The sequence below is a fragment of the Notolabrus celidotus genome, chromosome 2, assembly GCF_009762535.1.
Source record: "Notolabrus celidotus isolate fNotCel1 chromosome 2, fNotCel1.pri, whole genome shotgun sequence".
In the NCBI taxonomy this organism is placed as follows: Eukaryota; Metazoa; Chordata; class Actinopteri; order Labriformes; family Labridae; genus Notolabrus; species Notolabrus celidotus.
Window position 1 is genome coordinate 21,480,612 of NC_048273.1, and position 72,089 is coordinate 21,552,700.

Consider the following 72,089-nt stretch of genomic DNA (forward strand, 5'->3'; position numbering starts at 1 on the left):
ATCTATACTTTGATTTAAGTTATGAAGCTGTGTACTTTGTCCACCACTTTAAATTCCTATATAATATCTAACACATGTTGGTTAATATTTTCAATGCAAATACAATGTGTTAAAATATACATTTTATACAACACGACTTTCATATACAATACTGAGAAGTAACTTTGCTGCAACATAGTGCAGAACAGTGCAGCAGATGCTGTTCATACCTCCACCACTAGAGGGTAGTGTTGGCTCTGATTGGTCACTGACACTATGAATGAAGAGAAGGAGAGACTCGAGAAGTTGAGCCGTCAGCTACAGGTAAAGGTGTATATGGAGAAATCAATATGTGTCAGGATTAAAACACCAAAACGACGTTTTAGTAACAGAAAACGGTTCATAAATCTATCTTATATACAGCAAGAAGTCAAAACGCTCCTAACTGCTGAGCTGAAAGTGTAAACGAATCCATGTTTACATTTCAGCTCAAATAAAACCGTTTTCCAAACCTGTAAGCTATTTTAGGGATTTGTGTGAGAGCAGACAAACTTAATTTTCATACTAAGTTTTCTGGCAAACAGTAGCAAAGTTCTGTGTACTTATATTGAGTAAATTCAGTTTGAACCCCCTTTAGCTATTTGCTAATCCAGTTGCTGACACACAACTTTGTCAGAGTTAATGTCATTTTGCTTTGCTAGCCTTTGCTTTCTCTTCACAGATGTGAAGCATCATCAAAGTGTGCTTCTCCCCTTGATGCATCCATCTACAGTAGACACCACCCTTCAGAAGGAGATCTGTGTTTGCTCCTGGGATTACATTAGCACACCAGAGGCCTGCTAGACTGTCACACTGCACACCACCCAAGGTAAAGCCTCCTCTCTGTTGATAGGTGCCATGGACAGTTCAGTATAGTTCGAGGGACTTCATGGCGTGCCTATCTTTCTCTGTGGTGTTCGGCCCTCTCTGGAGTGTGTTGACTCAGATGGGACGAGCAAACAGAACCGGGGTGAAGCCATGTGGGTGCTCCTTTCTCATGGAGCCCTGGCCCAGTGGATTAGGCAAATGCCGGCACATGAGAGGGGGGGTGTTTCGGTGCGGCCTTCCTGACAGGAGGTGATGGATTAGGGCTTTGTCAGAGCCCATGTCGGCCTGAGGGACCGGTGATGAAGGGAAGGTGGGAGGCAGAGGGGAGATCAGGGCCCGGGGGCAGCCCAATCCCAGGATCAGCTACATGTTGACAAGGGATTATCCTGTTTGCTGTGTTGCTTCAGGATCTGAGGTTTCATAGATGAACAGGGAGATGTATAGCAAGCGTTCGAGCACTGGACTATGGTGGGCAGTGTTCTCAGACCTTGAGATGACGATCTGATCACATAGATGGTTGCTGTTATAGGGGAAATTATACTTCTGATATGAAATGTCACCAGAATATTGCTGTCAAAACCCGTATGTAATGCAGGTTTCCATATCAACCAATGTTTGCTCTGTTTTCTCCCTTCAGAGATATGAAATCAGCAAAAATCTGCTGCTATAGTGACTAGTCGGAAAGAATCCTTCATTATTTTGGTTTCATTGGCCCAGGATTGAGGACCGCTGATTTTACAGCAGCCATAAATCCCCACGCATGAACACAGATTGAGTTACAGTAAGTGCTGGCGATAGCTCCCCCCCTTCTGGAAACGGTGGTGGCATGATATCTCAGCCACGTTTGCCTCTTGTGTGGAAATGTGAAAACCAGATTGTGTCTTTTTATGGGTTTCCTTTGAAATCCGGCACACTTGACCCTCCCTCAGCTGTGATTTTACTGCACGCTCTGGTTTATTTCTGGAAGCCTCCTACCCTCCTCAGCTTGTTTAAGACTCCTGCCTAAGTGTGCCTTTTGTTACTTTGCCAGTTGGGACAAACAGTAAAGTGAGGTGATTAAGTATTTGCATGAGGTCTTCTACAACCCAAGAAACCACATGGAACATTCTAAGGGAGGTTTGTCAGTCCGCAGTTGTTGGTACTGACAAATAGAGCAGTCTTTAAGGGGAACAAATTACTAACGCTTGGCATTATAACCTGCTGGCACTGCCAAGACATTTGGGCTTTGTTTGAAGTTGATAAACATGAACAATTAGATTTACTCAGTCATGTAACAATATATGAAATGGAGAAAATTATACTCCAAGGAGGTCTGATATTTTGTTGTTTGACTGTAGATATTTGTGCCATTTTACAGTTCAGCTGAAGACACACTGTGCAGATCTGAAAACGCAAGTGATCAGTTCACATTTCACATGATGATGATGATAGGAGGGAGGAGACAAAGGGGCTTGGGGGAGATAAGAGAGAGAGAGAGAGAGAGAGAGAGGAGAGAGAGAGAGAGAGAGAGTAGAGAGGAGAGAGAGAGAGAGAGACGGGAGTGCAAGAACTGGTGACTGACATGTGGCAAGGCTCTGATCCGTCTCTTGACGAACTTGTCACCTCACCACGCTCCGTGTGTCAGGGCCTGCACTCTCGCCCCGTGTCAGGCGTGGGTGGCCTCCTGACGAGCGTTTGAATGTGTGTGTCACGTCCGTCTGGGCTGAAACCTCTCCTGACACACACACCCACGTAATGACACTGACACGGTGCCATCAGCCTGCCATCAAGCCCAGACAGAGTCCCTGGCAAAACACAACCTTTATCTCTCTGGGAATGATTTCTCTCAATTTCTCAGCCCTCCTGCTGCTTCTCTTCCTCTCTGAGTCTATTGCTTATTGGTTGGGTACAACCACAGCTATTATTGTGCAATTTAGGCCTGAAGGATTATATTTTATGTAATTATGACTTAGAAAACACAGAAAAGGGCCTTGGGAACTCTTGGACTCATCTGAAAATGAACCCTGTGCTGTAAATTTTAAGTACCTCTGCAAATGTCACTGAGGAAAGTGCCAGCCAGTCCTACACAGGCGTCACTCATGGACCCCACTCTGTAATTGCCCTCTAGCTGGAACTGCTATGTAATTTTTGACGTGGCTCTGTGGTGGCGCTGACAGACTAAGGGACTTGAGATTAATGCCCAGTGTTAACTTTCTCCAAAGCTTCTGACTCTCTGTGAACCATTTTTAATTCTGGTTTCACTATTTTTCTTTTGCCACTCCATGAGGCCACGCTCAGCTGAAAGGAGGACAGTCTTGCCTTAATTAAAAGCAGCTCAGGGGACAGTTGTAGAGCAGGATATGGATATGACAGGTACTCAGCACACAAGATGTTGCTATTGCTGCAAAAAGCACTACTAAAATCTGATTAATTCACTGAGAAACTGTGAGCGATGTCATTCATATGCACTGAGGAAGGCTGTGTGTCTCCACAGAACAGATGCCGCTCCATTAGCTGACACGCAGAATATTCATCCCTGTGCATTCCTGCAGGTGTGTTTGTGGGCGGTGATCTCCCCGTGATGCACCCACTCAGCATAAAGAGCGGGAGGAGGGAAGGAGGCTGAGTTTTTAGGGACAATAGCCCCCCTTTTAGATGCTCTCCGTGGGTGTGGGTGTGGGCGGGAGGGGGGTGGGGGGCATTTAAAGGCCATTCAGCCCATAGCAAGACCCCCATGAAGACGCCCCCGCATTCTGGGGATGACTACCTGCCCAGGAGCTCTCTCTCTCTGCCCATCTGTCCCCTCTAGAGTCCTCAGAGCTCCTGGAGAGGCTGAAGGCTCACACACACACACACACACACACACACACACACACACACACACACACACACACACACACACACACACACACACACACCAATAGCTGATTGCTGACTCAGCTCTGCATCAGGCTGACGGTGCAAATAGAGCAAGGCAGGGGGTAAAGAGTGTGTGAGCTCCTCCCTGTTGTGTGTAGGAGGGTAAGGGCGGCTGTTGTATATGTTGGGGAGTGAGTCGGCGTGTGTTTGTTTGTTTGTGCGTGTGGGAGTTGCTGGGTGGGTGATTGGGCATTCATTAGTTGTGATGGATGTGTGTGTTGGTGTTTGTGTCAGTGGATGGATACTGTAGGATGTGGAGGGTGTGTGTGGTTTGTATGTAGGAGGAATTCAGAGGGTTTGTGTGGGTGTGCTGTGTGGGTGTATGGCTTCGTGGGTGTGTGAGGATTTTAAACTTACACATCAGCGGTTTCTATTTAAATTAATAATATATTTATATATATTTTGATGTATTGAGACACAAATGGCACTATTTTAATTGTACGTTATTATTCTAAATGTATATAAAATCAATTAAAAATATAATTTATGTAAACACCAGAACATGTTGCATATAAATACAGAAACGGTCTGATTCAAGGTCCACTTACTTGTTTGTTGCAGTCTGATTAGCCATATCTGTACAAGCAAATTATTTGTGCATTGTCCAAACAAAAATAGAAGTTCAAATCTCTCTTTATTCTGACATCAAAATGCTTTCCAAGCCATTTATCTCTGGTTCTGGAGTTTTCAGTCATCGAATAAATCTAAATAAAATACATTCTGGCAAGACAGGTTGATTTAAGTCTAGATAGCTGCATTTCTGGACTTTATATCAATGCCAATTTTTCTTCCTTCTTGAAAACACTTCAGCTCTGGGATATGTTGGTGTAAGATAATCTCGCAATGAAATTTTGATGCCAACATGTGGGCGTATTTTCTCAACAGCATGCCCCCAAGTTTCTTGCAGCAAGGCAGCAGTTTCCAGCCTTATTCCCATAAGTGGGGCTGTACGAACAGGCACAATGTGACCTTCATCTCAGCATGCTCAGCCCATTAGTCCAATTTACTCAGCTGTCAAACTCCAAATTCACACTCTCATCCTTTCTGAGAGCAGAAGGTTGAAAGAAGAAAGGCGTTGTGCATTCCATTCACCCCCCTGGTTTTAAACCTCTCGGTCTTTGCTCAAAACTTGCTGAATAAACCTTCCTCTGTGTCCAGCAGTGAGAAACCAAACCTCACCCCCCTCTCTTTTGGTGGGAGGATGACTGTAGATGAGTTAGCTAAACACTTTCTGGCAGGCAGGCGCGCCGCCGGCTGCACACACGAGGCCTGCAGGCGTGGGAAAGACCTTACTCTGATAATAAGCAGCATTTGGCCCTTCTAACCTCTGCAGGATTTGGCTCGGGCGAGTTGTCTCTTTCTCCCTCGCTTGTTTTTCTCTCTCTTTCTCACTGTTAGTGGAGGAGTCACAGGAGAGGAGGTCAACCAGGGAGAGGCCCACAGCTGCGGCTGCGAGGTCCCGGTGTGTTTATTTGGCAAGCCCAACCAAAATAAGCTCCAGCCAGGCATTGCTCCTGAGGACCGGGGCCACCACCGCTGCGGCGCTTTTCATCCTAACAATGGGGGAAAGTGCTCAGACAGAGGAGGGAGCCGCACGGCACAGTTTACTGTACGACAGCTGCCTCGTGTGTGGGGGAGGAAGTGCTGCAGATGTGGACAGGATAGATGGTTCATGTTCCCACACCTACTCCTGTTGTACAGTTGTTCAGCCGTGCCAGTGGTCAATGAATGAGTTCCTTGTTTAGCATGAGAAAGTTTGTCCATCCTATGAAAACACCGACAAGGCAGGGAGTGAAAGACTACAGTGTCTGAGATTGACATATAATGTGTACAGAGTGAATGATGTGAATTCATGGAGTCGTGTACTCAAATATCTCAAAATAAACTTTCAATGTTTTTTTTATTAGAACACATTAACATAACAAATAGATGTAGAATATACAAGTCTGTTTTCCATCGTCCTTTTACATGCCCCCCAATCTTTCCAACAGTCATCCAAAACTGTCAGAAAGACAGATAGACAGATAGATAGACAGATAGATAGATAGATAGATAGATAGATAGATAGATAGATAGATAGATAGATAGATAGATAGATAGAGAGAAAAAAATAAAGAAAGGGAAAAATAAATAAATACATACATACATAGATAATCAATAAATTTAACAAATACCTAAATAAATAATAATGATAATAATAGTTTGGGTCCAGAGATGTGAGACTTCTTTAAATATGAGATGATAAGTTGCTATCTTTTGTTAAAATGTACAGATTTTACTCTGAAGAAATATCATACTCTTTTAATGATGGGACATAAACATGACATCTCTAATGTGTCAGCCTACTTGGCAGCTGAGAAGTTTCATTATTCTGAGCATTTTGGAGGACTCCATTTAAAGTGGCGTTGCAAATGCATATCGTAAACTAAACAAACAACACCCCTCACACCTATACAAGATTATTTTAAAGATGGGAATAAAAAGCCCCTTGTCTGTCATATAAGGTCAAAGTGCCCTTAGTTAAACAATTTACAGTCTCTTTGTGTTTCACCTAATCAAAGGTGTTGCCCCTCACTGTTAATAGCTGGTATCTTAAAAGCTAATTTTGGAAGTGCCATGAAATTCATGAGGTCACAACAATGCCTTTGATTGGCTGACCTGCTCTGCTATCTCTCAGGTGATCTTTAGTGAGCTGATGACCCTTTTATATGCAGAACAACATCCCCGTCCAGCTTTACTCATCAAACAGCCCCGCACAGACCTCCCATTCAAGGGGTCATTCAACCCCACGCAAAGGTGCACAGGTGCGCCCCAGGCCGGGCGACACTAGATGACTGACAGTTGCCCGCCCACTGCCCCCTCTAGACACCAATCAATCCCTTCCGCCCTACCTGCCTCCTCCCTGCTACCGCTGTGCTCATCTGTTACGGGCTGTAAAAGCTGACAGATGATTAGCTGTCCTGCTTATCTAGTTCGCCCCACCCATCCCACCCACTCTTTGCATGCTGTGGAAGTCAACATTCAGTTGTTTACCTGTATATCGCCCTGTGTTCTTCCAGGCCCATGTCCAAGGCATCATCCTACTTTTTGACCTTTCCACAAACTCTACTCAACTCGTCATCTCAAACCGCATCCGTCCTTCATCAACCATCCCATCCCACTCCTCCTTACATACGCCCAACCGGTCATTCAGCAGCCTGTTCAGCACCCTTGCTGAAAACGCTGGATATGTTTGCCTGAAGGGGCCTCACTCAGCTCTGACAGTGGGGAGCTGCGTGAGGCCACAAAGAGGGACACGTGTCAGCATAGCAGACAGACAAAGCAGGTGCTGTGACACAGGCTCAAGGTGGGGCAGCTGTCCGTCAGACCTGCAAGACCAGAGCACTGACTGAATCACATATGGACACTAGATCAGGGTCGGAATGATTGACAGCCAAGCTGTTCACAGTTGGAGTAAACACTACTGACCTTAAACTGACCATTACTTCACTGACAATCAAGTTTTAATCATCCTGGCAGATGGCTGTCAACAGGAGGTTGGCGATATGATCCTAAACTTATATCACAGTATTTTGTTTTCTTTTTGCAGTTATGGTATTCTATCCATGTATTCTATCCACTACAAAATGGAGAGGAATCAAGCATACTCACTTAATATGATTGCCTCCCTCACTCAAACAACTTTGGGATGCCCCAGTCAACTCATGCTTATGCATAAGAGCACAGAAAGATGCTTTCATAAAAACATGTTTGATGTTTTGATGAAACTTTAATTAATTGAGCTAAAGCAGAGCTACAATTGGCATCAGGAGCAAGCGGCAACCTCCGGTCTCAAACCATGAAGCCCATGCAGAAGTGTTATAAACTGCAATTCATCGAGGATCCGCTTGAGGCTGGTTGCAGAAACGCCAGAAACCACATAGACACCAATTCAAAAAAGGCGATCTTTGCAGCATTAATAAACATGTTTACAGCCTGGCTCAAAAAACGGCTTGGCTCCACGTCGTTCATTTTTTCTAACACCATGGCTCAGAAGATATTAAGATTATTTTGTCCAAATAAGGACATGACTGACTTGACTCCCAGACAGGAATACATAGCTGTTGGCTAGGAGACTCAAGCTCCACCCCTTTACGTCACACTATGCCTGGTTGAGTTCCGCATTTCCAATATGGTGGCCGCCGTCGATTGGCTTCAAAACAGCGCTCAGGAACAGTTGGCTAACGTCATGGTTACTACGTCCAGTATTTATAGAGTCTATGATCAGGAGTAATGCTACAGGTACAGGCTACTTTGACTAGCGCCTTTAATCATCTCAAGACAACCAAGTCATCAGTTGAAACGGAGATGCAAATCCCTGCAGCCCTGTTACATGCCAACATTAAAATCGCCAAGAATGGAGCACAAGCTTACCTGATTACCGTGCCTCAATTCACTTCCATTGTAAACACTGACACCTGCTTTGAGGAGGAGGCGTGGCTCCAATCTTACTTGTCAGAGTGGAACAAGCAAAAGGCCACGATTCAGTTGAGGAAGTAAATCTCTGTTGTGTGTCCATTGAAGTCATAGATAAAAATAAAAAAATGTGTTAAACCAGTGATGAAGGTATAGCAATCTTGTCATGGCAGAATGTGACACTGGTGACAGTATTGAACCCAATACACAACCAAAAAAGACTGTTTTCTGCTTGAGGTATCCGCCTATTAAAAAGAGATGGCTGTCTGCAAATGAGTCTTGTTCTATCTGAGGTTTCTACCTTGTACAAAGAAAGCTTTGCATGTGTTTGTACATGGTGGATTATGCCAGGGCCTCTGTAAATAACATTATAAAGACTGAACCTGTTCTGTCAGTGTCGTGAAATAACTTTTGTTGGGATTTGGAGCTGTATTAATGAAAATGGATAAATTGATTGATTGATGAGTGATGATGTGTCACAGCACTTACAATTACAATAAGCAGGAATTTTCATTGTTTTGTTTGACTAATTGACCAAAATCTCCAGCAGACGTTGATCTGTAAAGAGTGTCAGTGACTTTAAATGTCCTCTTGTTGTCCATCGTGTTGGGATTAGTTTAAAACTCATAGAAATTGCCAAAAGTCTACATTTTCCACTCTTTTTATACACTGAATGCCAACAAGCAGCAGAGCTAACATACAGTATCCGACACATCTGTCAGCGCTCATCTGTCCCCACTTTGTGCTACATGCAGGATGCTACCAGCCTCCCCCAGAGGGCCCCGATTCTTAACCATTACCCCCCACCTCCTCTGAAATTAAAATGCAAAAATGCAGACAGCCCTGTGAGATTCCTCTACATAATTTGCTGTCCTCCCCCAGCCCTTATAACCCCCAGCTCCCCCCCCCCCCCCCAAAGCATCACTCTGAGCCCTGACAGCAAGTGGGTGACTTCTGACAGGTCGCATTGATCTCCTGGCTGGGAAAGAAGTCAGCTTGACAATGGAGAACATGTGTCCGTTTTAGGACAGGCCCTAACTTGTCTGACCCCCTCATTTGGGATGCGCCCACAGAAAAGCCGTTCCTCTGCTGAAGAAAACAATTTTATCTGCTCAGACTGGAATTCAGTCATTGATCAGTGTTCTTTGAAGCTAAATTGAAATGCTTGTACTTTTGTTTTTCTTTGTAGTAATGAACAGAAACGTTGCTCTTTGATTCTACAGCCTGTAATGTTGCACACTCTGCTTCTTGTATTGTTTTTTTTTTTTTTGGGGGGGGGGGGGTAGAGATTCAGGCCTTTTTTGGGGTTCCTTTAAAGCGGCAGCAGGGAGAAATATGTTATTGTCTGTCTGTGATTAGGTCTTCCATGTTCCATGTGAACATTAAATAAGAGCCAGCCCACTTCTGAAATGTCTTTGATAGATGATATGAAGAGCTTAATTCCTTTATAGAGCTTTGAAATGTCTCTCTCTGCTCTCATTAATAACAGGAGTCATTATGGGAACATGGCAAGGGAAGAAGATGGTTAAGTTTTGGCTGTGCATTTGACTCTCACAGGGACTGTTGCTGTGCTACACACATTACACTGATTGTTGGAAAACCGCTCAGTTTCACACTGTGATGTGCGTGCCTGAAGTACAATTGGCTTCAGCATAGGGTGGGATTGTCCCTTTCTTTCCTTGGCCTACATGTGTGTGTTTATGTATTTGAAAAAGACTGGAATAACTGATGCCCCTTGACAAACTGTATTTTCCTAACAAAACCTTTCTTGTAAATGAGCTGTTTTATGGTATGAGTTGATGTCAAACCCTTGTGTGTTCATCATTGTGGAAAGAGACTTAGGTAACCGCATTTGGATGTACAGGTTGGACGTACAGGTATTGGTTTCTGAATTGAGGATTTTTCAGGACGTGTTCAGGGTGGTATGGCCAGAAGCTGAATAGAGAACTTTTAAATCGATTACTTCTCAGTGTGGTTGTTACACTTTCACGTGCTTATGACAAGAGGATATAATGAGTCGGACCTAGTCATCAGTGTTGACGTCTGTTAAGTACTTGCTAAAATAATAACTCATTACTGAAAGATGAAAGGTGATGAAGTCATCCAAAACACTGACTGGCAAATTGTACATGTCCAGAAATGAATGCGTAACAAATAATACAAAAAAGTGTTATTGTTTTAACTGATGGAGTCAAGGGCACAATCCCTCTCTACTTTTTGTTGTTGTAGCAGGAGGGATGTTAGGAGGTGGCTGATTGGTCTTCCTAATGTTTAATATAAGTTTTGTTGTGATTAGGATGATATATTACTTGAAATCAATATTTTTAGAAGGGTCATTTGGCCCATGATTTTAATATTCTATTGTTTTAGCAATTTTTATTATATAACTACTAATTTGTACTGCTATATTTTGATTTTTTATCGATCTTAAACTTTTATCTTTGCCTTTTTCATTGTCTTAACTATTTATGTTTTATCTTTGATTTACTTATTCTTAACTATTTCCCTATTTTAAATTATATATATATATATATATTGCAATTGGTGTGCATTAGTTTCTACTTCTAAATCCATTTCCGTTTCATGTTTAGTCATTATTTAATTTATAAATGTTTTTATTTAATTTTTAATTTAATAAAACAATTAAATCCTGTAAAACATGTTGAATTGCATTTGATTTGTATGAAAATTGCTCTATAGATAATGCTTGATTGATTGACATTAAAAGTCACTGCAGCAGATTTAAGATGTTATACGAAATGAAATATTCTAATTTGCTTACCCTTTCAAACAGAATTGGCCAGAACAGCAGGATAAGTGCATGTAGTAAGACATCTGCATTCCACACAAAGACTTAGGTGCCTTTTAGGGGAAGAAATAAAAAAAGAATACTTTCATGGCCATTCTTTAAATTTAATATCAATGTTATAAATGTGAACCACGGTGACCGCAGTTAACCCTATCCTACTGTACGGGAGTTATCAGCATGGGGGGGTTTGTTGCATTTAAAGGTAGTTTCTCTGCTGATTATTTCGAGTTATAACAAAAAGCTGTTCTTGTAAACACACGTTAACTTTTAAATATCAATATCTAATGTTCAAAGTCTTTTTTTTTTTTAAAGCAGAAAACCAGTTTCACTCCTGTTGTAGCTGTAGTGATGAAATGAATAAGTCCCATGGTGATAATGAGTGTTGATCGTCATCTTGTCTATGCAGTATTAGATCCCTGTCATGGTTTATAAAGTGTTAAAGGCAGCCTTGAGTTTGTTTCCTTTTTTCCCTTGCCTTTGGATCTGAAATGTATCCATTTTGACACTGCTCTTTTTTGGGGGGAAATATGCAAGAAAACAATATTTTGAGTCATCTCATCTGTAAAAGACCACAGTTAATTGATGACATCCCTCCCTGCGTCACTCACGACACCACAAGCTGAAGTGTGGTGAGTGTGAGTGTGTGTGAAAACGACAGCGAGTGTTCGAGTGAGGAGTAGGAGGGTGGCGAGAATGCCTCTCATACTGTTCTCATTAATGCATCACAGCTCGGTCTATACGCCAAGCAGCATGTGCCGAGGGCGCCAATCTGCACTGAAGCTAAAGCTGGATGTATTTCTGTTTGCCATTCCACTGTCCACCATCAAACAGCGTGCCTTTTTACAGTTCTAAGAGTTCATTCTTTAGGCTTTGCTGCTTCTTTGTAGTGATTATATTATCACTATAGTTCCAAAGTAGCTGTTTTGCTATAACTGATATGACAAACTCTATTTGTATACTATCGACGATGCATCTCTTTCTCCGTCCATGAAAAAAATTAACTAAGATATTGCTTCAAAGGGGCTTTACATATCATCCTGTTGACGTAATTTATTAGCCAAGACTTGCACTGGTGGAGCCCTGGGACTGACGTCAGACCTCTTCTGCTAATCAAAGCACATTTGACTCATTGTAAAACAGCAAACATCCCTCAGGTCAGTACAGCAAAACAGATTCTTCTGTTGACCTGAAGCGGACACTCACAGTTCTAGAAAGTTCAATAACTCTTGTGTTAGCGTTTGTGGCGTTGTCCCTCGCTGCTCCTCCTCTACTCTACTAATCTGGTATTAACGCTGCAGAAGCCGCATTTGCCAACAGAGCTGTTAATCATGACATCACACACCCTTTTTTTTTAACCATCAAATAACAAACCAATACTTAACTGCTGGGAAAAAAATGAACACATGCACACAAATCATCACAATGAGGACATGTTTTAGAAAAATGTATTTGAAGTGTATATCACTTTTCAAGTTTGTTCTGTCTTTTTAAATAGAGGAGGGAGGGTTAGCTAGCATTACTGCCAGAAGCCATGAGGGGGAGCTCTCAAGGTTTTGGCTTCACTGCACAAAGCTGTTGTTTAGTCCATAAATATACCAGATTTGATGTTAAACTTATATCCTACATGTTACTTTGTTACGGGACTATTTACTGGACAAAGTCTATTTTGGTACTGTAAATCAGGTGTCCAGCTTTATTTTGTCAAAGGGAGAGAAGTGTGTAAATTTGAGTCTAGTTTTGAGGGAATTTCTAGATCTACACTCTTGACCTCTTCAGGGCAACAGGGTCCCTTACTAACCTCTCACAGTTACATCTGTGACCTCTGATAACAATAACACATTAACCGGTCATTGTCTGATTCTTGGCTCCATTCAGGGCACGGGGTCAGAGTCAAAAATCAATACCTTTTGGGTTTTTTTCTGTTTTCTATGAGGCAGCCACTATCTCCACAAGCAGACGCCTCTAATTACTTGAGAACGGCATGAATCATCCCTTGGTCTTGTTAACTGCAACATCTTTATCATACTAAAACTGAGAGACACATTTAGAGACATTGATGTCTTAATGTGTGTTTAACAGAAATGTATGAATGATTTGTTTCCGCCCTCTATATCCTTATTACTGATTCTGTTTTCTGACGGGTGTCCAACACAGAAGTCTAGTATTTCAAGCTAACCTGTGAGATATCACTATGGTATTTCAGGGGGTCATGTTTACAAAAACATTCTCATAGTTCACAAGAATATTATAGCTCAGTGCTTCTTCCCATGATCCTCTACATGTGGACAGATGGCAAGCATCGTGCTGCTACTTCCTGCAGTTGCTCAGGGGTGACGAGCTGGCATTCAGCGACATTCTCCTGCGTCTCTCCTGTCACAGATAAACACAGAGCTGCTCACTATTCCTACATTCACCTGAACTCTCCTGCTCCTGTTCGTGTCCATCTGGGCTTTGATGTGGGCCATGTCGGGTCAGCTTCTCCACATCCTAGGCGTGACCCGGAGGGGCCCGCTGAATGACTTCCACTGTCTGAGCTCGCTCTGTGGGGGAAAAAACACACGTAGTCATTACAAGAGACTCTCTTGTTGTTGCTCTGTGTGAAGGCATTCCCACCTGTGACTGGGACTGCGAGACGGGTGGAGGGATGTGTGAAATATCAGTCTGAGAGGGCTGGAGGCCGGGCAGCAGCTCAGATGAGACAGAGGGAGTCAGCCAGCTGTGGATCTCATATCACCTTTGGGCCTGCTGGCTGGGAAGGCCTGCCTAATATGATACACATGTGCTACATCCTGTCTGAGCCGCTGCCTGGCTTTGTGTAGCTGAGCAGAGGCATTGTGGGATGGTGTGTGTGTGTGTGTGTGTGTGTGTGTGTGTGTGTGTGTGTGTGTGTGTGTGTGTGTGTGTGTGTGTGTGTGTGTGTGTGTGTGTGTGTGTGTGTGTGTGTGTGTGTGTGTGTGTGTGTGTGTGTGTCCTTTATGTGCATCTGTGAGGACAGCTGGAGAGCACTCTTGCCATGTAATGATCTTCCAAACCTGAGTGTTTATGGTTTATACTCGAAGTAATACTGTTAGCTTTCACTGATTACCATGACTGTTATGAGGAATCAGTCATTTTTAAAGATAAACATTTGATAGAAGCTGAACTTCTTAAGAAAGTCAACTTATTCACAGTAGTCTCATCCCTCTAAAATGTAAAAAAAACTGGTAGTTAAAAACAGTAAAGAAGTTATACACTCAACAAAGCAGTGTAAAATTCCCTGTTTGTTGGTTTGTTGGTTTGGGGGCTTCTAGCTGAGCTATCTTAAACTTCCATATAATGTAATACTATTTTTTTGGATAACGTGATGTTTTATTTGAACAGTGCTTTCACGCCCCTCTGTTCCACTGTGAAGTAGGCAAGGACTAACATCCACTCCTTATTCAAATCTTGATCCATAGGGCAATTGGACTGGTAGAAATTGCCTTACGGATCAAGCTTTGGATTACCATGACCTGGATGACTGAGAACCTTTACAGAAATCCACTCCTTATTGAAAAACTTCAAACTGACCACCCGTTGACTCTTTGTCTGATAATTGATTGGCTGTTTAGTCTATCCAGCTGAAGCTCAGTGATGGCTCCTGCCATAATGCTGAGATGCTCTACTATTTGGATGTAAACAAGTACATATGACAGATGGCATCTTGCAGCATGGCACGGTTTGTCAGTGTTTTGATCTGGAAAATGGAGATAAAGTAGTATGTAGTCTATGTCTGGGTAAAGTGGCAAATAACCTCCTGACCTGAGCAAAGTGTCACCAGCACAGGTATGTGCATGTAAACACATACCTGTGTTGGAGGACTGAAGGCTGGTGGTGCTAGCTATGCTAATGTTAGTCACACTCTGCAAATCTTGGCGTTTAAATTGCCATTTAAACAACCAGGAAATTAGTCTTGATGGAACAGAGTATTTTGGCTTCAGAGTATTGAATAGCTCCTACAATACATATTTTTTGACAACACTACAAGGCCTCATGTCTTCACAGATATTACATGAAATGACAGTTGTGAAACTCACTCTTGTGGAGTTGTGGTTGAGCTTTTATGGAACATTTCAGTCAGACATGTTGAGCAGGCAGCATCACCTGTAATGCTAACATAAGCATGGGATGGAGTGTTTCTTTTTCAGGGACCTAGCCAGGTTTGTTGTGTTTATTTCACCAAATAATGACATTTTTTTTAGCTTCTAGCATATTGCATGTTTGCACAATTTGTGTCTATTGATCTGTCTTTTCTCTCAAATCCAACATATTTCCACACAGCTGCTTTACTCATGAGAGGAGAGTGTACAACTTCTTCATCCTCTTCATCTGCTTGTTATTGTCTGCTGGTTGCTAGCATTGTTTAAACGTTTAGTATAATGTGCGGGCACACATGAGTGGAAACACTGAAACAGGCGAGCAGTGGGAATTTCAAATAGAAGCATTTCTTAAAGTGCATGATGTATATTGATGTTCCACCAGTTTGATTAGATAATTGATCGTCAACCAATCGTTGGATCAATTCAGATTAATAGATTTTTACAGCCCAAACAATTGTCTTAAATTATACTGAGGTCACTTAAAAGAATTGTTTTAGAATGAAGCCCTGCTCTGTGTAGGCTTTGTGCGTAATCTTGGGATGTTAAGACTTGATTCTTGATTGGCCAAAAGTCCAGCATTTTTCTACACAAAGTCAGTGAAGTTCAGTATTTTGCTAGTGGCAAACAGACTGTGTACAAGTTGGATGTGTTGGAATTTGTGAAAGAAGGGATGCCTTTTTATTAACATACACTTTATCTCTAATTAACTCTCAAGTGATTACTGATTGACCCTGTTACACCTGCGCAGATATGACTGAGCTTTAAGCAGCCTTGTCAAGGGAGGGCAGCCCTTTTGATTTTAAATCCACCTTGAGTCTCAAACTAAACCACCGGGTAAAAAGAGTTTATGATGCAGCCCTGCCTGACACCGGTGAGCTGAGATTATTCCATAAGAGGGGAGGAGGTGGGAATGCATTAGAGTCTTACTTGATAATACCAGTCTGACTACCTGGGATTCATTCATATCCCTCCCGAAGCGACTAAAATAGCCATGCTTTGATGGCTTAAAATTAATTACCAATTTACAAAGTCCATAACTTTTTTCTCAACTCCACCTTAAGCTGTACGTTGATATCTAGAGCCAATTTAGGGCAATCAGCCTCCAATTTTAGAGTTAATTGGCAAATGGTTTCTGGCCAATTAGTGGAAAAAGGGTGCACAAAGTAGAAGCCAGCTTGGATAAAAACTCTGAAATAAACCCACAAAACAAGGATCTTTCACATTCATTGCTCTTAATTAATGCATTTTCTTTTATCTTAAGTCTTCTAGCCTTACCATGCATCTATACTTAGATTATTAAAGGATCATCATTCTTTGCTTCGTTTGTGAACTGCACTTTTGTGCCTGGGAGACTGATTACCGGAGGCTCAGTAAAGGCTTTCTGCAGCCACATGCCTGGCTTGTGCAGAAGGCAGGTCTCCCGAGGAGAGGTTAAGGAGAGGAGTCATAACCTCCCCGGGAGCTGCAGACTTTCTCTTTGCCACCGTGTCATCTATCCTGGAGCCCAATCGAGTTATCAAATCAACATATCTCCCATCAGGGGCCTCACAGCTGACACACTCAGAAAGACACCCACAGGGGGACAACAAATTTTGAGCAGCAGGGTGTTGCTAAGAGAAAGGCTCAGGCACCTGTAGAGGTCTCCCCTCCTGCCCACGAAGAGGGCACTCCCGCTGGGCATCACACTGCTCTCTGGCCCCTGGTCAGCCACAGAGCACAAGAGCAAGTTAGCGGGAGCCATAGTTAATGCTGTTCACAATAGGCCGAGGACACAATAGGAGCACTATATCACCAGGACTGTCAATAAATTTAAAAGCAACCCACAAACAATTAGCTGAAAGGGCACCAAAGTTTCATGGCCATAGGCCTCGGCTCTGCAGGCCAGTGGAGACAAACTGTCCACCCACGTGCAAATGGCAGCTGGTGATTCTGCCCAAAGAATACATTCACGGACTTCTGTGGATTACTGCCTGACCTTTAAGTGTGTCCCCAAAAAATAAACCACATGCTGGGCCATTCCTGCAGTCAAGGGATAGTTTATGACTCTTTGAATGTGAGTAATGTCACTTAATAGTTTTTCTTTGTGGCCATATAGAATTGTGTAGTTTGTTCATTTTGTGGTTTACATTGTTGGCTATATAAACCAGGCAGCTGCTTCCTTGATGTTTTATGATGTTGATGCCAAGTGTTTACTTTTTGTGATGATACAAAGCAAGTCTATCTGTTTAGGCTGATAACTTGTAACTTTTGAACATTGGTTTCCTTGTCAAACTGCTCCATTATCCTCTCTCGGTTTGGCTAAATGAAGCTTAAGTGAGTCATCAGTGAATCCTGAATAGCATAAGGTTTCTCTTGATTTCATTTTTTTGTTTTACCATTCTATAAAAACACTGTGTTTGCATTGTCTCTATAACTCTAAAATCATCCAACATGAAAAACAAATGCCATCTTTGATTTGAGCGACTGGGTATGAAGTCCATCTGTTCACAATACCCTTAAAAGAACAAAACGCCCTTTAGGGCAATCAGAGCTTGCCTGCCTTCCATGAACAGAAATCTTTAGAGGCTCTAAACTTACTTCTGAAGTGTCCCAGTTTGATGGAATCACTTACGGTTGGCAAGCGATAAACACTTCACAACAGAATGACAGATCAAGCTCGTCTTTTAGTTTTGGCAATAGAAAGTTTAGAAACCACATTTCTACAGAAGTGAGCTAGCACAGGTTTTGTCCATTAGCAGAAGGTTTCAGGGGGAACATATGCAGGAGAAAAAGATGACTAAATGGCATCTGATTTTTAAAACAAATGTTAAAAAAAACTCTAAATAGCTGGCAGAACAAGTCATAAAAGTTCAACACAAGTGCTTGTGGTGGGGGATAAGCAAGGCAATGAACATATTGTGCCTTCAAAGGGACTTTTAGGGGAAAAAGACCCAGTCAGATTAAAGTGCAGCCTCTTAGCATTCTCTCCATCCAGTGCATCTATAAATCATTTGTCTGACCACCACCGCTCCCCACTGCTGACCAGCTCGACCCATTGGCTAGGAGCCAGGCCTGTGTCCGGACAAGGCCCTGACCCGTTAACCTTGGCTGGAGCCCCTGGGCCAATGGGGCGAGGCTGTCAGAGCTGCGACCCCGGCAGCCAGGGCTACCTGCTGCTCTGGCATAATGCAATTGGACACAGCTATCAGAATGATGGAGCACAGGGAATTCTCCACGCTGACCACTCCAAAGTCTGTTCACCACTGTGGCCAACTCTGGCTCCAGCCTCTTTAAAATGGCCCTTTTGGTATTATGTCACAGATGCCTATTTCTTTTAAGCCTCACGTCCATATTGTCTTTGAGATGCTGCAATTTGGGCCCTTTCAAGTGGGCAGGGTAGAGAAGGTATGGTGTTTTAAATCAGCTTGTTTTCATGCCAGTTTTCCATATGTTTTTTTATGGTAGTGAGAATAGACTTAAAAAACAACAAAGAGTTTTTGGTAAAGGTAACATCTAAACAGGCTAAGTTTCAGAATAATTATCTTTGGTTGGCCTTAACTTTATTCATTACTTAATTCACACGCCATGTATGCTTTGCTCCGGGTCCTTCCAAATTATTTCCATTGTTATGTCTATGCCAGGTTATCCCAAACTCCTGATGACATTTCCTCCCTCTGTCTCCACTTCTGTTTTGTTAATGGCATGAGGTTCACACTGGTGGTATAATTACTAACATTAGACCAAACCAAGAAAGACTCTGCTGGATACAAACCCCATGAAGTCTAACCTGCTGTTTGCCTGTCAAGAGAAAAGGTGTTCCAGTGATGCCCTCACTGGCTCTATGTAAACCAAATTACATGACAGTGTATTCACACAGGTGTCCCCCCCTCACACACCTGAGGGACCCCCTCTGAATCAACACAATTAGCATCCTCCATGCCCCACAGAGTTGTACTCTCAGTGCAAACAAATGCACCCGACTGACAGGCAGCTTAGGCAAATGACTTGTTTGGGAAGCAGGGTGAGTCTCTTTAGGCTCACGGAAAGGCTGGGTGAATCTCAGCTGGGAGCGTTTGCATTACAGAACAGCGTGAGAAAAAGAAGCACCTGAATACAGCTCACCTAAATTGACAGAGGTTATCTTGTCAAGAGTGGGATTTAGACTTTTCAACCTCATAGCTTTTACACCCCAGTTGCGATTTTAGAAGATGTTTTTAGGGAAGTGAAATGTGATGAAATGTTATACAACGGTATGATAATCTCAACACTTTCATATAGCTTTTTTTTATCATATTGCATATGGTTGGCCCTTAAAGAGCAGATGAGAAAATACCGCTATGTATGTTATTTGCAATGGCTATCACTACATACATAGTTATAGGTAACCATTTGTCCCATTGCTTTCTTTTTCACATGTAAATGTAATGCTAATAACTCTTAGGTCTGTCAACTCATGAAGAGTAACTAAGCTTAACTCATGAACCTCAGTCACATACTTGGAATTCTGTCAAGAGATTCTCAACTAAACAATTAAACGTCACCCATCATTGGCACCATCATTACTAGTCAGTTAAACCAATTATCTCGTTTTTATTATTGTAGACTCAAAATGTAGATCATATATTGTGTCAAAGCAGTACTGTAGCCCAGCCACCCACCATTGGCAGGGGCTGTAGCTCTGGTTGATGGTAACTGCAACTGTAATGCTCTACTTTTGGATTTAATCCTGCAAAGATGATAGATGCCATTTTGTGTCACTGCGCAGGTTGGTGTTTTTTTAATCTAGAAAAAGGGGATGATTTCGTATGTTAGCACTGTCTTGTTAATCTGGCATTTAACTACTTGACCTGAGCAACATGTAACCAGCACAGGTATGTGGACGTCAACCTGCAAGGAAGACTGATGGCTGGGGTGATAGCTCTGCTAATGTCAGACACACTAAGCAAACCAATTTGACATTGTTTACCTGTAGACTATGTGATCCTGTTTTTAGGTGTTAGAAAAAAGTCAAAATGTAGCACTTTTTTGTGTGTTTTCTAAAATATTGATGAGTCGGATGGCCAGAATTCAACTTTCAGTTTATACAACTAGAAAATTAGTCACGTCAGAACATCCTTAATTCTGTCATTATTGCTTTCTTTCATCATTAAGTAACTCATACTCTTCAGGCAAGTTTGAGCAAATGGATGAATACAAATTAAATCATTGAGAAATCACAAAAAACTATTTGATTGTGTTTGACAATTCTTTGTACACTTTCTGAAGTTTCCCAGTGCACTTTATCTGCTGAGCATTTAACCATATAAAAACAGCACGCCAAACCATGCAATAACATTCGGACTGGTGTTGCCATGTTAAGATTAGGACAATATTTTTTTTCACATTTCTAGTAGGATTGTGTTCTAAACATTAGAAATTCAAATAGGTTTACAATGACACATTATTTTTGAACTTTTCCCCCTTCATATCTTAAAGCAACATTCATCCATATGGTTTGATTATCTGAAATCTTCTGTGATTTACCAAAAAATCTAAAACATACATTTTAAGCATGGTATTTTCCCATAAAGCCAATCCTATCCTTTTATTCTATGGATTGACTTTTCACATTTTTCCTTTTTTTTATGAATGCATGAATTTAGATAAAAGAATGAGTTCTGTTGGCAGAAAAAAATGTTGAAACCAATTAAGTTTGAGCTCAGTATGAAATTAGCCTTTGTGTTGTCTTTCAAAAACGGTGAGTTGTCTTCAAAGCATATTCAATATGGGCCAGTAGATCCCATTACTCATCTCTGGAAACGTTTAGTTTGGGGTCCTGACTCTTTGAAAGGGGCCATAGCCTTGCTACAATGTCCTCTATGTCTTTTGCTATGGACCGTGGTCACCAAGCTGCACATGGTGAGTCAAGAGAGAGAGGTGGGCGTGGTATTATGTCCTAATAGGCCAAGCTGGACAGACACCCTGATAGCATCTGCCTGCTTTGTCAACGGAGGAGATTTTAATGGAAGAACTGAGCGCAAAACATTCAGCAGACCAGATGAGGACAGAGATGGATGGTTGTGAGGTCACAGGCTTCTTCTGGCCAACGGGTCCAGCTTCTTATCTCTGAACCTCACAACCCAATCGATTGGTTTTGGGGCATTAGTCATCAAGTAAACTTAGGTCACAGATTTCTTCTAAGGCCCTTGGCCACGGGCAAAGCCTTGTCAGCCTTCATGCATGTGCCCCTGTATTGAGATGGATGAATGCTCAAGTAAATATGCTCCCACTGGCAGAGCTGCGTCAGTGTGAGATATATGTAAGGAACGTCAATGGGAAACTGAATTGTTGTGCGTTTTTAAGTCATGTTTAGGAAAAGATTAAAAAACTGTTATAGATTTTAGGATCCAGGATTATTGGGTTCTAAGCCCCTTTTATAGGTGCTTTGCTAATTTAACATTTTGACAGGTTTCAAATAGAATCAAGACTACTATTCCTTTAAAGCCACTCTGTCAATTTGCCCCGGAACCAGCAAAATTAGCAAAATTAACGCACCTCACTGCAAGATGAATGTGTCAAATGTGATGTTTTTGCATCCTCTCTAGAGGCAAGAAATGGCCAATTAAAGTTCTTCCCTTTGATCCCATCAGCTGTTCGTGAACAGCTTATTGGACTTGGACAAAGATTAAGACATTTCTGTATTGCCTCTTCCAACAAGCGAATAAGATGACTAATATTGCGCCAACACGCATTTACCTTGACATATAGATGTAGTTCAATTTTAGCTAAGATTTGATGGTTAACTTTAGGAAATGCATCCTTACACTCACTTTTAATACATTATTCAGTCAGTCTAACTCATAAGATTCCTTTTCTCAAAGAGGCATGGTATTTAAGATGTCTGATCGGGGGGTTGAGGTAATAACCAGGTTTTAAGTGGCCTGAGGGGCTGCAGACAGAAATCATGGTGCCCTGCAGGGTAGCCATTAGGGCACAAGACCGAGGGAGCCAAGAGGATGTCTGCACCCCAGGGATCTAATCTGGTACCATGGGCTCTCCTTTGGAAAACGACTAGTTCCACGATTCCTGAGCTCTCTCAGGTTCTGGCAGGTGCTTTAGTCCACCAACAATTAGTCTTCCCCTAGGTTTGGCTACTTTTGTGGCTGAATTAAGCCCACAGGAGCATTAACTGTAGTCACATTAGCTCAAATGGAAAAGTCAGCAGGGGCACCTTTTTCGGCTTGGTTAACTTTATTGTTTCCATTTTTTGTTAGGGATGTTAATAACATCCAAATCCGGACTAAGTCTCAAGGATCTTTTCATACAAAGTCAACAAAAAAAAAAGAGATTGAAAAACTCTGCATGCGCTAACAAACTGCTTAACTGGCATAGCTATTCAGTCAGTTTGAGTCAGTAGCAAATGCAGCCACAGCTGATAGTAATGTGAAGGGTTCCTATGTTTGACTCAAGCCTTCACACAGTTTACTTTTTCTCATTATTGGCCTCTTCTGTTCTCACTTCTTTGGTCTATAAGCATCTGCTCAGGGCTCTTCTCAGTGAAGTCTTCACCTCTTAATCTTGGTTTTGGGATTCAGCCCTCTTCTTATCGTAAAGCTTTGAGCTGCTTCATGAGAGTGAAATTAATTGTGTGCTAAGCAGAGTGGAATTAATGGCTTGTACTGAAACCTGTGGCCACTGCTGGCTTAGCCCTCTGCCGATCCCCCTGATCCTGCTTGTTACAGGAGCTTGGCCATTGTAGATGGTGAGATGATTGTGTGGTTTCAGCCTCTTGTCTCTGTCTCTTTTGTCTTCCGAGGGAGCGCGGGGATCTCTCTTTTGTCTGCCTCCATGTTCCTTTCAGGCGGTATCACAGCTGGCCTCTTTAATTCACTCAGGACATCGGGTGACCCTACCCCCCAAGAGGCTACTGTAAACACACTCACACTCTCACACATACTCACATCTGAAAGGGTTGATTTCTACATTCAAAACCTTTTGGAAACAATGTCCCAAGCACCCCTATAATTGACAGGATACTTTGTAGGGCATGTATCATGATATGTGACAAATGCAAAGCTAGACCCCTCAGCCATGTTACTTTTCTTTAAAAACTGCCGTGAGTTACTTAACAGTTTGGCATTTGTGTATATTTGCCCTGATTGACTTGTCTCGCCAGCAACCAAAGTCTCAACAAAAATGTGAGAGTCAGCTTTACAAATGCATCAGGTTGTCCCTGGGAATCCCCAGCATGTGTTGTCTAGCCATCTGCCCACTCTAAAGATGCCGACTCATTGAGCTCCACAAATACAACTACTATACGGTCAGACAATTACCCTTAACAGCTTGGTAATGGGTTTATGGTGTCTAAAGTGACGGCCCGCAAAATAAAACTACAGGATCCCAACAAAAACCTTACATGGCTGTAAATATGTATTAACCAGAAAATGGGCCTTGTGTGGGATCATTTAGAAGAAACAAAGACCGGCCCTCGCACAAAGAGGCAAGATGCTGTAAGAAAGAGCGGATTCTACATAGCTAATGAGTGGGTCACATAGAAATGTAAAGAGGTGGGTCTTTAGGAAGAGTGGTCGCCCCGCTGTCCGGGCCAGATAGACTGTAAAAAGTGTAGAGGTCCAGCCACTATGCCCACTGTCAATTGTGGCCATGCTAATCCTGTGGGGCCCCCAGTTATTTCTTGAAAGTCTTTTATGGCAAGAAGTGGAGGGAGACCGAGTCATTATTGGAAGGAAAGGCTCTGATAAACCAGAGATGATAAAGGGGCTTTGTTGAGCGTTTGTTCTGAAGAGAAGCACCCTCCTCTGACCCCACATAAAAATGACACTTCTTACATCAGCAACAGAGGATCGACCAATTTACCTCAGGGTCCTTTAAGCGTTAAGGGCCACATCAGACAGTGCCTACTCTCCTCCACGTGAAGTGGTCAGCCATTAAGAGGAACTGACAGAGAAACCCTTGTGTCAAATGAACATCATATAAGGACACCGGCATGAAAAACGCACAGAGAGGAGCCTTGTTCTTTTGTACGTTTCGCAAGGTGTTTGAGTGTAGACAAAGGACTTCTTTGGAAATAATGATCAAAAAATTATTCTTAGTGATGCAATTTCTGCAGTGGCTAAAGCAATAAAAACGCAAGACTGGAGCAACAACTAAAAACACCAGAAACATCTTTAACCCATCAGCATCTTAAGTTGCACATTTATGTCTAAAATATCATGTAAAAGAGGGTAAATGAAGATACTTGCACTGCACGGAAAACTCCAGGCCTCTCCTCCATCACCAGATCTAAATGGCTGAATTAGGGGGATATCAGTGTTTTTGTGTTCGTGGAGATGGGGACTTGGAGATTATACCACCGATTGAAATGTAAAGCAGCTATCGCAATTACCCATAACCTCAGTGCGAACCTTGCCTGAAACAATGCAACTAGTTTCAAAGGCTGTGAGGCAGGCGCATCCCTGAGAGATAACAAGAAGGCATCATTAAAGGTAAAAGAAAGGAAAGAGGACTTTTATCTCTTTGGTAATATTGCCCCTCAGCTAAGTATCTTTTATATCTTTTTTTAAGGGGAAATGAAATCATTTAAGATCAATTTGGGAGTGAGGTCACCTATTTACAACATTTGTAATACGTTAATTTTTATTTTCTTGTATGAAATAAGACTATTTGAATAAAGAAACCTTTGGGATCCATTATGCAGAGGCTGACAGCTGTTAAATATAAAAGAACCTCTCCTCTTCTAGACCCTCAATCAGTTGAGGTGTCTGGTTTTAGTTTGTGCAGATTGAAACCCTTTGTTGCTGTAAAGGTGGTATCAGTTGTGTGTGTGGATTACGCCTCCCTGACCTGCCATGTTCCACTGCTTCAGAGCGCAGTGAAAGGTCTGTTCAGCCTCGGACAGAGCTGGATTTAACCGATATTTGCATGCTAATGTCCCCAGTACAATCCGGTGCAGAGAACAGATACAGGATCAGAGCAACTGCTACCTTTTTCAAAAGAGCTCTGTGTCCCTTTTTCATGGGAGGTCTTTTGACTGTTGGAATTAGTAGAGTGCGCTGTTTTCTGTATGTGTTGTGGAGGAGAGGGGGTTGGAACACACACTACCACACATACACACTTTAGGATGCACCTAATCTCACCCCCCTGAATTACCCCAGATGGATATGTTTCTCTCTCTGTGTTTAGATGTTAGCTGCTGTGCTCCTAATTCCAGCATTTAATCACGCTGGGTGTCATCACAGAGACCTCAGCTTGCCCTCAAACCACTTGAGGACGACCTCGATCCCTTTTCAAATCTGCTGTGGCAGCAGCCCCAGTACGAAGGGCAGATGTGGGACATGAGCCAATCTGCTCTCCGAGGTGTTTGCCATCTCCATCCTCTCTGTCAACACGCTGCTTTCTCTGCCACTCTGTCACTCAGCACAATAAGAGACACAGCTCTTTTGGTCTTAGATGGGTTTAGATGGAGACGGCAAACTGTCCAACAAGGATTGAGTTAGGAGGATGTCAAAGGGGATCGTTTGATGTTTGATCGACTGTTGCCATTTGTGCTTTAAAGGCCAGCTTTGGCCATGCTGTTGATGTGTCCCAACAAGTAGTCTTTAGATCAGTGTTTGCATGGATTTGCATACCGGCCTGGGGATGAGCTTTAATGAAGAAGTGGGTTTTCAGTGTATTTACATTTTGGAGTGAATTGTTCAGCTTGTTGGTCAAAAGAAGAGAGGAGGATATAGAGAGCAGTGGTTGTAGCTTAAGGACATTGTGGGTAGATTTTTTTTAATTTTCTCTCTCATGAAAACTAGTTTTGTGAAATGCAATCAGTGTGGTGAAATATTTAACATAAAACGTTCCGCACTTTTATAGAACTTTCTCGCCTGACCACTCAAAATACTTTTAGACCAGAAGCTTACATAAAGTGCCAAACTGACTATCAGTACAAATCACATTCACACACCAATGACTATGCCTTTGGGCAACTTGGGGTTCTCCGTCTTGCCCAAAGAGACTTTGTTTTGTAGAATGCAGGGGCAGGGTATCTATCGGCCAACCTTTGGATTACGAAACGACTCACTTTGACACTAAGCCACAGTCGCCCCATCAACTCGCATCAACTGGACATGCTCAGTCAGACGACTTTGCAGATCCAATGGGTCATTATTGGTCCTTTCTTGATGTTTCTCTAAAACAAATTCTAAAATAGACTGAACTGTTAAAAGACATCACATTGATTATCACAAAAAACAAAATAGCTTATACTGGAAGCAATATCAGGCTAGTTTGGGCTGCTAACTAGCCGATTCTTGAAATTAATATCTTACAAATCAGTATCAGCTCTTGGCTTAGGTCTGAGTTCTGTAAGAGTTTTCTTCCGCCAAATTTTTAATGCCCCATCATAAGCCATTATCGTGTTATTCACTCCTGAAAATTTCCAGAAATTTTGGGATAGCTTTCCCCTAATTTTCCACAGTTATCATTCACAGATGACGGGAGGAGGATGGTCTTAGGAGGCATAGCATGATATTTAAAAAAGAATGCTGTGGTAGCCACCATGTAATGTTATCAAGATATCAAAAATGGCAGGTTAAGCTGAGTCTGATACTTTGTTGACCCTTTCCCTTACTTTTTTCAATGCAGTATGAAATTGGACGTACTCATCTTGAAATGTATGAATGGAAAAGAACATGTTATCGGTGTATAGCAGCAAAACATTGCACTGGTCACACTCTGGTCATGCAATGGTCACGTGATATAAACACCACACTGGGTCACTTGTGGTGAAGTTTCCTGACAGTTCTCTGATACATTCTCACATCAGCTCACCCTTACTAATGCAAAAAATGCTAAGAAAATGCTGGCAGAAAAAGTCTGGGTTTGGTCCAAGTGAAAAATTTGTTGGATTGCATTCACACATGCTGCTGATGCTGATATTTTTGGGAAACTTTTAGCAGTGTGGTGCATATGTGAATACAGCTCTAATGTCATCCTTGAGCAGAACATTTTGAAAAAAAGAATTTGAATCAACAACAGCACAAACATGAAAGACAAGTCTGTAAATCTGATTGATACAGATGAACTAACATGTAGTTAGTAAATCTATCTCTATGTGTGGCTTTCAAAGCAGGAGTCACTAAGACTTTAGAGCCTGACTATCCACGAATTCTTGAGGTCAGGCCTTTCTTTTTTTTTTAGCTCCAGTTATTTTCCCTCATAACCATCAATTTAACATTTGAAATTCTGCTTTTAGGATAATCACAGAAATTAGTCAATGCTTTGTAAGCAAAACTATATTCAGGTCAGAGAACAGTAAACATTGAGGTGTGCTCACAGTTTTCAGCTGACTCTGTTGTTTTGTCACATGAGTTTTGGGAAGAAAAGAGGCTCCATGTGGTGTTGTTTTGACATCATCTTCCTGACTGTGTTTCATTGTGTGATTATAACTGTAAATGTAGGTGGGTACAAAGGTACCAATGCACGGCTGTCCTCCCTCGCTGGGCAGCACAAGGGCCTTATTGAAGGGAACAAAGCCTCAGCAGAGAAGATGGGTGCTACTGTTTGAAAAAGGAAGCTGTGACTCAAACTGCTGCTCGTGGCCTAAAGGTGTGAAACACATTAACAGCTCTTAAGCCCAAGGACACGCTGGCTTATGTGTGTGGAGACTCTACAATGCAGCAGCAGGAGCATTCATCACAGCCATTCCCGATTCAGCCACATCACACGGCGATGGTGCGTCAGCTGACATACATTTCATGGTACCGTGACAGGCGGAGGTTTGTGTTGATAACATCTGTTTTGATGACTGAGATGATGAGTCAAGTCCTGTGACCCGTGTGGCTACTTTATGGTTTTCCCCTGGCTATGCTCCATTTTGAGGTTTAGTTCAATGGTGGCTGAGGGCAATAAGCTCTGGTCATGAGGCTAGATGCTGAATGGCAGCCAGATTATTGGTGGGAGCCTAGATCAAAGTGAAGAAGTGATATCACTGCAGGGTCTTTGCAAACAAGAAGGCATTCAACAGGCATTTTTATTTTCTCAGGCATCGTTTAATGATGTGTCAATCATATTGCACAGTCATGTCAGTTTGCACATTTGGGAAACAGGGCAAAGCTGTTAGTGCTCTTTTATTTTCTACCTAACAGCAGGACAGAAAAAGTCATAACACAACCACAATCCATATGATGGATGCATGGAGGAGGAAGTTAAAAGTTTTAACTTTAAGAAGATTTTGGAGGGGCACTGGTGGCCTAACGGTTTAAGCGCCCCACATACAGAGGCTATAGTACAGAGGCTAATATTGTCTTCCCCTACTCTCTACTCCCCACATTTCCTGTCTATCTACAGCTGTCCTGTCAATAAAGGCAAAAACGGTCAAAAATATATATATATATATATATATAAAGAAGATTTTAGAGGGAAGAGCAGCTTGAATTGAAGGCTGTAGTGAATGCATGTTGAACAATCTTAGCTTACTTTTCTTGTATTAAAGCTAGGGTTGGTAGTCTCGGAAAACCAGCATGAATTTGAATGTAGCTTTTCCTCATGACTCCGTCTAACCCCTCCCCTCCTCCCTCGGAGCTCCTCCAAAACGACGCCCCCCCCCACTCACATGCACGAGCGCCACTGATTCTCGACCATATGATCATGACTGATTCAAAACCGGTCCTCACCAAAACATTATCACAGTGAAAGTTAAAAACACAAACAAACATGGCTGCTGTTAGTACTCACAACTATCATACTAGCATTATCCAGTTGTACCGGTGACACGATATCAGGAGAAAAGTTATAACACACATAATACTGTAACAGCTCTACTGTTTGTGAAACGTGTTCAGTGTAGATGTTCTTAATTCCTACAGTGTTGACGGTCAGTGAAGGCATCAGGAGAGGTGTAGAGTGTGCGAGTGGGAGAGAGGAGAGGAGAAGTTTTTCATTCATTCAAACATTGATTGTTGATTTGTTGGTTGGCGTGATCACGGTCGACAGTGACCGGTTATTAAAGCTCAACGTGTTCACGAATTGGCTCGTCATCCCTACAGCGTCCGGACGGATGCTACAATAAATATATATTTTCTGTAGGACTTACTGAACGTCATTAATTATTCTGCTTGTTGGTGAGAGCTTTTTAGACTCTGATCTGGACTACAGTCCTGAGCAAAGCACCTCATCAGGTCAGAGGGGACAGGCCCGAGGACGAGCAAGAGGGGCAGTCAGTAGAGTCAGGGGAAGTAGAGGCAGGAGACGGGGACTCGGAGGAGTGCACGCCGGGGAAATGCACGCGCAGGAGGAGGGCAGAACGGCAGGACGGGATTTGATTGGTTTAAAATTTGGGGAGCCAAAAAACGGTGATTGGTTAGTGTTTTCCCAGGTTTACTCCGGCTGTAGATAGCAGTTTTTTTTCACTCTTTTTTAAGAAACACATCATGTAATGATTGCCATCAGGACATAAAGATCATTTTAACCAGTATGACAAAAAGTGTATCTAAATCTGATTACCAACCCCAGCTTTAATAGAACTTTTAATGATGATTCCTGGTCAAAATGAAAACACGTGTTTATTTAAATTGCCTGTTTAAAAACAAAGGTGATTATTAAAGTTCACTGCCTCTTGTCTTGTCAGAAGTTAAACTATCACCTTACAGTTGGTAAGGGATATGTGCTAAAGAGTCACATTGTGGCAATGAAGAACACCTGCACACACCTCAATACAGCTGTACCCATACTTGACATGGTGTAGATTACATGTTGGTAATATAATACCTTCAAGATGTGACATGGCTCACACAAACCTTGTTACATACTTACAATGCATGATCACAATTACACATACATTTCAGTAGAGCATTTAATTAATTAATGACATAGTGAATGAATCAATCAGATAGCGAATTGCACATTTACTTAATGGCCCTTATTATAGCTCATAAACTGACATTACTTTAAACTAAAAACATGCCTTCAAATACGGTTGGTTCAAGCCATTTTTTGTACAAAAAAGAGATGAGAAGAAGAGAAAAAAAGGTGTGTTCAAGGGGTTTTAATGTAAGGGAGAAGCATTACAATGCGTGGCCGTAACTCTGGACCGTTAGGTCTAATGTCACAGTTGATGTTCAAAAAGAGATGTCTGACATGCCTTTGCCTCAGATGCTTAGAGAATTTGCAGGCAGCCTTTTCCTTTGGATAGTGATGGTGACACTGTCTGCTGTCCATGCGGCCCTGTGTCCAGTTCAAAAGACTCTAAAGGACATTTAGTGTGCAGGTTGCTGCTGCTGTTTTGTGCATGATACTCGGAACAGAGATAGTATGGATGCAAGATGGCTCAACCCTCAGCAACCCTGCTCTGAAATACAAGGTTATGTCAGTTCACAACATGAAAAGCACACAGGATGATGCAAGTGACTCACTATTAAAAATGATAGTAACTAATTCTGTTATCATTTTTGTTAACCAATGATTGCACTCCTAATAAAAGAGTTCAGTTTTATGTATGGTTTAAAAGGTGAGCCATATTCTTCTTTTGGTCAGAGAGCTAGTAAAAAAAATAAACTATCCATTTGGATAATTACATCATTTATCATGCATGGGTTTCAGCTATAATTACTAATGTAATGAAGAATAACTAATTAAATAGACAAAATATTCTCTGCTTCATACTCAATAAGGTTATTATATTGTTGATACAGAGGATTACTGCGTAGATTTATCAGTAGATTGAGTCTCTATATGAGATTCCACAGAAGAAGAAAAATGGAGTATACTCTATTCCTAGCTTAGCCTCCATCTTCAGCAGCAGCTAAGAGATCAGAATTTACTAAGGCTGCCATCCATCGTGGTTATGGTCCGTCATAAAGCAGATGATAAGTACACCTTTTATGTGCTGCCCATCCATACTATTGATGTAATGGCTGTTCAATGTCTGTGTCCATTCCAAGTTTAGTGTTTAAGTGGCTGCTGATTGCCAAACGCAGCCCAGGTCTCCTCCCTATGGACTTGTCTAGAGGTTGGTTTAACACAAGGCCACGACCTGGCTGCTTACACCCATCCACGCCTTCGCTTTCTCCCCTGTGACCCTCCTCCCCGTCTCCCTTCATCCATCTCTTTGTTCTGACGTTATTTTATAAAGAAGTGTGATGATGGTCGTTTTGGGTGAGAGGCGGAAGAATCAGGGGGGAGCGGAGTGTGCCGTCTATCAGACTGCTCTGCCCTCGATGTCTCCTGAAGATGATATCACTGGAGCCAGACACACACACACACACACACGCTCTCAGACGCGCACACACATCTCATGTCGCCTCGCCTCAGGCTTCTTGTCTACCAGGCTGCACAGGTGACTCACTGCGGCCCTTATGGAGTGTGTCACCATGGAGTCTGGTGTCTGCTTGAGTCTGGGTGTGTGTGGCGTCACACAGGCGAACGCATTGGTGAAGTGGAGCGTGATTTACTCAGTGACCCCCCCTGGAGTGTGCCTCTCTTATGAACTCATCTGTGACTCAACTAATAGCTAAACCTGCCACCGATTTAGCTGCGGCCCCATCACCCCACGACCTGGCTGCAGGTTTATTGAGCCACGACAGCGTCTGCATCACTCAGCTCGCCCCCTTAGAGAGAAAGAGGGAGAGACTGGGTGCTCGGTAGGTCTATGTGTTTGTGTGCACTTGTGGACTCACAATTTGTGTTGCCTTTAGGAGGCCTCACCCAGTGAAATCATGCAGTGTGAGCATCCTTTGATGGCAGTTAAAGCCAGCAGGCAAGAAGGATCACTAAGAGTCTGGAGCCCACAGCAAAGGACATTACTAATGAGTGATCAGTCTGTTTTACAGCCGTCTGGTGACAAGACACTCATATGAGTGCAACTCCCTGTGAGTGATTCGTCTTAGGGTTTAAAGCGACGGAATGGCAGTGACGTTAGATTTAATTGCGACACACAGAAGCATATATTACTTTATGGTCTGATAATAACACAGTGTGTGTGACGGTGTGTGTGTGTGTGAATTAAATGGTCGGTTAGTCTTGTGTGGGATTAAAGTTCCATCTTATCGTTAAGTGTTGGTGAACCTACCCGCCTGCTGTTGGATGATGTTTATAGTCCTTATCAGGCTCTACAGCAACCCATCGCGCACACACTCAGACACACAGACACACAGACACAGACACACACACACGCACACGCACACGCACACGCACGCACACACACACACACACACACACACACACACACACACACACACACACACACACACACACACACACACACTCTAAACATACAAGCCTCTGCCCTCTTGATTGCTTTAGTGGCAGAAACTGCACGCAAACCAAACAAATGTGTCCAGCCGCACACAGTCACACGCACACACACATAGGCAGTTCCTCTGGCCTCCCAGTCTTTTCCCACACTGATAGAGATCTGCAGCATGCCATAAAAAAGCAAGTCCTGGATCACAGGGCACAACAGAGGCCCTCCTCTTCTCTCCCAGCCCACTTAGATCACTCACAGCTCGCAGGGCTGATAAGATGAACGCGGTGCCTCCCTTACCGCCCCTCCTCCCCCTTCTGCTTCTCCTCACCCACTCCTCCTTCTCTCATCAGTGCCGCCTTTTCTTCCGACATCTGCATTATTTGATATTTTCCCTTGCAAAGTCTAACATGGCTGTCAGTTCAGCTTTCACTGCCCCATTTGACTACTCTCCTTGTGAATCCAGTTGACAGGTAAATCATCCTGCTAGCTAGAAATGACTGCGGTAACGTCAAACCACATAAAAAAATGCATCACTGGCGATAACTCTCCTCTTTCCTTGACCTCATCGTCCGAGAACCAGCATGACCTCAGCTCAAAGAAGAAAAAAAAGTTTATGCCCACACAGACTTCACCTGCCTCCCCTGAGTAGATTTTTTTAAGTCCAAATATCTCAGCTATTTCTATGATGTCATGATTTAATGTCCAATTAATGGTTAGCAGAGGAAACTGAGATTGTTTCAACTCAGGTCTGCAGATTATTTACTGGTGTTTGAGCATGTCCAGCCCTCTGCTGGTTGTAAATCTTCTGCCCTCTCTTGACCCTTGCAGTGCCATAAAGCTGTGCTTCCTCTAGCAGGACGGCTAACTGGGCTTTAATGGAGCCTGCAGTGCAAGTCTTACCCTTTAAACGTGGTTAAATTTTCAAGTGTTTGTTTTCAAGGCAGGAGTTTGTCTATTAAGGGTCATGCAAATAGACATATATTATATCATTCACACACTGCTCAAATGTAATGGCAGGAGTTGGATGACTATATGGAAAAAAATTCAAACTGTTCTCCTGTGATAGTGTAGTTTTTTGTACTTATACACTTATGTACATACATGTTCAGATATTTTTCCACAGAATTGATAACATCTTATCTGCCTCCTGTAGATGTGTAACCAGACCAGCTGTTCTCAGCTTGGGTCTTCAGAGAAGATGTGAGTAAGTAAACTATAATACCCGCAAGTGATCTCCTTTCCCCAAGCTGCGAACGTATCCCACACAGGGCTTGACTAACAGACGTTGTGCCTCATTGCCAGGAAGGCCAGCAGTTGTTGTTTGGGATGGAAGTGGTTATGTAGTCATTCTGTGGTATGTTGGGTGTGTAGCATCTTATTGCTCAGTGTGTACAGTACAGGAGTACAGAATACGCAGAAATGCTAATTAACTCTCTAACAAGGCAACAATGATATTGTTTAAAAAGATGTAAAGCAACAAATCAAAGTGTTAAACCTTCACTGCCTTTACTTGAATTTCACAACTTAGCCAATACAATACACAATATGATACGATACGATGTACTTTATTGTCCCCGTAGGGAAATTTGTCTTTGACATCAGTGCTGCATGTTACCTGCTCCTACAGAAATCACCACAATGACACAAGAACACATAAATAAATAAGAAAAGTACAATAAATAATACACATTCATACAACACACAGCATACTCTTAAAGAGAGAGCACCATAACACTGTCCCCACCCTAACAGGCTATTTAATATTTGAAACTCTAATAGAGATTGGCACAAAGGAGTTTTTAAAACAATTCAATTTACATTTGGGGACTCTGTACCTTCTTCCAGATGGTAAAAGTTCATACTCATAGTAAAGGATGTGCAAGGGGTCTCCAAGTATTCTCTGGGCCTGCCCAAGAACACACTGCTCATAAATGGCCTGAAGGGAAGGGTTGCCAGTCTTCCCTATGAACTTCATGGCAGTCTGCACCAGGCGAGAGAGCTTGGTTTTGAGCTGAACAGAGAGGTTACCGTACCATGCAGTCATCCCATACCTAATGATACTCTCCAGTACAGCCTGATAAAACAAAAACATAGCCTGCTGATTAACACCAAACACCCTGAACCGACGTAAAAAGTACAATCTTTGCTGTATGCGGGAACACAGGTTATCAATGTGGGCCTCCCAGCTGAACTTAATATCCAGGTGGACACCTAAATATTTGTAGGAGCCGACCTGACAGATGTTTTTGTCATGAATAAAAACTGGAGTGTGATCACCCACAGAGCGAGGGACAAACACCATCTCCTGTGTCTTACCTTTAATGACAGTCATTTCTCTAGTAGCTGATATACTACAACTCATTTTCTAAAAAAAACTCTAGAGAAAGGATGTGTTTGACTCAAGTGTAGCAGCAACAGCAGTTCTTTGGAGTCAACAACATAGGAAGTCCTTCATCTATCCATCCTTCAATCACTCCATCCTATTTCTTCCACTTATCTAGGGTTAAGTTGTGGTCACAGCAGGCTAAGGAAGTTGACCCACACATCCCTCTCCCCAGCAATGTTTTCCAGCTAGATGGGATATATGGCCCTCCAGTGAGCTCTAAATTTGTACTAGGCTCTCCTTCCAGTTGCACCAAGAGAACCTAAAGAAAGGTCTCTAGGGGGCATCCTAATCAGATGCCAACCAACCAACTCATCAGGCTTGTTTCCATGCAAAGGAAGAGTGGCTCTACTTCAAGCCCCAAGCTTTTTTCAGTGTGTCCTCCTGAACCCAGCAACCTTTAGAGGAAACCCATTTTGGCCACTTGGATCCGCAACCTCGTTGTTTCATAACCATCCAAAGCTAATGACTATAGGTAAGGGTTTGAATGGAGATCCAATGGTAAACTCAAGGCTTTGCTTTCAAGCTAAGCTCCTTCATCACAATGGTCTGGTACTGCCTTCCTGTCTACTGACGCAGCACCAACTTTCTTGTCAATCTTACAACTAGTTAACCCTCATTCATAAAGGTACCCAAGATACTTGAACCATTTCACTCGTAGGCGACCAACATAACCATCAGTGCCACCACTATATGGAAGACAACATTTGAGTTGGTCCAATCCACTGACTGATGATCTTTGAAAATGTTGCTTAAGACCTTCCATGCCCCAGAATTCAATGGTTGTTTGTGCATAATGCAGAAGAAACACTGATGAAATCAGTCTGAAAATTTAAGATTGTGAGATATTTACATTATTTTTAATCAAAAAAAATGTTTAAGTATGTGTTGTGATTGCACTGATCCTACACGCTCAAAGCTGTGGTGCAGCTTCATTGACAAATACTCAAGTGTTACACTGTATCATTTAAGAACCAAGCTCAGACCTAGCGCACTGGCATCAAAAAACCACAAAGACATTACCATTACCCTGAGCGGATGTAATGCAAACTGGTGCCTTAAACACAAAAACAGAGTTATGGGATGAGACAGAGTGTGTGGGAAAGGACTTCAGAGACGGATGATCGCAGTAAGGAGTGAGTGGGTGAGGAAAAAGGGTCACATAAAAAGTGAATGACCACCCTGAGATGACTGTGATGGAAGAGGTTGTGTGTGTTTTTCTATGTGTGTGTGTATGTGTGTGTCTATGATGAGGGGGAATCCCAGCGCAAGCCACTGAGCCAGATATGGGAGTGTGGGAATGAGACGGAGGGCTGGCAGGCTAACAAGGTCTAACACAGGAGGGGGAGGCCCAGACCAATATGGCACTGAGACTGCTTATTCAACCAGCAGAGAGAGTCAGGCCTGTGTGTGTGTGTGTGTGTGTGTGTGTGTGTGTGTGTGTGTGTGTGTGTGTGTGTGTGTGTGTGTGTGTGTGTGTGTGTGTGTGTGTGTGTCTGTGTGTGTGTGTGTCTGTGTGTGTGTGTGTGTGTGTGTGTGTGTGTGAAACCCTTGGCCACTTATCCTGCCCACTGGTTCGGTTAAATTGCACCCATGCTTGGGCTTGCAGCGGCATAGCATACACACACATGCACAGCCACACACATTATTGTCCCTCTCTATGTCTCTCTCTCTCTTTCTTCTCTCAGGGATATTTGTATTTATGTCGTGGGGGTATTTGGCGCGGTCTGTGCGTTGATGTAGTGAAGGGAGATTTGGACGAATTGTGGATTTGCTCTTGGCGCCTGGCTTGCCCTCAGGGCAGCTTTGTGTGTGATTGGGTGACTGCTTAGAGATGGTGTTGTGCTGACATATGGAGGACAGTTCCCCCATTAGAAAACCTGACTATATTTGATATTTCATACACTTGATGGTGCGTTTGATTTATTATTTTCCGGAAACTCAGGCTTCAGTGAGCGGGCACATCCTCTGCAGCTTAACAGAAATACAGCCATGTTTTTGTTCCCAAATAGTTGTGGTATTGGCTAATCTACTCTTATGGAGAATATTAATGGATATACTTTTTTGACAATGAATGCATTAGGACTGGCTTTTTGGCTTTTAAAAAGGTTTGGAGACCGGAGAACACTGACATGGGTCGGGTCACCTGAGGCCACTTGACTCACAGAGCTGTAGATTCCAGCAGTCCAGGGGAGTTGGAGCTTTATTTTGCAACACTGGATGTCACTGACAGGAAACATCAGATCTGCTCTTCTTTCTCCAGCTGGGAGACAGATCAGTAAGGTCTGAGGACTGCTTGTGTCATCAGAGAGTGTGTCTAGGCAGACACGTTTTATGACGTGTGGGTTGGCTGGGTAGAGCACAGCAGGTGTAGGGGAGGGTATTTTTAGGCCCTGTTGCGGAGGAGCACAGAGCGGTTGATAGACACATCGCTCTGCAAAACCTGCTGACAAGAGAAAGATACAAAAACAGACAAACCACAGTAAGAAAAACAGAGTGAAGCCTTGAATCTGCGAGGACACAGTGACACAGTGACAAGCAAAGACAAATCTTTGTTGTCAGGTAAGGCAGTTTGTGCGTACGCCACACACAATATGAGCCCTAACACTTCAGTTGTTGACCTCATGCACCAAAAAGAGAACATCTTTCACTGCTTCCTCACCTAGATCGTTTGGATCTGGAACAGGGCACATTTACCTCCTTGGCTCTTGTTTTTTGGACATTCTTTTTTTGACCACAGCACTAACGCTCTGACGCCGGGCAAAACAAGCAAGCCAAGACTGCCCAGAAAAGGTGGTCTCGGCTCGCTTTGCTGTTAGAATGCAATCAACCCAGCAACTGAAAAAAATGGCTGCTTGACTCATCACACTCTAGTATGTGAAGTAGTTAGCACAAAAATAGCAATAGGCTAACGTTACTAGCCGTCTCCATCCAATTCAGCATCCCCGGCATGTCAAACCAGGGGAATTTGCCCTTCCTATCACTGGGAACTTTTGCCAAGCTGCTCTCGTATCTTTACAAACTGCTGTCGTGGTTATTGGCCTTTGTGCAACACTGTATGGCATAGGGAGGAAAGCCCCTGACTCACAGGGTCTGTATTGTTATGAATGGTGTCCTACATTTGAGAAACATGCTCACCTGCTCAAATGTCAATTTGGGATTTGACCTCTTAGCTCCCCAAGTACCCCCGAGACTTGTTCTGTTGGTAGCTAACTTAAGTGTACCCAAAATGCCTAGTTTATCAAGAACACATGGCATTGGCAGTGGTTTAACATAATTAGGAATGTTCTAAGGCAACTAGATTGCTCATTGATTAAACAGAAATTAAAAAATGTACCAGCCAGATAGTATAAAGTTAAGAGACGACTCCAAAAGAAGTCCAAATTTAGTTCTGTTTACTTCAAATGTGTAGACACGGGGTCAGTCTAGGGTAAACAATTTCTTGGGTGTGCTGAGTTTAACTAAGGTCTACAGAGCTATTATTATCAACCAGTGTGAACCAAGCGGCACCCTCCAGTCTCAAAATATGAAGCCCATGAGGAAGTGTTATAAACTGCAATTCATAGAGAATCCGCTTGAGGCTGGCTGCAGAAACACTGGAAACCACATAGACATGAATGGGAAAAAGATGATCTTTGCAGCATTAATAAACATGTTTACAGCCTGGTTCAAAAAACGGCTTGGCTGTATGTAGCTAATTTCTCTATCGGTGCACACTGTACAGGGGTGAACTTTTTTCAAATGCAACGGTTCAGAAGATATTAAGATTACGAGTCTTTGCCCAAATAAGGACATGACTGACTTGACTCCCGGACAGGAACACATAGCTGTTGGCAGAGAGGCTCAAACTCCGCCTCTTTACCTCACACTTTGCCTGGTTGAGTGCCGCATTTCCAATATGGCTGCCGCCGTCGATTGGCTTCAAAACAGCGCTCAGGAACAGATGGGTGACATCACAGATACTACGTCCATTTTTTATACAGTCTATGGTGTGAACTACTTTATCTCCATTTTAAAACATCAAAATACTCCCAAACCACGCAGCACTACAAGACTGCATGTGTCATCTGTGTTTGTCTACAACTGGACAGTATTTGTCACCAGCCGGAGCTACAGCTCTGGCTATTGGTGAGTGGCTATGCTACTGGCATTTCAGGCATACAATGATAAAATGATTAACCAACCAGTAATTTTGGTGTCGACTAGCGGGGATGACACTGTTTAATCTCTAGGAATAAGTCCGTAAGGTTAACACTGCAATGGTGTGTGATAATGCCTGCTTTACGATAATGCAGTGTGAACACAGAAAGACCCAAGGGAAAAATGCAACTGTGTATTATGTTATAATCAAAATCAGAAAAAAGCCAATGAGCTCCAGGTGTGAAAGAAACCATTGAAGACTTGCCTTTTTTGGGAAACCACCAAGAAAGATTGAAAAAAAAAACATTACAGGATTCTGTTTTTAAAACCTTTTGATAAAGCTATTTTTATCATCTTAATTACATCATTACGCATGATTTTAAGATTTTATTCATCAAGGTTTGACCATTCAGGAGTACTTTGACTACAGCAACATTGACTTTTCCTGGCAAACGTTCATTAAAACCAAACTACAGATTATTGAGATAAAAGTCTAATAATAAAACTGACAGGGAGGAAGATGAAAACTGGCAATGATAAAGTTTCAAACGCCAGAAAACACTTTCTGACTGATTGGAGACTGAAGAAAGGTTGTAGTAATGTAGAAGTTAAGTTGTCACAGAAAAGTGATCTGACTGGCTGCAAGACAGAAGCCTGCACAGACACCGCATTGAAGTTTTCAGTTCTTATGTGCATATTTTGTACTTGCAAAGTGAACTTTCTACTTAGATGCCTGGGAGATTTATTGTTTTATGCCGAACAATTTGTTATTTGTAGCCACTATCCGGCCTGTTGGCAGGCATCAAAGAAACTCTGAGTGTTTAGCCGTGGCTCCGGATCCTCAAAGCAATGAAAGCAGTGTACATAGAGAAAGAAGATGTCAGTGCTTGTGTTCAAGAGGAAGAGGCAGAGAGAGGGAGACAGAGATAAACATACAGTGAAAGAGGGGGAAAGAGCAGCCTTGTACTCGGGGCGTCTTGGCTGTGCCTGACGGGGAGTTGAGAAGGTTGCCTATATATGTGTGTGTGTGTGTGTGTGTGTTGTTTAGGGCTTGGTGTTGGCATAGAAACTGTCTGCAGGAAGCGACAGTTCCAGGCGGAGCTCCGCTGGCAGACGCTCTCTGCTCACTTCCTGTGTGCTGTGAGGCATGCAGGCACGCGCACATACACACACACACTTGCATGCACACACACTAGCACAGGGCTGGAGCGGGGCAGGGCACTCGCCTGGAGAGTGGTCCAACGAAATGAGAGAGGGAGGGAGGGAGGGAGGGAGGGAGGGAGAGAGGCGCACAGGGAAGGAGAGAGGGAGGGAGGGAGGGAGGAGGGAGTTCAGCAGAGAGCAGCACTTTCCCACAGTCTGGGGATTTGACACATGGCTCTCACACATTCCTCGGCCCTGCGGCCGAGCAAGCATCGGCACACAGAGAGAGGAGGGAGAGAGAGGGAGAGAGAGGGAGAGAGAGGGAGACAGACAGACAGACAGACAGACAGACAGACAGACAGACAGACAGACAGACAGACAGACAGACAGACAGAGATAGAGAGAGAGAGAGAGAGGAAGGTTCCACCCTTGGAGCTTGCAAACAATATCGAGTAATGGAAGACAGGGATTGTGTGTCTGTGTTCCCATGTGCCCCATGTCGGTGTGTTTGAACATGTGTTTGCCTCATGCACCGGTGTTTAACCCTTTCTTTTCTGTGTTTGGCCCGTCAGATAATACTAGTCTTTGCTCAAAGGCTGGCAGGTGGAGAGACAAGCCATCAAGCTGAGGACTGATTTACACCTGTGGTTTTCAGCCCGATGCCTGACAAATTTGAGGGGAACTGATGACTTCTCAATCCCACAATTTTTCTCTGAATTAATCCATTTAGCAGTTAATTTGAGAATGAGAGTTATTAATGTTTGGAAAGACTGACAGGCTGCACAAGTCTTCATGAGTTGTGTAATTACAATCCAGAACTGAGAAAAACTAGGAATGTCCTCTTGTAGTTTCCCATCTCTCATTTCCTCTGTCACTTTCTCTCTCCCTTCTGTCCCACCTTGTCTGGTCCAGTCTTTGATGCTCAGGCCTTGGGTCCGTTGTGTCGCCCTCCCACCTCCGCCTCCCCGTCCAGCCCTAATGCTTCCCTCAATAAATGTTCTGCTCGGCGGGATTTAAAAAGGAAGCCACGGTCGCCCTCCTTGACAATTACAACTCAGCCTGGGAAGAGTTGCTCCGTAAAGCTGCACTGGCTGGCCCCTGCCAACAGACACATGGACCACCCCTACACACTCATGGCGAAGTGTATGTGTGTGTGTTTGTGTGAGTTAAAGACCTGACAAGCGGGAAAACAAATGGTTGCAAGGGAAACCTGGGGTAGAGGGAGGTGGCATCAGGAGAAGATGGGAAGATGAAAGTAGGCAGGCCAAATAATTTCTTACTCGAGTGCCCATCCGCTATGGAGGATCCCAAATTGCCAATTAGGATGTCCCCTTCTCCTCCTTTCCCCCCTCCCTCTTCATCCAGCTTTCAAGCCTAGGGTCAAAATCAAAACATCTGAGTCTCTAAATGGCTGTGTTTCTCATTTAGGAGAGAATCAAACACAGCAGGGAGGAAAAACGGCTGCGGTCCAGGCGGTTAATGGCGGTCGGGCGTTTGATGCCGGGAAAGCGACAACAAAGCATTCCCGGAGGGAATCAATAGAGGGACAGACTAGCACTGCTAGCATGCACTAAACGCCTGTGACACCTTGACACTGCAACTTCCTGCTAATTAAGAGCCGGTAGTCTCTTCCCTGTCAGCACATCCTCAGTGTGTGTGTGTGTGTGTGTGTGTGTGTGTGTGTGTGTGTGTGTGTGTGTGTGTGTGTGTGTGTGTGTGTGTGTGTGTGTGTGTGTGTGTGTGTGTGTGTGTGGCTGAAGAGGTCAGCTGCACTGATGAGTCAGGTTAACTGAGATAGGAAGGGATGGGTGGGAAAGAATATTTTTGTTTTTGTGTGTGTGTGTGTGTGTGTGTGTGTGTGTGTGTGTGTGTGTGTGTGTGTGTGTGTGTGTGTGTGTGTGTGTGTGTGTGTGTGTGTGTGTGTGTGTGTGTGTGTGTCAATGGAAGCATCAGGAGCACAGCTGCTGAACAGCTTAGCAGGCTAATAAAAGAGAATAAATGATATGATAAGAGTAAGTGTTATACTGCCTTTAATCAGAGAAGCTGGAGGCTGGTTTCAGTTATCACCTGCATATTGACATGTCAAGAATCAAACCAGGGAAGCTTTGTTTAAGGACATTTTTTTTTCTTTGCACATATCAAGTGTTAACCTTTCTATATATCTATAAGTGTGGTTCTCTGTCTGTGTTAGTACCTGTTGTAATCATCTCTTTGGCATTCAACATGTGTCATGGCATGACATGAAATATGTGCAAGTTTTTCAATTGATTTGAGTGCAATTAAGCTCATGTGCCACAGGGCACTTTCCACTGCAGACATTAAAGATAAAAACTTCAAAAGAAATCATCTTTAATCTCGTCTTTTGTGTGCAGCTTAAGTCAACAGTAAATTCATGAATGTGCTAGAGTGTGATGTTGAGTAAAAGTGAGGGTTTGTATGATGGGGCCCCACCCATACTAAGAGTCGGGGCATCACTGTGGCCCCATTGTACCTGAGTAGAGACTGTTCCCCACTGATGTCTGACGTTTTTAACCAAAGTGCTCTTTTGTTTCCAGATGACTTGTCGGCTAAAAGAACGTCTGTCCTGTTCAGCCATCAGCGTCAGCAGATAGCAAAGGCACAGTACAGGCAAGTGAATAACACACACACAAACATACACACACACATACGCACACACAGGTCTTAAGTTTTTGGGGGGTGCAGATGAGGAGGGCTTTGATGTTTCCTCAAGATGTTTTGTTCGGCGTGGCAGACGCCATGCACCACAAAACCGTTCTACCCCTGTGTGTGACAGCAGGGGATTAGCAGCTCCTGGACTCCTTCTAATGAAGCCTGTTTGATGTGAGAGCCCAATTACCGTACGAGGGCCAGGAGAAAAGCGGGTTGTGAGCTCGTGTTGGGGTGGGGGGTGGGGGGGTGGGGGGCTGAGGGTCCATCCTCAACAACAGCTCAGATGACCTCGCCATCCACTCGTTAACTTTCCATTACCCCATTCCCTACTTTAGCCTTTTTGTCCGTTTATCCCATGTGTTGTTCATAAACAGGGGGTCCTTTTTTTACTGTATTCTGTACAGTATTGATTTAGAGATATGTTTCTTGAGCAACATTATTCATTATATGTGTGGTTGTTTGCCTGCAGCTAGAGGACATAGTTTAAGCACTTACTATCCTGTTAAAGCACAGCCTGATTCAGGGGCCCGCCTTTTATATAACTCTTCTCATGTGTTCAAAGGTATCAGATGTCAATCATTTAAGGCCAGCGATAGATTAAGTACCTGAAAATCATGTTAGAGTAAATACACACATTAGCTACAAGAGAAAGTGGAAAGAACTTGGGGAATTATGAACAATATTTGTAACTGTAAGCCACCAAAAAATGGGACCCGTGAAGAAAGACAAGGTCACCCATTTCACAAGGTGTGTGGTTTGTATTGTTTATACAAGTATTTACAATTTTGAGAAGATGAACGTCAGGTTACATGCCTAGGCTTCTGTGTCAGTACCATGCCATAACCTTCAGTCTTAAAATATGAAGCTAATGCAGAAGTTTGAAAAACTGTAGTTCCTTGAGCGTCAGATTGAAGCTGGCTCCAGAAAGTCCAGAAAACACATATGCACCTGTTTCAAGAAAGATGATCTTTACAGCAAAAATAAAGAATGCGGTTTAAATGGTTTTGGTCTGAATAGCTAATTGTAGCTGGTTATTTTTTAAAAAGGTTAATTTGACGAGATTCCTAAATAAAGGTACGGCTGACTTGACTGACAGGTGGGCACCCTGTAGCTGAGTCAGCATTTCCAATATGGCAACCACAGACAATAGGCTTCAAAACGTCACAGAGACAACATCCATTATTATACAGTCTATGGTTGTTACAGGGCTATGGGAACCTGATACTGTCAGAAAGAACAAACTTAAATCCAAAGATCTGATTCCATGATGGTTGTTTTAATGCTCAAGACCCTATTTTATAAAAGCGATAATTAAAGTTTAAAGTTGAATTTCACCTTCTGCATACATTATTTATTTATTTTAACATGTGAAATCTCTTCAACGATGAAAACTCATGAAACATGATGTAGATGCGATTAAGAGACAGATGATAAACATTCATTACCAACGTCAACAACTTTCAGACTCCTTTTAAGAAACAGTTCAATTGCATTAATCTGTAATAAACACTATTTGTTATCTTAAATGAGTTTGCCCATGGTGGTTACAAACCATGTGATCAGAATCCACACAGACTACAATAAGATTAGCCTTGATCCACTCAGACATCAGAGATGCTGACACTCAGGCACACGAACATGTCTTAAAGGTGTTTGATTATTTAAACACCCCATGTGATCAGATGACATCATACTGTGGTTTTACTAAAGCTGAGCTAACACTTTTTTTTTAAAAGTTGACGCACCCTCTTTGTGTGAGAGCTCTGTGCACCATTGTGTTGACAGCAGTGTTCCCCTGAAACAAATGATAAGGATGTTTTTGATACTGGGCTAATGTCAGCCTCAACACAGTCTTGGAGGGTATTCATTCACCACTGGGAAGATTTGGAGAGCATGAGAATGAAAGAGGTGGAAGGTTGAATACTCTGCTGAAATGCTATCTACTCATTCAGGCTCGTATCTATACAAGAGCAAATATTTTGCTTGTGGGAAGGGAAGGGGTTGGATGTGTAAGCACAGGCAGTCTGGCGGATGTGCTGCATGTGTGTGCTGATTAAACTGAGCGAACGTGTAGGGCGTGTGTGTGTGTGTGTTACTGTGTGTACAGGGACAACTTTTGCATAAGCTTCTGTGTGGTAGTGTGTTTGCGAGCAAGCTTCTAACAACATGCACGTTTCAATGCGATGACGTGTGTGGCATGTATGTCATTTTCCTGTAAAAGAATGACTTCCTTGCCTGTGAGAATTTCACTTTGACTAAAGTTTAATGATATGCTCACACCACTTGACACCCTTTGAGTCCTTAACAGTTATACTTGACACTTTGACAACACAACACAACAGGAAGCTGTTCACTGGAATTTTTGAACTAAAACAAACACCTCCCCTGAATGTGAGGATTTAAACTAATCATGTTTAGTTTGACAAACTGTAAACTCTGAAACTTGCCAACACAAAATGTTAAGCTTTCTTTTAACCCTTTCCTTTTGTGTTTTCTTTTTAATTATTGGCTTAATAAATACAGTTGGTTTAATAAATTAATAAAATATTGCTGTGTAATTGTAGAGGTAACTTTGTGTTATTCCTACAAATATTGTAAGAAAATCTCAATACTCATGTCCCTACTTACAAAGATAGTTCAAGGGCACATTGCTTGACTGTTCATTACATACCTTTAAAACCAGGCAGCAACCTCCAGTGTTAAGAAATGAAACACTTATGTGTGAAAAATTGCAGTTCCTTGAGTCTCCACTTCAGGCTGTCTCCAAAAGTAAAGGAGACCACATTATGACCCAAAACCTGTATAAAAATATCCATTGTTTTTAGAACAATGATGTTCACAACCTGGTTCAAAAAGGGTTTTTTATCTCAAGATCTAATTTCTTTATTTGTAATAACTGTAGAGGGAGTGAATTCTGTTTCATAACATTACCAGTATGTTTATTTTAAGGACAAGAGATATGCATAATTAGTCATAATTAAGGCTGTGATTTGACTGACAGATGGCTGTGTTGTAGCTGTCTGCCAGGTGGCAAGGCTGTAGCCTCAACCCCAACCCTTTGCCAGTTTCTAGATTAGCTGCAAGTCAGAATTTCCAATATGGCGACAGACATCTTTGGGCTTCATAGTACCTCTTCAGAAACCAGTGGGACACCACCAAAACTACATCCATGTCTACACTCCACTCCATCTTGTCTCAGAAATGTAAACTGATGATCAACATTTAGCATGTTACCAACCCTGTGCTGTTGCACACTGTGTCTCTAATGCGTCTCTAATGCTCTCAGCCTGTCTGCTTCCACATCTTGCTGATTTCCTTTCAGTGAGAGGAACAGATCACGACAGGAGATGATATTGTAAACAAGGGACTCTCCTTACAGTCAGAGCTTACTCATCGTCTGCTTGTCTGGGAAGCGGCTTCACCTACTCAGAACCAGTCTGTCCTCTTTTCTCTTCAGTGATCACAGCAGTGATGGCTGACTTCATCAGCTCCCTCTGAGCGCTGAATGAGCTGACGTCATTAAGAAAAGGCACGCTTTACACCTCAGATGTTCAACATTTGGGTCATTTCGTGACAGTCACAGTCAGCCATTCCCCTTTCACTTTAAGTGTGTCAATTAAAGTTATTCACTGAGAAGTGTTACTCATAGTTTACAGAGAGTGTTTTGGTACTTGCACATTTTTTTTTATCTAGGTTTCACTTTATATTCCACAGTGTTTACCTCACTGCTTCCTAACAGCTTTAGTTACAAGTTCTAAGATTGAGATTTTCAGACTATAAGAGCTTGTAAGTTTTGTTGCTGTACAGCATTAACTACATTTTTTGGCTTATGAAGAAATCTCAAGATATGTTCAGCAGAACTTCTTTTCTCCTCTTTCCTATATGAGCTGAATCATCTCAAAACACCTCAAATATGTTTTGCAATCCTATGCAGGAGGGCTGACTGCTATTCCAGGGACCTATAACTCAACCACATATAGTAACAGGCTCCAGCCCAGACAGCTTAGACAGTAAATGTTTCTCACACGTTGATGCATAGGGGGTTTCATAAACAAAGACATGAGAGGAAGTAGATGACACACACTCTGGAATGGCGGCACTGGGTCAGTGGGGGTTAGGGTGGTCTAGAGGATGTATATGTGTATGTGTGTGTTACGGAGGGAGAGGGGGGGGGGGGTCATCTGCGTGCCAACAGGGTCCTGTTTGCATCTCCAGAGAGGCCCGTGGGGGCGAGATCTTATCTGGCGCGTGCCTCGGCTGCAGTTTCCCACAATCTGCATGCTCCACTGCCAGGATGGGGGGTAAGAGGGGAGACTTATGATTATGTGTGTGTGTGTGTGTGTGTGTGTGTGTGTGTGTGTGTGTGTGTGTGTGTGTGCGTGTGCGTGTGCTTGTGGTCCCCTCCTGTCAACTTTACGCTGTTTTGATTGCCGTGACATAATGTGCCTCAATACAGTGCCCCCCCCCCCCCCCCCCCCACACACACACACACACACACTCTTGTTCTGCTTTTTCTCCTCTTCAAAGGTTCCGCACATCAACAAGGGCCTCCTTTTCTGTGAATGTCGCATATTTGGCTTTTCATCACTGCCCCCCATTTTCCTTTTTTTTCTAAAGACACGGCCCCTCCCTGTTTTTCCCCTCGCCTATGTTTTTCACTTTGATTGGGGCTTTGCTCAGGATTAAGGTCCCCCCCCCCCATAGTCCCCCACGTCCCCCACCATTACCATCCTAGCATGCTTTTCTTATTCCATTTGCTATGCATGAGAAGTGGTGAACCATTACAGGACAACTGCAAAGGTTAAATGACGGCTTTAGCAGTCTTGAATGGTGCATGTCTTCAGACAGCAAAGATTTACAGGCAACACACACAAACACTAGTACACTCACATGACTTTACCAATACATACACTTCAGTTAGGACCACTCTCGTCAAAATAATTCATTATTTCTGTGCAATAAGTTATACTCCCTGCAAAAAGCAACGTAACATCAGTAAATACAATTGAGTGGTTGTAGCTTTACTTTCAACTCTTGCATTAGATTTTTTCGAGTTACTATTCAATGCAAACAAATTGGAGATATAAAGCGCACCAACATCACTGCTTTGAGATCAGCAGCTCTGTCAGTTGGTGTATTCCTATCTGTTTGAATATGTGCGATTAAATGTTTGTGTGGGTGCACACGTGGGTTTTGGACAAGCTTCCAGAGGTTTGCTGAAGGAAGCCTTGCAGATTTCAGGGTGTCACACCAGGTCGAACCCCGAGCCCCCTTACATCCACCGCCACCACTCCGAGGTTAGGATTCTGATTGTGTGTGTGTATGTGCATGTGAGAGAGAGTGTGTGTGTGTGTGTGTGTGTGTGTGTGTGTGTGTGTGTGTGTGTGTGTGTGTGTGTGTGTGTGTGTGTGTGTGTGTGTGTGTGTGTGTGTGTGTGTTTTCAGCCGCCCCCACAGCTGGGAGAAGATCGATGCAGCCTCCACCAGCAGGCTCCTGGCCCCCGGCTGCTACTGTCTGAGTATAAGAGGCAGCGGTGTGTGTGTGTGTGTGTGTGTGTGTGTGTGTGTGTGTGTGTGTGTGTGTGTGTGTGTGTGTGTGTGTGTGTGTGTTTGTGTGTGTATGGAAGGAGTGAGTGAGTTTCAAGGAATGGATGAGGGAACAAAATGAGGAGGTAAGGAGGAAGAGAGGGAGAGTGGGGAGGAGACAAAATATGCCCAGGCTGGCTGAATCACTCCCTCCCTTCCAAACACACACAGCCTCTCTCCCCTGAGTTCACACAAGCATGGACACATGCACATACACACACACACTCATGAACATACTCCTCTCCTCTTTCTGCCAAGCGCTCCTGTGCCCCTGCTCATCTGCGTGGGGGGCCCTGCAGGCAGTCTGGGCCCTTACGTGCCCTCTCTTTACACACACACGCATATGTACACACACACATCAGCACACAGAAGAGTTGATGTGTAAGACATGCTCTGATCCCGCATGCTGATGATGAAAGACAGGCAGCCGGGCTCCTGTCTTAGTGCCAGAGGGCGAGACCTGATAGAAACCCACTGATTCTTGATCCTCCTCCTCCTCCTCCTCCGTCTTCATCACTGTTGGAATAATTTAAATTTCACCACAGTTTTATTTCGCTCCCTATTTTCCTTTCTCATTTTAAACAGCATCCACTTAAACTCCTCTTTTTTCCATTTAACTTGATTTTGGTAGACAACAGCAATCAGCAGGTCAAAAGTTTAGGTCTAAAGTTCAAGAGTTGAGCAATTTTCATCGACACAAACAGGAAAAACCAATGTTTTCTTCTGTGAACAACTGCAGCAGTCTGATTAACATTCCCTGTAAAGTGTGTTTTTGTATTAATCCTCGGTTCAGTGTGCAGGAGTGCATTTCTTCTTGTTTTTACGTGCATAGCCCCCAGCCTCACACCTGGCCTGGCAGGAGATACGGTCCCACCCCACCCCCCTCCTTCTCTCCTGGTTCCTCCATTAAAGCTCCACCCATGAGAGGGAGGGACAGTCCAAGACCCCTTCTGGGTTCTTCAATCACATAAACAGCACTCTCAGGTCTGAATGAAACCTGTTGCCCACATTCCAGCGCAGTTAAGAGAGAGGATGTACCATGTGTGTGTGCGTGTGCATGGGGCAGATGGCTTCAGTGATGAAGGCATAAATTAGCCTGTGCAAGGAAGGGAGATCCCCCATTGTTCTGATGGATTGCACACACAGACACACACATGCCTACACGTTCACGCAAGCCCGCCCGAGTCTGGCTCAAGCAGGAAGATCACACACTCTCTGTCACAGCCTCTCAGATCAAGCTGCCCAGAGCTTCCTGTAATCCCTCCTCTGTAACATTAATTATAAACTGGTGCTTTGTGCCCCACGGACCGACCGTGACTTTCCCAGGACAATTAAAGTTACTCAGGAGAAGAAGGGGGATTGGGTGGAAAAAGGAGGGAAAGGGGATCAGGGAGTGAGTCAGAAGGATTTGACTACAACTGCCTGAAATCAGGCAATGGGTGAGATGAGAGTGAGGAGTTTGGGGCCTGGTGTACAGGATGTAGGACTTCAGTCAGAGTAGGGATAAGTCATTGGCACTCAAGCTTTTTTATTGTTCTGTAAGTTAGGCTTTTAGCATAATCTTTGGTCCCAGAGTCGAGGGTTGAACAAGGTCTGGGTGGGCAGAAACCCGGTCAGGGTGGATTCGGATTAGCAGCCATCTCAGGGGAGTTGTTGGCTGATGCGTGGGAAAGATGATTGGGTGTTACTTCTCCCAACCAGATATTCACAAAATGTAGAAAGATTTCCAAACGTTTTTTTGCTGTCGCTTCCTATCCGACTGCCTCTCTTGGCCCCTGTGACTTGGAGGGCCTTCTTTAACTACCAAATCACTGCAGTGAATAACACTCTCCCTGGAGCTTGCATTGATTGCCTGAATATGTGTCCCACTGGCCACTGACCTTTAACAAGCCTTCGAATCTCCAAATCCTGTTTGACTGGCTTTTTAACTTCCTACCAAGCATGACTCACTCTGCAGAGGGCACCTGTGTTATGCCCAACAAGTGTAAAAAAAAAAAAAAAAAAAAGACCCTAAAACATTGAAATGCTGCCCACAAGCCTGTTTCAGAATGTGGCTGACCTAACATTGTCCCTTACCTGCCCTTTGTCTTCTACCCTCAAGACGACTTCAGGCCGCAGCTTACTGTGCCAAAGGCGTTCCCTTTCATGTTGCTCTTGCTGTGTTTGCAACATTTGATTTCTAGATAACAGGAGGAGATAGTTATCAAGCCAGCCACTGAAGTGGTTCATTTGACAGATGTTGTTATCCCAAATGGATCTGATAGGCTGCTGTTTAATCCCGTTAAGGCACCTTGCTCGAGGACATGGGCCTAACTTCCTCAGTGACGCCCTTTCTCTGAACCCTTGACCCCTTGCTGCAGCAAGTGAGCTGAGTAGTCCAACATGTTTCATTCATACATGCAAATATACTCTAACTTCTAATTGGCGTAATTGTATACAAATAGGGGGGGAAAAAAACCCTAATCCAAAAATAGAATTGTCTCTATTAGACATGACAGATGTAGGAATGATTATAGGTATTAATGGGTATAAAAGCTTCTTTAATTGCTGAGATGTTCTGTTGTTTTCAAAAATTAATAATCAAGACATTGTCCTGACGCATCACTTCTTTAATCCCTATTAGAATAAGCAAAACTATGAAGTGGTAAGGGTAAATGTGGACCACCACACAATAGAGTCAGAGGACAAAGCAGTAGGTTGAAGGTAGACCAAGAGTACCGACACCCCCTGTGATCCACGCTAAGTGTGCCACGGGCAGAAAAGCTGTGTAACAACAAATGGGAATATCTTTTTTTTTCTTGGCGTAAGAGAGCAAGGGCAGGTATTGCCTCTGTCCACGGAAATATTTTGGACTTGTAAACAAGGCCTTGGCATAATATTACCGCTTTCTTGGCTGCTTTTGTTTACATACCCTAGATACTAGAGAAAGGTGTTTTTGTATTTGTCCTCCTTATATCCAGAGAAAAGGCTTGTGGTTATTGTTGTTCTTGAGTGAGTAGTCTTTTTTTCCCTTTATCTTTTGACCCTTCAGGAATAAAGCAGGGAATCTCTTCAGTAAGAGCTCAGTGTTCACAGTATGTTTACTTCCAAGGACACTGGGCTGTTTCACATACATTAATAGTAAAACGAAGCATTCCACGTAAAAATGAAGTGCAATCATCTTATCAACTGAAATGTCACTGAATTTGGTAAAATCTTGCAGTCTGTATTCTAGGGGTAGGAATTACGATTTGATACGATATAAAATGATACAAAGGGATTTAGTGGGACTGCAATAGTTTATTAATTTGCAAGACATTTCAATAATGATATAAAGTAATATCTAATTATCTGGAGAATAAAAAATGACCCTTAAAAGACAAAGTGCTTTCTCATTCTCACTCAGCTTCTATTCCTCCAAGCATTCAGTAAAACTTCCAATCTTTGAGCACCAGTCTGCATCACACTAGTTTGTTGTCTGTATGTAGTTTATAGAAATGTATTTCCCACTTGTTGTCAATAAAATGGGCAGTAAATGTCACGTAGAACTCCATGGCTCTTGAAGTCCACCCAAATCTCTCTGCAGACTTGAGTGCATCCTCCACCTTTCCTCTCCTCCCAGCTTGAAGAGCTGGAGCAGCTTTTTTGTCTTTCTTCATTTTGGTTCTGACAGTCGCTCGTGCTTTTCTTAACCTCTTTAAATGTTACCCAGCAGTCTGTTATCAGTGTCATTAGTGCCATTACTAACAATGAAAAATGTTTGTTTGAAAATTATTTCTTGTGTTAACAAGTGTTAGCAAGCAACATTTTTCCATTAAAATGGGACCGCGTTGAGGTGGATGCACATCATTTTTATAAAAACTTCAACAGACATTTGTTTTGTTTTAATTTTCAAGATGAGTCAGAGCTGAAATGTTATTGGTGGACCATCAGCTATCAAAATTCTTGTTATTTAGCCCAGTGTGTGACAAATCTGTGACTGGAAATACAAGCAGTGCATTCTTGTTGCAAGCTGAATTAGTTGAGGGGCGCACTGTTAATTTGCAACAAGTGTGCCGCAGGTACAGATTATTGCTGCCTCTGTGCATCTTTCATATTTTTGTTGATGATTTCCCCCTGTGCATATCAGTGACACAGCCACTACCTACATCTGGGTGATGTCACTTCAATATTTGACATTAGCCATTTTTTGCTGCTGTTACTATTAATAGCTCTGTGCCAAAGCCTCAAGTAATCCTAGCTTGGCAATGCGTTAGACAGCATATTTAGTAAGATGCTTCCTACTTTCAATCAGCTCTTAGCCATCAAAGATAAAGATGCAGTTTTGATAACAGTGAACTGAATGTGTGTCCAGTGTGACTCACTGCAGGGACAGTTAGGGACTGTCGTAAAAGTACAATAAAGCCCTTTGCTTTTATCTGAAGTCAGAGATATGAAATACAGTGTGTTGTATTTCTTGAGTTGGAATAAGTAACATTCTTCTATAATACCACTTATATCTCTGTGTAATGCGCTTTCCTTACTTTAGTAGATCACCATGGACAGCACAGCAGCATTGCTCTATGGGAGACACCAGCCTTAATTATCCAACTAAGATAAGGAATCCAGATATTACGCAAGTAAAAGCGTTCAGAGAGTGAAATGTTGCAGATGTAAACACTTTGTACAAACTTGATGCAAGCTTCTAATTCTCTAAATAAATTGGTTAGAAGAGAGAAAAAGTTTTGGCTTGAAGTAATGAAAAAATGTATGACTTTTTACAACTAAAAACTAGACTAAAATGTTAAGTGTTTGTCCACTAAAACTAGACTCAAACTATAAAGGGTAAAAAAAACTGAATGTGACTATGCTCATTTTCATCTGGAAACAAAGACTAAGACTAAGTAGCTACTGATATATATATAGCTACTAAAATAGCTTCCAAAATGAATCATTATAACCACGGGGGTCATGACGTAGCAACACAGTGAGTCATATTTGCAGGAAAATCTGTTTAGAGCACCATATTTTTTTCAATTAAAATATGGATGTCTAGTCTGGTATATCAATAATTGCATCACACAAGTCAAGGCGATGATATATAGCAGAATCGATTCATCCCAACCCTGCTTTACTCTGTCGTGTTTATTTGTCTGACTAAACTTGAATGTGTTACTGAAGAGTTTCAAGGGAAAACTAATCTGGAAATTCTTTGCCTGTGCCTTTAAGAACATCTCCTGTAAGATGCTATCAGCCTCTTAAAGACTTGAGATGTTGACAGAGCCTGTGTGTGGTGCATTAAGGTGGCTTATAAAGAATTTGTTATCCAATACGGATTAAGTTGAGTGGAGAAGTGAAGTAGATGTGTGTAGACGAAGTTTGCACAGTTTGATACTGTTGAATGCTGGAACGTTGTGTATGCTAGTTATCTTTTTCTTCATTCCAGGGCCGTGCCGTGAAAGCAGCACCTTTTAATGACCCTCAGAGTATATGGGTTGTGAGCAAACCAGACCTTTTAAATCACTGAAATTAACACCGCAGCTGCCAACACTTGACTCCAGCAACCACTTACATGTCAATGGCCTCTCCCATAATCCTTTGCCCAGTGGTGAGTGCGTGCACACTTGAGTGGGTGGAGAAGAGAAACCGATTGCTGAAACCGGTGTGAGACTAAGAGTTGTAGCCAGCAGGCCTGCGATCTTACAGCAACAGCGGTTAGGTCATCTCCGGGCTGAAAGCTGAAGCGCTCTCACGTTGAACAATGGAGCCTGAGATGGGTGTGGCAGTTTGGGGGAAGATGGGGAGAAGGTGGATAGGGTGTTAAAGCGACTAGCGAGACTGGGGGGCAGCAAGGTGAAACCAGGAATGCGGTGGTGACGAGGTCATACCTGTGTGTGCGTGTGTGTTTGTCTCTTAGAGGGTGTTTTCTTCACAGCCCCTTGAGGCCCCGTCAGGAGTGATGTCATGGGAAACCATCACAAAGGCTGCCTCGGCTGTTTGTAAACTCTTTTCATTTCCTTGTCAGAATCTGAGGGCCACATGAAAGCCTCGTTTCTGACCTCTTGGATACACAACACAAAATGTCTGAAGGCAATCTACTGTTACATACTAGAGTTAGAAAGATGAGTAAAAAAGTAGTCCAACTTGGACAAGATGTAAATCATTACTTTAGCTTTGATGTTCTTCTTCTCTCCTCCTCCCTCTCGTCTTCATTACTTATCATTTCTCTTGACCATAAACATTGTGAACTGATCCCAGCTGCCGTCCCGCACGGGGCCCCTTTTTCTGTGAGGCGCTGAAAACAGTTCAACTTGAAGGAGCTAGGAACTTGAAAGGAGGGAGCTAACTACAGGGGATAAACACATTCCTCTGCTACCCGGCCTGCCCGCTACCGTTGCTGCTGCTGCTGCTGCTGCTGCTGCAGCCGGCCGATAGCTGTGCAGGGGAGCTCACAGCGAGGAGCATTGTTGCTACAAAGCAAGGTGGTGGGAGGGGGGGGGCTGAATATCCCTGAGCTCCCTTAGATCTCACAGGCAGCAAGCAGCACTTGACCTTTCCAGCACTAAAGGAATATGACAGCCGTGAAGCCGACAGAGAGAATAGCAAGAGAGGCAAAGGAGGGGGAGCGAGAGGCTAGAGACAAAAGCCACACAAAGTGCAGGCTGCCACCAAAACAGTTAGTTTGCAATCAACGTCAGTCATCCCTCTTGTCGGGACAGTTTGATTTCCACCTTTCAAATGAGGCGCTTATTTTTGGCCTGATAACAGCGCCAGCTAAATTGAAATTGGCAGCTCGACAATCTGCAGATAATACTGAACTACGTCTGAGATTATGTGAACAGCCCCTTCTTTTACTTCACTCATGCCTCCACCCTCTTTCTCCTGTCGAAGATGAGAAAGGAGGAAATGAGGGAGGGAGAGAGGGGAAAAGGGCTAATCTTAGTCACAATCAGAGGAGGCTGAGAAGGCAAAAAAGGGCCTAAAAATGAAGGGGAGGAGGAGAGGAGGGGGAGCGAGGAGGAAAAAAAAAAAGGTCCCGGTGGTCAGGAGGAAGGAGGTGGGGGCGTGAGGGGGGGGGGGGGGGGGGGGGGGGGGGGGGGCGTGAGGGGGTGTACAGGAGAGGTGAGGTTAGAGAGAGAGAGAGAAAAGGAGGGAAGGAGGGAATTTCTTTAAAGTTTCTGGCAGCAAACCAACCAAGGTCTCAAGGTTATCCTGGCTTTGCAAACTCCCACGGGAAAGGTGGAGTGCTGAGGGCCGAAGGGGGGGAGATGAGGGCTTGAGGTGGAAGAGAGGAGGGAGAGATGGCTGCCCTTTTTCTCCAGGAGGGAGGCTAATGCTCTGGAGGAGGGGGGATAATCCTCGGGGCCCTCATGTCTGATAAGGTTGGCCTTGGCCCAGGTAGGAATAGAAAGAAGGGCTCTGGGGCCTCCAAGCAGACAACTCTGCCCTCTGCCAGTTTAGCACAGGAGCCAAACTTAGAGATGAGTTATTCTCCGGGTCATTAGTTATAATCAGGTTAGAGGGATAACAATGTAATAACCCATTGAATCCACTGAGAGACTCTTCGAAGCATTTTTCCTTCCAGGAAGGTCAAAGGTCAGGAACAGCTATTGTATTGAATGGCCAGAAGCAGAGGGAGTTCAGCACCTTGCTCAAGGACACCTTAGTGGAGCAGGGCCTTGTTGACACTGAACAAGAGTAGTCTCTAAAGACAGAAACCCTATTTATACTTTAAATTGTTCATGTGTTTTTAAATGCAGATGGATTTTTGCTAAAATTAGCCATCCTGTCTTCTTCCATATTCCCTTTCAAGACTTTCAAACACGTTTACATCTTCCCAGTGCACAGTAAGTATCAAGATGTAAAACTGAAGTACAGTTGATGCAGCAGTCTTAACAAAAGCCAGACAATGCTAAGCTCCTAACTCTTTAATCTGAAACAACTGCTTGTGAAGACAAAGCTGTTTAATCATTCACACAGTGACCCTTCACCTCTCCATTCCCTGCCAGAGAATTTAAACCCATCGCCTTCATGCAAAGGTAAACAAACCCTGAATTTTTATCTGAGGCGATGACGATGCTGATCAGTGACTGCATGGGAAAGATCTGCATCGATACTTGGGCGAGTGTTTGTTTACACTAAACTAGGCCTATTAGAGATAATGATTCACAGCGTCAAGCTGTCAGTTTAGGGAGCTTCGTGTATGTGTATGTGTGTGTGTGTGTGTGTGTGTGTGCGCCTCATCAAAGGCCGGCCTTCTTATCTACAGTCAACAAACGGCCTCCTCAAGAGGAAATGGGGAGGCTTCATGCACCTGTAATTCAAATCTCCTCATGCACACTGAGAGTAAACAAGTGACACTCAGTGCTTCTCCTTCTCTCAGTTTTATGTGGACCTGATGGTTAATGGATAGAAGAATGAAGGAGCAGACTTGATAAGTGGATCAAAAAGGAAAATGATGTTCCCTTATTCTATTGTCTTGTCAGAAAGAGACAATTGGAAAAGCCTTGTGTATAGACATTATTTTCCCAAGAGCAAGATTATTCCATGAGCCTAACTTGGCTCAGATTCCTCTCTTGGAGGTAAACAAGGAATGCATAGTAATTCTTACATATTTAGCTTTAGCCTTATAACCCAGACATATCTAATTAAATTCAGATACAAAATGTAAAACTGCATGTAAATGTAAATCTGACACTAAACTGTCTTTAATCTTTGACAGTTTGAGCTCTGAATACAAATATGTCTACAGTCGGAACATCCAGTTAATGGTGGTTACACCGCATTTGCATGAGTGGCCCTCACACCCCACCACCACCACCACCACCACCACCAGCAGCAGCAACCGCAGCAGCAGCCGTATTCCCAGTTCGCCCCAGCCTCAGGCATGCTAACCAGGAGACCCAGGCGAACTCGCTGGTCCTCTCCCCAACCGCTTCCTCTCCACCGCTGCTGGGTTTGACTCACCGTGACCTATGACCTCTCAGCGCTACAGCAACCTCCCCCACACATGCAAAACAGTGCCGGTCTGCTCCAGGAGGCATCGGAGAAAAAAGGAGAGGGTCGGATGGAGGGAAGGAAGGAACAGAGAAGAAGAAGACGACGAAGGAGGAGGAGGTGGAGTGACGTGGATGATGGAAGCTAGGGGGGTGTTGATGGTGATGGTGAGGGGGGGGGGCGTGAGCAAGAGGGAATCGGAGCAAAGGAGAGAGAGACCCCTAAAGGAAGCGCGAGCGTCTTGGTCTCTGAAGTGGAGGAGAGAAGTGGAGAGAAGCAGTGGCAGCCGCCTGGGGAGGAGGCTCCGGTCTACAGCCCTGCTCTGAGGCCTTAAAACATTTCTCTCTCTGTTTTAGCCAGCCAAAACGGACCCCAGTGCCTGTGTCTGCGAGGCTTACAGTGACCCGTGCTGATCTTTTTGTGTGTGTGTATGTGTGTGTGTGTGTGTGTGTGTGTGTGTGTGTGTGTGTGTGTGAGTGTGAGAGAGAAAAAGAAAGCGCGAGTACATCCACTGTACTTATTGTTTTCCTTGCTCCCAGGCTGCTCCAGGCACCTCAGTTTGTGTGTGTGTGTGTGTGTGTGTGTGTGTGTGTGTGTGTGTGTGTGTGTGTGTGTGTGTGTGTGTGTGTGTGTGTGTGTGTGTGTGTGTGTGTGTGTGTGTGTGTGTGTGTGTGTGTGTGTGAGAGTGTGAGTGTAGGTAAGCGATGTGTGCGGCTGTATCTGGAGAGCCTCCAAACCCCCCTCATCTCCTCTGCTCTCTCTCCTCCTTCTGTTCTCTCTCTGCTCGGAGGATCTGTCAGTTCTCCTTCTCTCTCTTTGTCCCTGCTTTGATCCTGCTCTCCAAGCCTTGGCTGGCCTCGCTAACAGCAGCTGAGCACAGGTCCTACTCCACTCCCACTAATAACACACATTCATGCCACGCTGGAATGATGTGTGTGCACAATCGCAAACACACACGCACACACACACACACACGCACACACACACACACACACACACACACACACACACACACACACACACACACACACACACACACACACACACACAGAAACACTCTCACTCTCTACTCCTCTTACTCCCCCTCTCCTCGTCCTCGCACACTCCAAAATCGGTAACAACTGACTCTGCTATCATTCAGCGCTTTCTGAAAGTTGTTGGAGCTTATCGCGTTCACACAACCCTCTGTTTGCTGTAACCCTGCACTCACACAGAGCTTCTCAGGTGATGGGTCACACTATTCTGAAAATTGTAGGTGGTGCCAGAGCAGCTAGAAAGTGTTTTTTATTGTAGATACAGTTTGTTGTTCTCCAAGTCAAAAGCAGGCAGTATGTTGCCAGATTTCTACCTTTTTAAAAGAATATGATACTTTTTTTAAAGTTAAAAGGATCATTGATTTATTGCTCGGATGAATTGAAAAGGTATCCTGTGTAGCTCCTAGTAAGTTGTTTAATGATGTTTGATGTTACTCAGCACATTTTGAGTACATGAGCACCTAATTTTGATGCATTTCAAGGCTCAACAATCATTTGCAAAGTCTGCCGTTTGCTCATTTCATATCTGTCTCGTTAGCATTAGCATATGCTCCTCTTATCCTCCTTGTACAGGCTCGCTTTTAAAGGGAATTACCAGCACTAAGAGTGGCTGTCCCTGAAGTCAGTTGACCGATGTATCATGCAAGGTAAATTTGAATTATAATTCTTGGACACATGATACAAAGACTCACGGGTAAATGTGATGAACCTGAGCAGCTTAAAACAACTACACTGAGCAGTTTAGCTATAAGAATGAACTTAAAGTCAGCTTTCTTTAGCCCTATCACTTCTATATTGCCATTTCTCTCATTTAGACTGTATAAAACATGGACGATGTCTCCGTGATACCATCAATTGGTTTCTAGGGAGATGATTTTAAAGCCAAATTTAGGAAATGCTGACTCAACCTAACTTTAGATCAGCCTAGACCCAGGCTAAGAGGTGGATCTAAGGGGGGCTTCATCATCCTAGCAAACAATTATAACAGAGTATTGAATTCCTTTTCAGTACTAGAGCTTGCGCTTCTTCTCCCATACTATTTTTCCACCTGTTATAATGTGATCTAAGCTCTGCTTTTTAGTTAAACTACCATTTCGGGAGACAATAATAAACCTTTCCAGATAACTTATTGCTTCTTCATCATCTTTGCTCCTGCAGTAACAGTACTGCACTCCAGTAAAAGTTGTTGGGGACTTGGAATGTATGCCTGTTGTACAGGGATTTAACATATTTTTATTCTCCATGCAAAGCTTCAGACTTCCTCAGTTGTTGGAGTGTTTGTACACTCATTACCCACTGTGCTCTGTAGAAAAAGAAGAGATTTATAGTGACTTGTTGACCATGCTAATCACAGTGTGAACTGTTGGATAAGTCAAGCCACTCAACAACTGTGTCAGCCTCTTGGGACAGCAGGTCTGCATCAACACAGTGCCACCCTCAGTTTGGCAGCAGCAGCCACATGACACCTCCAGGCTGGCCCTGATACAGCCTGTCTGACTGCCTGCTTACTTCCCATTCTGCGTGCCAGCCTGTAATAAAGCTTAAATGGCAGCATAGGCATTTAAGCACACACACACACGCACACACACACACACACACACACACACACAACCTTGTCACCCTTGTGGCACCAGGAGTGGCCTGTTGGCAGCAGCTTTGCTCACCAATGGCTTACACATTAAGGCATGGGCAGTAGGTGACAGCAGGCCAGAATGTTTTGTGAGCGCAGTATCTCACACTTTCACACACACTTTAGCCTCTACAATCTCCCTGCCTAATTGCATTATTGCTGCATTATTGCAGTGTGCGGGGGTCCATGGTCGAGAGGGCTCAATAAAGATATGAGATCCTGGGAAAAACTAGGAGCGGTGGGATGAGAAAAGAGGAAGAGGGGGATGAAAGGAGGGAGGGCGGCAAGAAGGGGACGATAAAAAAAAAAGATAAAACTAAAGAGTGGATGTGATCAAGAGGGATGAAGGTTGGTGGAGGGAGAGGGGGGGGGGGGGGGGGTCACAGGTACAAAAAAAAAAAAGAAAAGTGTGGGAATTTGTAGAGTACAAAGGCCAGGTATCCCACTTTAAAAAAAATAAGTAAAATAATCATGCTTGTTTGATTTTTTCTCTACTTGCATGACCTTTGTCGCTCACTTTTGATCTGTAAAGTATCTCTACACAACATGTGATCTAACGCTCCTAAAACAGAGAGCACTGTGAGCCTCGTTCCCACACATTTCTTTAGACATAGTAACAGGTAACACTCTAGGGAGTTCATTTAGCCAGTAACATGTCCAACCTACAGGAGGGGGGAAAGAGGGAGCGACAGACCCAAAGCTGTGTGACTCAGTCCACCACCGGAGAACTCTTGCAACGTGAGCGTGAGAAAGTCACTCAGCCGGAGCGCGTTTCAAAACTCTGTCTGCCTCACATCAATGCGTTTGTTTTGGAACTCTGTCAGTGGCATTGTGCGAGCAAAATGAGTCAGGTGTGCAGCTTACAACAATGAGACATGTTAGTGATGTGTTTGACAGAGGCTGCATTGTTGCGCATGAAAGATATTCAAGATTAAAGCGGGTTTAGACGCTTGTTCAGACCAGTCTTTCCCCCTGCCAAAAGCAAGATTGCAATTACACACAAGACACGTGTGAGGTTTCTCTGATGTCTCCACATGACAGTTTGTCATTCTGAGATAGAAGCTGGAGGAGTGTGAAACTTTTGAACTTGTTTTTTTCTATTAACAGCTGTTTCTTTATTTTAAAACATAAACCATTTATATCAATAATGCTTTGAAGCGTGTGAAAATGAAATGTCTGAAGTGACATTAAACGTTGGCTTTACTTGAGCCGTCACAACATAATTCATACGCGTCTGCAGGCTGCTGGCGGTGATGTCATATAGTTCCCAGACATTGTAATTTACGGCTGCATGCTCAGATTTCGAGAGAACCTAAAACCATCTCTGAGCCTCTCCCGTGCTCAGCTTGGAACCCGGATCCCCCGCGCTGCAGCTCCGCGGTGCCTATCAAATTCACGATCTTGCGGCCAGCCGCCGGCGACGCCCCGCAGATCCAGGCGGCAAGCCGGCGAGAGGAGCGCCTTCCTCTGGTCGCCTGCGCGCCACGTGTCGCGGTCTCTGCAGCAGCTGGAGGTGTGTGCGCTCAGCGGAGAGCTGTGCAGGGGCTCCGGAAAGCAACCAGAAAAAAAATACAACAGGGCTGTTTCTTTTATTTCATTCCTGATTGAACCTCTCCTCTTATCTTACGCGTTTGCTGAAACTTTCATAATTGCGCTCAATCCATGTTAATTTAGTTATGTGCGACATAGAAAGTAGAGCTTTAACTTTGAACAGGAAAAGGTGACTTTTTTTTTACTCTTCAACAAACGATAACAGGATTATACACCAGTTGTAAATTAGCTATAAGATGCTAATTCATCGACTCCAGTCTTTTCTTCGTGGTGTAATCACTTTTAACTCGTTTCTTTGAGTGGTAAGATAACACAACTGAGTGAGCAATACTGGTGTCAATGTCTCCTCAAACTTTAAACCCGCTCGATGCTTCACAGACAGCGCAGATCCAAATAAACCTCCCTGTTGGTACATATAGTCGTACAACCTAAATTGTATAGCGCTGCTGTCCACCAATAAACTTCTAAGACTAAGTTATGGCCCCTATTTATTTCTGTCTTTACTGCTCGTCTGCTCTTACTTCTTTCCAGCTGCAATAAAGATAAGGAAATGAAATTATGACCTGAATCTAAAAAAAATCTTGAACGCACGGGGAGGGGGCAGTCTGTGAGGAGGTGGAGGAGAAGGAGAGCAAGGAGGAGGAGGCATCGGTCTGATCGTGTGAGCTCTCCGGGCTCAGAAATATCTCTGCTCTGGCTCACATTCCGATAAGGGAGCCCGATCCAGCTCTCTCTGTGGGCGTGGTTTTCCCAGGCTTTTAAAACAGCAGCTGCTATTTACCTTCCCCTCTAATGTAAACCACCGCCGCCGCCGCCGCCACGCACCCTCCCCCCTTCTCTTCTCTCCTCTCCTCTCCTCTCCTCACCCCTCTCGCCTCCTCCTCCCTGGCCCGGCGGCCCCCCGGCAGCCCGGCGGCCAAACCTCCAACCACCGCGCTCATAAAACATCCTGGCACGTGCTCCAAATTCACAACACCGGCAGATGGTTAAATGCCAAAATGTGTACCACAGAGTTGGGGAACTACAGTGGTAAATGACATGTAAACTTAGAGTGCGAGTTGAATTACACTCCTTCCTCTGAGGTTCAGGGTAAAAAAAAACGTCACTTTGGGGACATGATGTGGTCCTGAGTGGTGAAAAGTCGCTTTTTTCTCGAACTTCATTACAAAAAGCTTCTATCTCAGATTTTATGAAAGAGAAAACGTAACTGCTTCCCCTTTCCCCCAAAACACATGACCAAAGCTCATTTCAACTTACTGTTTTAAATAATGATAGTGGTTTTTAATTGCACATAGCCTAATTTATTTATGTATTTATTTTAAATGCAAGAGGTTACCGACTGATTAAGGACACCTGAACTTAGCAAAGCTCACACTTATTAGAAGTAGAAAGTAACTTTTGATGGCTTTATGCAAGTTTCATTATTATTATTATTATAATTATTATTGTTATTATGAGGCTATTATGAGGCTATTATTATTATTATTTTTAGGCTATTATACGTTAGGTGCACAACACTATTTTTATTATTTATGTCCATTTGTTTGACTTTTAAATAGCTGTTTTTTCCGCTGTTATCTGTTGCCTGGTAGATAAAAAGTCCACTGCCCGCTCCCGGTCTTGGTGCCCAGTCAGCGGCTCCACTGTTAATATGTAAACGGTACGATGATTGAAGACTGAAGGCAGTTTCCCCGGCTGTGCCCTGAACCCGGGCCTCGCGCCATTGGCCGCCAGCTCAAGCGGCCAAACAACCAATGGGAGGGCGCCGACCACGAGCCGTCCTCCCTTGGGCCGCGTGTCCCTCGCCCTGATTGGTGGAAAGTTACTGTGGGAAAGAAAGTTTGGGAAGTTTCACACGAGCCGTTCGCGTGCAGTGCGAGATATAAATACAAGCCACACGCGGAGAGCCCAACAGAGAGACTCTGCATCCGCTCCTGATAAGTGCTGCTGCTGTTGCTGCGCATCACTCTTACGGATTTAACGCACATCTCAGGATATTTTTGAGAGAAGGACGTCTCGAAACATTCGTCGTCCTTTACCCTCTCATCTTTGGATCGTAATTTTGTGCTTTTGTGGGATATTTCCGATCAAAAAGATGCCTGCCGACATGATGGAAAAATCATCCTCCTCTCCGGTTGCTGCCACCCCGGCAAGCATGAACACAACTCCCGATAAACCCAAGACAGCCTCTGAGCACCGAAAGGTTGGTACAAATCATTCATCTCAAAGCAGTTTCCTGTCAGCGTTTTCTAAAAATGAAAAGTCCTCAACTTTATTTTGCACTCAGCTTTGTGCAAGCTCCACATTATAAGCGAGAAATTTCATTTTACACACGAAACATGAGAGAAATTTAACAGAAAATGTGATTTTGTTTTCATCTTTAGTCATCTAAGCCCATTATGGAAAAGAGAAGAAGAGCCAGAATCAATGAGAGCCTGGGACAACTGAAAACTCTCATCCTGGATGCACTCAAAAAAGATGTAAGTACTCACTCAGTTTCCTGGTTATTAATAGATTTTAGAAGTGTCCCTGTCAAACAGAGGGAAAGTGAGCGCGTAATCCTAACCATGTGTGTTTTCCGTCCCCTCAGAGCTCCAGACATTCAAAACTTGAGAAGGCGGACATCCTGGAGATGACGGTGAAGCATCTGCGGAACCTCCAGAGAGCTCAGATGACCGGTAAGTCTTATTTCCCGGACTAATCTGTCTCATGTCTCAGCATTTGGAAACATAGCTGGTGCAGGGTAACATTCCTGCGTGGAAAGTGTCCAAATATTATAGTTTTGATATTCCATTAATGAAACGATACCCTGACTTACGTATATCTCTCTGTTTTCTTTGCAGCTGCTCTGAACACTGACCCCACTGTTCTGGGAAAATATCGGGCCGGTTTCAGCGAGTGCATGAATGAAGTCACTCGGTTCTTATCCACCTGCGAAGGTGTCAACACCGAGGTGAGGACGCGGCTCCTCGGACACTTGGCTAGCTGCGTGACCCAGATCAACGCTATGAACTACCCCAGCCAGCATCAGCACCAGCACCAGCTGCCATCCAGCACCGGACCGACCCACCCTTCCTTCGGCCAGTCAATGGTGCAGATCCCCAACTCGTCCCCGCAGGTCCTGCCCATGAACGCGGTGTCTTGTAAAGGAGGCTCCTCGCCGGCTAGTTTACCTTCAGATGCCACCAAAGTGTACGGCGGTTTTCAGATCGTGCCTGCCACAGACGGACAGTTTGCATTCCTCATACCCAACGCTGCATTTGCGCCAAACGGCCCCGTTATCCCCGTGTATGCCAACAACGTCAGCACGCCGGTGCCTGTACCGGCTGCGGTTTCCCCCGGAGCCCCATCGGGCAACTCGGACTCAGTGTGGAGACCCTGGTGAACAGTGGGGAAAAAAGGACCATAAAGACTTTGAAATGACACTTAATAGTTCTCTCTTTGTTTAATGTTAGAAAGTTGTTTTTGAATTTGTTTTTTTTCCTTGTAAAATGGAGAGAGTATGCACTATATTTGTACAGCTAACAAGGGAGTAAAGTTCATATTGAAATGAGATCTGTATTGTGGAAGTCCGTTCACTGCTTTTTTTTATATATTTGAGTTGTCTTTTTTACTGTGTGATGCCAAAGATATGTTCAATGCTCTTATGATGTTCTTCGTTTTGGAAGACGAATAAATTTGTAAAGATATTAAAAACACTCACTTGATCATGTGTGGTTTGTTTGAAAAACTTAACCTCATCCTCCCATTAATGCGTAAAACTGGCAAAATTACGCATTTCCATCTGCTTGTAGACATACTCAAACTTTATAATGTAGACGTTTGAACGATTGTCAAAGCTAATGTTCGCAAACCTCAAGTTAGCAAGCATCCTAATTCGGTTATCTGAGAGTTACTTTTTCATTGTGGGCTTTCTTAAATATGAAATCAACGCAAGTTCGAAAGAAACGGAGCATTGAACGCAACATGGGACAGGATTGACAATTAATGTTCTTAAAACTCACATTTTTAAGCAAAAAGCATCACAACACGTTGTCCAACTGTTGAAAAGAAGCTATGCATAACTGATCAGACAGTCCTCTAACCAGTCCTGTTAATGACTCAGTCATGTCTCAAAGAAGTGTGAAGTTGATGAAGAGTTATGCGTCCTGCTCAAGTATCGCTGTATTTATACATCTAAGTGTATGCCACGCTAATTTTTGCCCATTTTAATTTATAATCTACAAATACGAATCAGGCAGGAGGCGATGGCTGTGTCTTAAATCTTTAAAAGCGAGAGTACCCTGTGCTGTTAGATGACGGTCCAGCTGTTTCACTCTTTCTGGTGGAATCTTTGGCGCTTTACGGAGGTCACTTACGCCATCTAGCAGCGCTGGAGCGCATTGCAATGTGATTGGTATTTGAGAGATCAATGAGTGGGGTACGAATGCTGCTATGGATGTGCATCTGAAATGGAAAAAGAGCATAGACACTATCTGTTTAAGCAGATTATAGTTGAAATTCTGATCATTGGTGTATGAATCAAAGAAAAGGGGTATTTTATTGGAGAGGCTTAAGGCTATTTCTGTGAGTGAATTGGCTTGTCAAGTGTTGATCAAACTTTTACCATCTAAATGTTTTGTCTGCATGTTTTGAACCTATGTTATTTTGGCAAAATAAGTAAAATACTCACCAGTGCAGATGTCTGAGTAGCCTCTTCCACCGAAAAAGAAACAGTCCCAAAGAAAAGGAGATTACTCATTAACTAAAGCTCAGCCAACATTTGAAGTGAACAGGCTAAAAGGAAACAGGCTACGAAATCATCATTATGAAGATTTCCGCTGTTCAATGAGCTTCAGCATGGCTTACAGTATTCATTTTGTGACAGTGCAGAGCAGGGAGAAGCCTCCGGCTGCATCTTAAATCAGTGCTGAGGGAGTTCTTCATGCCAGGGGGGGTCGACAGCAGCAGGACACGTTAAACACCTCACCACTGAGCCATGTGGTAGCGCTCTGCTTGGCTCTGCCCAGGTGTGTGTGCCCCCTCCAGCTAACCGAGTGTGGCCCTGTCTTTGAAGGGGGTGTGTGTGTGGAGAGGGGGGTGCAGGTGTTTGCAATTATCAGTATGCTAAGAGGCACAAAGTGTGGATAAGTGCCATCATTTTGAATTTCCATCACACCTTTTTACGGGGGGCCATGCATCCCTGTTTGATTGAAGCCATGTGTTTGCTCGTGCCTGTGTGTGCAGATTTGGTGTGTGTGTGTGTGTGTGTGTCTGTGTGTGTGTGCGTGTGTGTGTGTGTGTGTGTGTGTGTGTCTGTTTGTGCAGGGTGCTGGGTGAGGACATGCCTGGCCAAAGGGCACGATGGGTGAGGTAGTGGAGAGTTAAATGTGGAAAGGGGGGGTTCCAAGGAAAGGCCTACCACACGGGGTAACAGTCGGCCTCCTGTGAGCCAGAGCTTCTCCACACACACACACAAACACTCAGACACACATATGAAAAACGTTCCCACAGCATTCCAGCTGTGCTTGGACCAGTGTCGAGCTTCCTGCCCCGAGCCCCAAGGCCACAGCTGGACACGGGACGTCTGGGAGGCACGTGGTGTGACCCGGACAACACCCAGCTGCTGAGCCCTCCCGCCCCACCTCACCTCACTGCCCCCCCACCCCAACAACTTCAGTGGTCGCTTCCCCTCCGGAGAACAGCTTTATGAGCCTCTCCAATTACCCAGTGCAGTGGCCGAGCTGCTGGAGTGACCGCACACATGTCACAACACGACCAGGGGGTTAGCTGCCATGCATGTCCATTAACTTTTCCCACACTCCGCGTGCATGCAGGGAGCGAAAGGAGGGAAAAAAAGCCCCTCTGCTTCCTCCTTGGCTCCCTAAGTGCTACCATATGGTCCTCTCTCTCTCTTTCTCTCTTATGGTTTCTCTCTATCTCTCACCCTCTCTCTCTCAGCCCGTCACTGGGGCTGTCTTTGATTGCCGCCCAGACAAGCAAGAGCTTTATGATTTAAGCCCAGGGCTTGCTGTACCAAGCCCTGGACTCATTTTGAAGCCAAACTCCTCTCCCCTTGCTGCCCCCCTTCCTCCTGCAGTTGCAGGGGAAGGCTGTTTTCTGGCAGGAAATGAATAGCTCCCAGATGAGCGCAGGAACCTGAGAGGTCGTGAGAAAGAGGCGAACCCCCCTCCGCAGGCCCGGCCTGCTGCCAGCCGCCGGGGGAATGTGGGAGAGCGCCTCTCTGACACACGCATCAACCCCTCTGCCCTCCACCACACCGCCTGACTGACTGCCTGCCTGCCTGCCTCAGCGCTGGGCCCTGAGCCTGGAAATAGACTGATAGACAGGGCAACCGCCACCGAGCCAGGCATCACGGCACGTCAGCCAGGCAGGGAAAGGGAAAGCTGAGGGAGGGGGAGAGAGAAGTGTTGGCTCTGTGTGGGCGGAAGTGGATCTGTGTGTATTTGCAGTTTGAATCCTGACCCAAGCATACAGTACAGTGGAAAGTTAGATCTCTAATTTAAGTTTACGTTACACTCATGTATGACCCTGACTGGGTATTTTTGCAGGTCTTGTACACAGGCAGACACGTTCACACACACTCTCTCCCATGCTTCCCTCCCTCAATCCCAGTGGATTACGTTCATTCCAGAGAACACACTCACTCAGACAGGTGTTCTCTGTCAGGAGCAAAGGGGGTTTTCCCTCTGGTTCCCTGTGTGCTGAACTAACATTTATTCCCCAGGAGGCTGACACTGTTATAGTTGGATGTGGTCAGAAGTTTGGCTGCTGCTGTCCAGACATATTTAGTATCTTTTTTAATCTTTGTTCTGCATCGATGTGACATGTTGAGCTCAACTAATTAAAGAGGAGAGGACAACCACTTTATGCAACAATTGCATTTGATTCAGTCTCAGGCAATTTAGCAGCTTATGCAGAACCATCAACAAGAAGACAGATCATAACTGTATAGTTATTTTAAATGCTGATGAGGACATTGACGGTACCCTGCCAGATCATCCTTTTTTCTGTTTTCCATGGCAAATATTCACATTGAATGAAGTTTGACTGATACAAGGCACCAGGATGAGATGTTGTTTCTTTAAAAACAGTAATGATGGGGCGCTGTTGGCCCAGCGGTTTAAGCGCAAACCCCATGGGCAGAGGCTATAGTCTTCGTCCCATTGGTCAAGGGTTCAACTCCTGGCCTTGACCATTTGCTGTGTGTCTCTCCCCACTTTCTGCTCCCCGTGTTTCCTGACGCTCTTCAGCTGTCCTGTCAAATTAAGAGAAAAATGCCCCAAAATATAACTTTTAAACCAGTACTGACACCTTCTCAGGACAAGAGCAGAAAAGAGATCAGGTACATCTTTGTCGACAGAAAGTTCCCATTCAGAAAGTTCCCGTTCAGTTTGAAGTAAGAGGTATGTAGAACAAAAAAACAAGTACATATATTATAATGTTACATTATATAATAGGTTACATGACATTATAGATTTATTTAGGTACATTTTTTACATTACATTAAGGTAACAGCTGTAAATAAGTTCTGAGTAAAGAGGGATACTGGAAACTCTAAGGTATCTGAAGTAACAAAGACAGAATGTTGTCTTATAGATGATGGATTTGGTCTCTGGTGCTGAAATACAGACTTGTCATCTCCATGAAGCAAATAAAGAATGTGCCACAAGCAGTGCTTTAATAAGGGAACTCAAAATGTAGTTGCTTACAGGAAGGCATCTTGGTTTCATGGGCCAAATCTCCCCATATTATCAGTTACTCATAAGTGATGTTCTGTCCTGTCTCAGCATCATACCTACTGACTCAGTACCTACAGTATCTAACGCTACATGGTGTATCCCATCTTTCACCGCCGAGTCTCCCCATCTTTCTCATACACTGGTTTTGTTCTTCTTTCATTCAGTCCATGCAGGGCTCCTATGGTAACCTGTGGGCCCAGTAAACAGGACAAGCTGTCTACACACAAATCCCCAGTAGTGTGTGTGCCCACTTTCCTTGGCTCGCCCTGCATGGCAACAAAAACCCCACCAGAGGCTTCCACCACCAGCCCATTCAAATGTCAGCCACCTCGTTTGAAGTTGCAGGCTGCTATGTAAATCCAGTGTGTTTCTCACCAGCCCAGCCTCTCACACACACTCAAAAACAAGACCGCTAGCAAAGGTGGTCCTGTGATGCTGGAGGATTGTTCCTTTTATAGTCTCTAGGCTTTAGAAGCAGTCTTTTTCATCCCTATAGCCGATCCTCCCAGTTTTGGTTGGTAAACATGTTGTTGAGTGATTTGGTAGATGGTTTGGGGGCATGGTGACTTGAGGAGAGCAGGACATGGCAACCATACCAAGCCGTCAGTTACTAAGTTGGCACATCCCCCCAACTCTGGGCGGTGACAGTGATGACCCTGTCACACTGCGCCTTTGTATGACCTGTCCTACAGCTACTCTCCATCCCAAGGCCAATTGAGTGGGAGGGTTTCCCCCCCTTTAGAGACCATCACAACAAACAAATAGACCAGACAAACAAGTTCCCACCACACCAACGTCCAAACAACTGCCAACGGTGACAGTTTGGTTGGTTTTGATATCACACAAAGAGGTACTTCATGAAGCACTTCTGAGCCTCTTGCCTTTATCATTCTCCGCCAAGTTTCCCAACTTCAAGGTCAGGGACCCCAATATTTGTCCCCTGGAAAAACTGGAAATTCTCATCAAAAAGGGAAGAATACTCCAAAACAAAACAAAACAACAATTTGAAAAGTGTAAATGGAAGCAAATATAACGCCTTATTGCTAGATCTTAACAATTATATTCTTCTATATGCTCACAGAGTTGAACATTGGCTTACACACAAAGATTTTCAATGTTGTTTGATGTTGTCAAGCAGCAGAGTTTAACTCTCTTGGGTTAAACAGGTCTTCTGACGTTTTTGTCACACTAGGTCTGTCACGAGTGATAGGCACTGTTGTATAGGCCAAGGATGCAGCTTCTTCTTTGTGTTGTTGTCGCACTTTTTGAGGCCGAAACAGGCCTTGAAGCTCCTGTTATGGGCTTGTTTGATAGTTAAACAACTGGCGAGTAAAGATATTTTGTAAAAGGTTGTAAAAGTAACAGTTTCTAGAAAAGAAAAATGAAAGTGAAGTACAGACACCTAAAAAGTCAACTTAAAGCTACTGTAAGGGACTTTTAGTTTGTGCCAATTTTGGCAAAAGTAGCTCCCTTTTCTGTGCGGATTAAAGCGTTTGTAACAAAAAAAAGCCACCTACCATTTTTTAAGTCCAAACTCATCTCTGTGAATTTTTCCTACTATAAATGTAAATGAGGGCACTTATGGCCTGTTTGCTATACATCACGTTGTCCAACATTGTAGTATGGCCGCCAAAACATGTATTATAAGTAACATTACCAAAATAGTCAGTCTTGGGTCTGATGGTCTCATTTGCTTATATAGACGCGTCAGTATTAGTTTTTGTCTGAGTCATCACCAATTAAAAACAAACAACAAAATGTTTTTACATTGTTCCCTCTTAGGCTTGGTGTCTTTAAAGGTATCAATCAAATCAATCAATAAAAATAATTACACCTCTTTGAAAAAATTGAAATCCTTATCAGACACACGAGGGAACAGCAATGCTAATCTGTGAACACCAAATATCTCTAAAATAGCAATACTTGGGGCACCAGTTTAGCCAAGAGGTTAAGGTGCATGTCCCATTTTCAGAGGTTATAGTCCTCATAGCAGTGGTTGATGATTCAACTCCTTTGCTGCATGTCAAGCCCCCACTCTCTACTCCACACCTTTCCTGTTTCTCCTCAGCTGTCCTACCAATAATGGTGCGACGCCTGCGAGCGAGTTCAGACAGGAAACTTGAGCTGCACTACTTCACATTTGCCGTGCGTCATTCCCACAATCACCTGACAAAGTAACCTCCCAATCAGGCGGTCTATATAAGCTGCAAGATTTTCTGCCTCTGCCTCTACTTTGCCACTGATGTCCTGCACCACTCAAACTTCAGCCCTACACCCTCCCAAGCGTCTAACTGCATGTTCTGACTACAGGGGGTTTAAGATATGATGTCATGACTCCTTTATTTTGGCACTTTAAGTTAATCAAAGAGTGATGAGGTTCAAAGCCCAGAAGCAAAACACAAACAGTGTTATGCTGCTGAAATAAAGTTTTGATCACTTCAACAAGAGTTTACTGAAATGAAGGAAACAATGCCCAAAAGTTAACTGAAGTTGCAAAGTTAACTTAAAAATGGCAATATTGAAACAGAACAGCTGTTTTGGGGTTTTCTGGTAATATTTTTGTGGTATATCCAGTAAGATATGAATGGCTTATGACGCATAAGAGACAGGAAGTGACGATACAGATAGTTTAATCGTCAGACATGTCAGTCACTTTGAAGTTTTCCTGCATTGTGTAAATGAAGGCACTTGCTGCTGATGGCAGCAGAAACAACAATTAATAATAATAGTCCCACGACTTAGGCATGCTTTTTACATGACCTAGAACCTCTCGAGTGCTGTTGAAGTGGTTGAAAAGGATCCTCGTCTTGTCTCATTCCTGTCTCCAAAAGGACAGAAGTCAGGCTCATCCATTGTTTTTCAGTGTTGCTATGATCTTCTTTTCCTGTGCATACAGTATATTACACTGCACAGTCTGAATG

The 72,089-nt window shown here is 43.6% G+C and overlaps 1 protein-coding gene and 2 long non-coding RNA genes across 3 annotated transcripts; 2 read left to right on the forward strand and 1 right to left on the reverse strand.

Moving 5' to 3' along the window:
• Positions 1-204: 204 nt before the first annotated feature.
• Positions 205-42,633, forward strand: LOC117805822. The gene is made up of 3 exons (XR_004629529.1): positions 205-303; positions 701-847; positions 42,557-42,633. It is a non-coding gene; the product is annotated as an uncharacterized LOC117805822 (long non-coding RNA).
• LOC117805828 lies at positions 5,628-8,808 on the reverse strand. Its single transcript, XR_004629531.1, has 2 exons — positions 8,158-8,808; positions 5,628-5,745 (listed from the first exon to the last, which is right to left on the reverse strand). It is a non-coding gene; the product is annotated as an uncharacterized LOC117805828 (long non-coding RNA).
• Positions 42,634-63,015: 20,382 nt separating the features above from the next.
• On the forward strand, positions 63,016-65,133 carry her6 (hairy-related 6). Its single transcript, XM_034674361.1, has 4 exons — positions 63,016-63,629; positions 63,811-63,906; positions 64,017-64,104; positions 64,270-65,133. Exons 1-4 carry the CDS (start codon positions 63,522-63,524, stop codon positions 64,809-64,811), a joined length of 834 nt encoding a protein of 277 aa, XP_034530252.1. The 5' UTR covers positions 63,016-63,521; the 3' UTR covers positions 64,812-65,133.
• The last annotated feature ends 6,956 nt before the right edge of the window (positions 65,134-72,089 follow it).

Excerpts from the sequence above, each read along its gene's own strand:
- her6 (XM_034674361.1), top strand. The coding sequence starts at position 63,522 with ATGCCTGCCGACATGATGGAAAAATCATCCTCCTCTCCGGTTGCTGCC. Across the intron at positions 63,630-63,810 it reads CAGCCTCTGAGCACCGAAAG|TCATCTAAGCCCATTATGGA; the intron begins GTTGGTACAAAT and ends TTTCATCTTTAG. Across the intron at positions 64,105-64,269 it reads CCAGAGAGCTCAGATGACCG|CTGCTCTGAACACTGACCCC; the intron begins GTAAGTCTTATT and ends TTTTCTTTGCAG.